General features: G+C 37.8%; 4 protein-coding genes and 1 pseudogene across 4 annotated transcripts; all 5 read left to right on the top strand.

The window, feature by feature from the left end:
- The first annotated feature begins 16,232 nt into the window (after positions 1 to 16,232).
- Positions 16,233 to 18,562, top strand: LOC141334796 (serine/threonine-protein kinase pim-3-like; annotated as a pseudogene).
- Positions 18,563 to 27,749: 9,187 nt separating this feature from the next.
- LOC141335787 (serine/threonine-protein kinase pim-3-like) lies at positions 27,750 to 28,914 on the top strand. Its single transcript, XM_073841342.1, has 4 exons — positions 27,750 to 27,770; positions 27,861 to 28,233; positions 28,395 to 28,574; positions 28,659 to 28,914. The coding sequence occupies exons 1-4, from the start codon at positions 27,750 to 27,752 to the stop codon at positions 28,748 to 28,750; spliced, it is 666 nt and encodes a 221-aa protein (XP_073697443.1). The 3' UTR covers positions 28,751 to 28,914.
- A 5,460-nt stretch (positions 28,915 to 34,374) lies between these two features.
- LOC141335783 (serine/threonine-protein kinase pim-3-like) lies at positions 34,375 to 35,812 on the top strand. Its single transcript, XM_073841339.1, has 4 exons — positions 34,375 to 34,461; positions 34,552 to 34,924; positions 35,087 to 35,266; positions 35,351 to 35,812. The coding sequence occupies exons 1-4, from the start codon at positions 34,441 to 34,443 to the stop codon at positions 35,440 to 35,442; spliced, it is 666 nt and encodes a 221-aa protein (XP_073697440.1). The 5' UTR covers positions 34,375 to 34,440; the 3' UTR covers positions 35,443 to 35,812.
- Positions 35,813 to 41,050: 5,238 nt separating this feature from the next.
- On the top strand, positions 41,051 to 42,118 carry LOC141334421 (serine/threonine-protein kinase pim-3-like). The gene is made up of 4 exons (XM_073839494.1): positions 41,051 to 41,137; positions 41,228 to 41,600; positions 41,763 to 41,942; positions 42,027 to 42,118. Exons 1-4 carry the CDS (start codon positions 41,117 to 41,119, stop codon positions 42,116 to 42,118), a joined length of 666 nt encoding a protein of 221 aa, XP_073695595.1. The 5' UTR covers positions 41,051 to 41,116.
- A 17,753-nt stretch (positions 42,119 to 59,871) lies between these two features.
- Positions 59,872 to 66,654, top strand: lhx1b (LIM homeobox 1b). Its single transcript, XM_073839493.1, has 5 exons — positions 59,872 to 60,419; positions 62,075 to 62,298; positions 62,535 to 62,809; positions 63,846 to 64,011; positions 65,731 to 66,654. The coding sequence occupies exons 1-5, from the start codon at positions 60,250 to 60,252 to the stop codon at positions 66,102 to 66,104; spliced, it is 1,209 nt and encodes a 402-aa protein (XP_073695594.1). The 5' UTR covers positions 59,872 to 60,249; the 3' UTR covers positions 66,105 to 66,654.
- Positions 66,655 to 72,089: the final 5,435 nt, after the last annotated feature.

Raw genomic sequence — 72,089 nt, 5'->3', positions numbered from 1 at the left:
AAAAAAGAATGTTGATGTGCATTTAATCAGATGTAACTGAAGTACAAGGTTATGAGATACATTATGTGAATGCTTGGCTAAACAGATGAGTCTTTAATCTAGATTTAAGCATAGAGAGTGTGTCTGAACCCCGAACGTTAGTTTGGGAGGCAAATGTGAAAAAGCTCTCCCTCCTTTAGTGGACTTTGCTATAGGTACTACCAAAAGTCCAGAGTTTTGCAACCTTAGGGAGCATGATGGATTGTAGAAGACTAGTTAGGTATGCAGGAGCTAAACCATTAAGGGCTTTATAGGTAAGAAGTAATATTTTGTAACTGATACGGAACCTAATAGGTAGCCAGTGCAGAGACTGTAAAATTGGGGTAATATGATCATATTTTCTTGACCTGGTAAGGACTCTAGCAGCTGCATTTTGGACAACCTGTAGCTTGTTTATTGAAGATGCAGGACAGCCACCTAGTAGTGCATTACAATAGTTCAGTCTAAACATCATGAATGCATGAACTAACTTTTCTGCATCAGAAACAGGTCAAATGTCCCGTAGCTTGGCAATGTTTCTAAGATTGAAGAATGCTGTTTTTGTAACGTGAGAAATATGATTTTCAAAAGACAGGTTGCTGTCTAATATAACACCCAGGTTTTTGACTGAAGAGGAAATAACAGTACATCCGTCTAGTTGTAAATTGCAATTCAAGAAATTCTGTGTACTTTTTTTTTTTTTTTTTTTTTTGGTCCAATAAGTAATATCTCAGTCTTATCTGAATTTAATAGTAGAAAATGTTTGGTCATCCAGTCTTTTACATTTTTAACACACTCTGTTAGCTTTGATAAGTTAGAAGTTTATTCTGGTCTTGTTGAAATATATAGTTGAGTATCATCAGCATAACAATGCAAACTAATCCCATATTTCCTAATAATATTACCAAGGGGTAACATGTATATTGAAAATAGCAGAGGACCAAGGACAGATCCTTGTGTCACTCCATACTCCATTACTGGTGATAATTGCGATGACTCCTCATTTAAATAAACAAAGTGGTAGCAATCGGACAGGTATGATCTGAACCATCTTAAAGCCTGCCATTGAATACCTGTATAGTTTTGTAATCGATCTATGAATGCATTTAAAAGCACACAAAAGACATTTATGCTTTTATTTGTATTCTCTTGTTAAAGGCTGAATAAATACTTCATACACTCACTCAAGTGCAAAGGCAGGAAGAGCTATTCCAAGCTGTTCCCTCTCATTTCCCCTCTGAATCTCTTACTGCTGTTCCACTGCCTTCCTCCATTTCCTCTCCTCTGAGTGTGTGCGAGAGAGAGAGATGGGAATGAGGGAGTGATGTATGGAGCAGGAGTGTGTTTACAACTTAACCGAATCACTGTTAGATGATCTCTGTTTTGACCCCTCAGTGGACATCATTTAGTCAGAGAATTACATTTGGGTCTACAATCTAAAAGTTGTGGAAACCACAAGATTTATGGAAAGAAAAAGAAAAAGACTCACATAAATGTTTCTGTAGCTTAAACAGTAAAGCATGGTGCTGGCAACTGTACGTCACTTTGGATATGAGTGTCTGCCAAATGTATGAATGTAAATGAAATGATCTCTTAACATTCAGCTCCGCCAACCCAATCGTCTTTTATTTCCTGTAACTTTTCTCTACTACAGGTTTGTAACTGCTCAGTGCCACACAGGTCTCAGGATCATTAATGGAGCTCATATCTTGCATAGATCTCAGTTTCCATCTCACAGCTCATTTTTCACCTCCCAAACGTGCTCTGATGGTCTGCAATAATTCAATTAACAAATGACCATCCATATTTGATTAAGGCTTTAATAATTGCCAGCCATGGCTAGATAACTTTTGATAACTAGTGCCCTGTAAAAGATAATTCACTCCGAGAAGTAATTATACTTTTCTATTAGAATTCCCATGATGGACTTCTACCACTCATCTGTAGGGAATTTGTAGAATATGTAATAGGAAATCACTTAAGCTTGTAAAATTAAACTGTCAGATAAGCAGAACTTTCATTTTGATATAATTAAATAAAAAGATATCAGTTTATGGCTAAATGCAAGTGAATTGTGACATTAGCTTAAATTTCTGTGGGGTTTCATTGTTTTGACTTAGTCAAGCCCAAAATTATTGATACCAAATTATGACTTAGTTACTTTTATTCAACCAGCAAGTTTTTGTCTGACCAGAAATGACACAGGCTTCTCCCAAAAGATAACAAGAGTACAAGAGACATAATTGTGGGAGAAAATATTGTGGGAGAAAATATATATTTTATTTACATTTGAACAATAAGTGGCATGTCCAAAATTATTCACACCCTTTGCAAACTGTCACAGTCTACGGGAAAATCCAAAGTTCTATACCATTCCAAATAGTCCATGCTGTTCTAAAGCATCCTAATTACCCTGATTCATTGGAAACAGCTGTTTTAATCAACTCAACAGGTGAAAAACAGAAGCTCTCTGCTGTTGGTTTGTGGACAGTCATGGCTAAGACAAAGGAGATCACTGAGGACCTGCGGCTGCGCATTGTGGCTGCTCACAAGTCAGGAAAGGGCTATAAGACCATATCTAAATGTTTTGAAGTTCCAGTGGCTACAGTGCAAAGTATTATTAAAAAATACAAGACATTCCGCACTTTGAAAAATCTCAGAGGACATAGTCGGAAGCCAAAAGTGACACCTGTGTTGGCCAGGAGGATAGTGAGAGAGGTAAAAAAAAAAAAAAAAAAGAATCCAAGGATCACCACCAAGGCCAAATTTTGTAACACTATACTTTCACTTAGTACTGTCACTTTTGAACAAATGAATGCATCCTAAATGAAAATATTAATTTCTTTAAAAAAAAAAATCTCATTGACCCCAAACTTTTGAATGGTATGGTATATATACATAATAATATTGATAATAATATTATTAATTAGGGATGGACCGAAATGAAAATTCTAGGCTGAAACCGAAAATTCAAAGTAATTTTATAAAACTTTTAAATTCAACTCAATAATTTTAATTATACTGAATTTTGAAAAAACAGAAGCCAATAAAATAAACACACTTTTACTGACAGTAACACAATAAAATTGGACAGAAAATATATTCATATTAAATATCAGTATATTATTTTTATTTAGTTCTATTGACACTGCTGGGTGGCGCGCTTGTGTCATATATATTATTGCCTCATAATTTTGACTGTTTTTCTCTTGCGGTCAAAATTTCTGTGCATCCCTATTATTAATAATCATTTTTATTATCTAAAAATATATATATTTGTGACTCGCTGTAAGATTTGACAGCTGTGTTTTGAGAAAATCATTAATACAAATGCGCTTTTGGGTAATTCATCATTCATTAGAATCTGTAAGCTTTGCTCTTGGCCCCAATGACAGGCAAGCCAAGCCCAATTCTAGATGCTGAAGTCCTGGGAATAGAATATTTATGCGCATCCCCGCAGGCCTCTCGCAGGCTGGAGGGCTGGTTTCAGTCCTCTGGATCTCTCCTGCTGCGTGATGTATTGAACAGGAGTGTTGAGCTGGACTCTGGAGGAGCCTAAGGCTGTTGTCGATTGGCACCGCCATATTTGTGATGTTTTGTCCTGAGCATTCATGTCAGTCCCAGCCTAAAGAAGTCAGAGTGTCTTAACAAAGCATTGAAGAGAGGCCTGTGTTCTGGGATCAGCTGTTCTTCACTACAGCTCCATTAGCACTAGCCCACTGTTCCTCACACCTCAGCCAGGGGTCAGCAGTCATGGCACCCACAATGCCATGCACAAAACCATACTGTCTCCTCAAATACATTCAACTAAACATAAAGACCACACTTCATTATGCTCCTTTTGTCATGAACAACCCTCACAGGATAGTAAGAGTTTTTGGTAACATTTTACAATAAGGTGTCGTTTGTTAAGATTAGTTAATGTATTAACTAACATGAACGGAAAATGAACAATACATTTATTACACTATTTATTCATCTCTGTGTAATGTTAGTTAATAAAAATACAGTTGTTCATTGTTTGTTCATGTTAGTTCACGGTGCACTAACTAATGGTAACCATTTACAAACACAACTGATTTTAATAATGCATTAGTAAATGCTCAAATTTACATTAACTACGATTAATAAATGATATAGTATTGTTCATTCTTAGTTCATGTTAATGAATGTAATTAACTAATGTTAACTAATAAAACTTATTGTAAATGTAAAGTGTTAGCGAGTTTTTAATTATTCCATTTCTTGCAGCATTTGATTGCTGGTTAATATGGACATCTAATTATTTTATTTAGTACTAAAATATATTACATTTTATTCGTTTATAAATGCAAAAATAATTTTTTTTTAAAGAAACTATTCTTCAAATGCATTCCAGGCAGCTATATTTTATTATTTGCATTATATATTTTTTTGACACCATGACAAATTAGTTGAAGATTTGACTTCATTCAGTTCACTCAGTTTTGATCTAATTCAATAGATTCAATATTCAACTGATTTAAACTGTAATTTGTATGCATAATTTCAGCTATGCATGTTTACACAAATTTAGACAATATATATATATTATTTAAAATATAAATTTTATTTTAAAAAATTATAAAAATAAATAGGTTTTTAATAGATTTATATAGTTTTTTAATCAGTATTTAGTAAATTAGCATAGTAAATTATATTTTCACTTTCTTTTTCTACTTTTTCTTCTTATTTTAGTCATTTTGTTCTTTGCTTTTGTCATTTTTTTTCTGTAAAACCTTTAATGAAAATTGCTGTAAAATAATTGTTTTTGCACTTTATTTTAATTAAGATATTTTACTGTAATTTTACAGTTTTTGTTTGGCAGCTGTTTTTTTTTTTTACAGTGTGTTCAAGGCCCAGAAAGGTAGTAAGGATATTATCCATGTGATATATCAGTGGTTCAACCAAAATGTTATGAAGCTAAATGAATACTTTTGTGCACAAAATAAACAAAAATAACAACTTACAGTTGTTGTTGTTTTTTATCTATTTATGCCAGTTTGATTTCAAATAAAGGGATAGTTCACCAAAAAATGAAAAAAAATAAAATAAAAATCTGTCATTAATTACTAACCCTCATGTCATTCCAAACCCGTAAGATATTTGTTCCACTGTAAGTTGTTATTTCTTTATTTTATTTTATTTCTTTATTTTTTTTGTGCACAAAAAGTATTCATGTAGCTTCATAACATTATGGTTGAACCGCTGATGTCACATGGATATTTTAACAATGTCCTTACTACCTTTCTGGGCCTTGAACAAAAATGTAAAATTACAGTAAAATATCTTAATTGAAATAAAGTGCAAAAACAATACAGCAATTTTCATTAAAGGTTTTACAGATTTTTTCCTTGTTTCAATTACAATATTTTACTTTAATTTTACAGTTTTACAGTCATTTGACTATCTTTTATGGGACTCTTTTTTTACAGTGTGAAACTCTTATTTTACAAACAATTTTCTAGGTTATTACAATGAAAGTACTTCATTTCTAAAGAGAAACACTATTATTTTACAAATTATTATGATCAAAAACCTTCAATAAAGTGTCAAAGCATTCTCAAGATAGTACATTACCAGTTTTATTTGGAAGACAAAATAAAAAGTCTGTACAAATGTCATATAAAGTTAACTTTTTTTTTCTTTTTCTTTTTTTAAGAAATACAGCACAATTACATTTCATATACTGTAATTTGCTGTCTATGAAGGGTGAGAAAGTTCTTGGATTTCATCAAAAATATCTTAATTTGTGCTCCGAAGATGAACGAAGGTCTTACAGGTTTGGAATGACATATGGGTGAGTAATTAATGACAGAATTTTCATTTTTGGGTGAACTATCCCTTATGCAGCTATAATGACCCTAAATCATACATGCAATAGTGATTAACAAAATCTAAATTAGGCCCAAGAAAAAAAAAATTAAAATTTCTATATAAAATCTGAACTAAACACAGTGGCTAAACCAAGCCTTTGCACCTTTTCAGTTTCTGTGTGAAAGGCTGGTGAAGGAGGTGTTTTGACAGAGATGGAGGGAGCTGTGAAAGCCCTGGAACATTTGTGTGGAAGTCTGTGGAGATTGAGAGCAGATAATAGCCTCCGTGTTGACATTCCCTCTCTAACTGTGACCAATTAATGACGGCTGGCTAAAAGAGCATTTCATTAGTTTTTGCCCTTGGCTGTTGCGCATGCCTGCAAGGGATCTGCTGAAAACAGATTAGGACATTAACTCATGAGGGGCTGAAGGACTTGTGGAGTCATGCCTTCAGGCTCTGCCAGGCTTCAAAAAGCCCAGCGCTATCGTAACGCTCGCTCCACTCTATCATCCACCGGCCTGCCAAACGCATTCATCATGAGGCTGCTTTAAAGGTCCAGACCCTCACTTTCACCTTGGCTTCCTTTTTATGCATGGAGGAGAGCTTCATATTTGGAGCGGCCAGGTGCACTGCTAAACTGTATATATACAAAAATTGCTTAATGTTTTGATTTTATTATGACATGGTGACAGGAGAATTTGTCTTGATTTGGGGGTTATTACAATCCCGTCATTCTGCAGAATTCTATTCTTTGTGTTTTAATGGAAGCAATGGGCCACTCTTACCTCAGTGAACAAATCACAATTCTGATCTCATTCAACTATTTCTCTTTGACAGCTGAGATAAAAGGGAGATAAAATATAAAAGTCTATGTCCCAGTTTTTTTTTTAATTATTATTATTATTCATTCAAGACATCACAAGTTGAGCTGTGGTCTACGCATATCATACTGTATGTCAACAGTTGTCTCTAAATCTTTTCATCTTTTCTCTAAAAGATTTTATGAGAAATATTTAAGATTTAAGATAAGTCAATGCAATTCGCAACATGTTTTACTTCCTTAATCAAACATATTTGTGAAAATAAGTGTTATTCTATGAGAAAAAGTGTTGGTCCATGTGACATCAGTGGTTCAACTTTCATTTTATGAAACTACAAGAATACTATTTGTGCTCAAAGAAAATAAAAATATTGACTGTATTCCACAATTTTGTTAAATAGCGCAAAATTTGTGTGATGCTGCTGACACTGGAGCCAGTGTTTTGACATCGTGGTTGAACCACTAATGTAACATGGACAACTTTAACTGTGCTTACTACCTTTCTGGGCCTTGAACATTTCAGTTGCGTTGCTATCAGGATGAGAAAGGTGACTAACCCTTTAACAGTAATAACTCAATACAACTGAGAAGTCTCCTGAAGTATAAAAGAAGAATATAGTTTGCATTATATGAAATCAGTGAGAAAGACAACCACTACACACACGTTTCTCAGCTCTTGGCCTTTGGTTAGGGTTTTGATCTAGTGGTTAGACCTGCCAGAGACACAAAGAGAGAAAGAAAGAGAATTACAGAAAGAGGAGGTGGAGTGCTTCATCTACTGTTTTTCACCATATCTCCCTCCAGTCTTTGAGCAGACAGGCAAAAGTGAGCTTTCAGCGGCAAACGGGGACTGAAACACTGATATGACCTGTCATGTTGACTTGAGGATGCCATAAAAACCGTGTCCAGTGTGGCAGATAAGACTTGTGATTAATGGCTAGTCAACACTAGCACACTCTGCCAAGGGATCGGGGAGCTTTATGAAAAATGAGTGAAAAAAAGAGCATTGTGTATGCATTTGTGGGTGTTAAATGTTTATTAAAGTGGTATATTGAATTAAACAGAATAAGGTGTGGCTTGGTTATTGAAAAAATACATTTTGATATAATGAGGAATATTAACATTCCTGCTGTGATATAAACAATCAAATTTCATTCAAAATACAAGTTTAAACATAAGCAGCTTGACATGTCCCACCATTTTGGTGTGTGTGAGTGTGAATGCATGTGTAAACACACTCGTGGCAGCCTGGAGTGTGTTTGTGCATGTCGTTCTGAGTTTATGCTAATGAGCCGCAGAGGGCAAAGAGGGAGGGATGAGCTCTTCTAAGTGCTTTTTGAATGAGATGAATGGGTTACAGATGGCCCACTCAATATATTAAAATGAGACATGCAAAGCAGGGGCGGGACTTCCTCAAGATGGGGGCTTTCCTGAAGCTGCTCGGCACCTGTCTATCTTTCGTCATGGATGTATGCAGACGCACATATGCATGCAGAGACGCGACTGATTCACCATAACAAATAGCCAGACTAACCAGACTAACAAAGCCGTGTAATCAACCCATTAACCCAACAAAACTGCATCTATTTATAGAACATTGCTAAAGCTATTTTAGGTCATTTTTAGTAATCTCTAACACTAATCTCTCTCTGGGTCAGTACAGATTGGAAATATTACTGTCATCATCAGCTTAGCATGCCATTGTGTTTTTCTACTAATGCACTTAAAAATGCATAATTGATATCTTGCATTTGCAGCTTTGTTTCTCATAATTATGACTTTATATCTTACAATTATGGCTTTTTTTCTTGTAATTGTGACTTTGTTTCTCATAACTGCGTCTTTATTTCTCGCAGTGTGATTTTGAATCTTACAATGTGACTTATTTCTGACAACTGTATCTTTGGTTTTTACAATTGCAACTTTATGTCTCGTAATTTGATTTTAAACCTCATAAATCAACTTTATGCCTCACAATGTTATTCTGCATCTAACAATTTGACTATATCTCAATATGACTTTTTTTATCTTGCAAAAGGACTTTACATCTAAAAATTACTAAAATTTTGTTTCTCGTAACTGTGACTTCATATCTCGAATTTCACAATTCAACTGTATATATACATATATATATATATATATATATATATATATGCATATAGTATATACAGTGTGAATATATATATATATATATATATATATATATATATATATATATATATATGTATATATACAGTTGAATTGTGAAATTCGAGATATGAAGTCACAGTTACGAGAAACAAAATTTTAGTAATGCATACAGTATATACAGTGTGTGTGTGTGTGTGTGTGTGTGTGTATATATATATATATATATATACACACATATATATATCAATTATGGTCTCAGTTCATTGTAATTGCAACTTTACATCTTGCAAGGTAATTTAAATCAGGCAATGTCATTTAAACCTCATAATATGACTTTAAATCTCGCAAATGCGACTTTGTTACTTTGTTTCTGTGATTTTACATCTCACAATGTGATGGTTTTATAGTACATTTTGTGATTTTTAACCACTTTTACTTTGTGGAAAAAAGCAGCTTGGAAATTACAAATAACTTCTTAGACACATCAAAACTATACCTTATATAATAGCAAAGGCCGGGGTCCAGATTCTACCATTTGGCTTTTCAAGACATTTCCAGAGGTCTTTCTGAGTTGAAAGGTAGAGAGAAGGTCAGACTGTGAGTGTTTGGAGTAAATGTTTCTGATTTAGGGGCAATGAAGTGGAGAAATGGATGCTGGGATTGAGAGGTTCAGCTGATTTCTCCGCCTGCATCTCTCCTTAGTGTCACTCTGACCACTGACACGTGCTGAGAGCTGCCCTTTGCCACCTCCTCTGTCACCCCCATCCCACTGTCTGGTTATCACAAATACACATTGACCAGCTCTTCTTTTGGCAAACACACTGCCTGGCCATTCAGCTGTAATTCATATGTGGGAGTACATATTTCTTTGAAAGACACCAGCACAGATGCCAGGATTTTCAGTTTTTTTTTTTTTTTTTTTTTTTTTTGCCTGTTAGATTGATCAGACTGTTATATATATATAAAAGTCAACGGGTTGAAGGTCCAAAAGTTTCAATGCAGCATCAAAGTACACGATCCTAGCCTAGAAACAGGAGTCTTATCTACCGAAACAATCAGTCATTTTCTAAAAAAAAATGCATTAGCTCTGCAATGCACATATGCGACTTCACGCATTACGTATAATAACATTGGAAAGGTCACGTGAAGTTAGTTCTTCTGTGTACTCTGGTTTAAAAAGGTAAGGTAGGGCCAAAAACTCAGACATCTCATTTTCTACACTTACTTTAAAATCGTGCAACATCGTTGTTTTACCTTTTTTTGTATAGTGCATTTGACTTTCTTTGCACGTTCGCTTTATAAACACCGGGTCAGTACTTCTGCCTTTGTCACATGTGACCTTTCCAATGTGACCATGTAATGTCAATAAATAAAGTCAAGTATAAAAATTGTATTTTTTATTTTAGAAAATGTCAGTTTATTTTGATAGATAAGACTCTTATTCCTTGGCTGGGATTGTATAGCCCTTTGAAGCTGCATTGAAACTGCAATTTGGTCCTTTAACCCACTGCCTCCCACTGAAGTCCACTTTATGGAGAAAAATCCTGGAATGTTTTCCTCAAAAAAAGTAAATGATCAGGAAATTTTCACTCTGGAAGTGAACTAATCCTTTAACTACAACTCATTAAACTGCTAATTTGCTGCTTATTAACAGTAAGGTAGTTTTTTTTAATTTAGGTATGGGGTCCGATTAAACAATAAATATGGTCATGGAGAATAAGGCATTAATAAGCTTCATTAATAAGCTAATAAACAGCCAGTATGCTAGTAATATGACAGCTAAAAAGCAACTAGTTAATAGTGAGAATTGGTCCTAAACTAAAATGTTACCGGCTCTTGTAGATTTGACACTCACATATGAAATATACAGCTGAAGAGAGACTTGCTGACAAATAATTACATTAGACATTATGCACATTTTAGTGCCTATAGCTGAATCATACCTGTGCTGATATTCAGATGACTGTAAGTGTGATATTGGATTTATACAACAGTAGCAGTCAGGTAATGTTGAGCAACTTACATTTTACACACAATATAGGCAGTTACTGTGTCTTTTATCACAAAAGTCGAAGCAGAATTATCCATTGCTTTTCTCATTGTTGTCAACGTATTGAAAATTCCTTGATATTCAGTCAGAGATTATATTTACCCATGGTTCCCATTCATCAGAGAAGAAAGCCTAAATGTGATTATGTAGACGAGGGATTAATGTGGAGATAAGCACAGGGTAATGCATGGTAATGATCTGACAGTAGTATTCCTCCTCCTTCATTTGCATATCTTAAAGTGCTGACAGGTGTGCCAGGGCACGAGGTAGAAATGAAGGCCAGCGGATGTCGATAAGACACTGTGGGGTGTTTTATACCTTTGAATGTTGCTGATAATATGGACATTGGTTCTCTCTCTCTCGCACACACACACAAGCACGAAAACACTCTGAGTATGTTTGTCACAGATAACATACTGTAGATGGCTTGCTGGACCATCTCTATGTCTAATGTAGTCTGTCTGCAGCTCTGTTGTGGGCTGTAGGCTCTTGTGAGGGCACTGATAAATCAAGGCAAATGTTATACGGAGGTATTTTTTGCATTCGCACACACATAGACACTTTGCCGTATGCCTCATGCATCATTTTATCTGAATCTGCCACATGTTGTTGATTTTTCTCTGCCGACAGCCCTGTCTCATAATATATGCTTGGCTGGTGCTTATAACAGTAGAGAATCAATCGTTATATTGGCTACACACCACACTGGAAACGCCGAAATCTACTTTGCAACAATACATGTACTGTGGCTTGCTCATAGGATAACCTATCCTTTACTGGGAGTATTCAATCCATCCATGCAATCTATATCGTACAGCTACATCATTACAAGATAATATTCCTCTATATTCTTATTGACTAGCAGTGCATGTACATATGTCAAATGTCATATTATTGGCCAGAAGTGCAAATGGTAAACAAATTTATATTCATTACTGAGAATGCTAATGTATCTTCCGCTGGGTTCTTTACTGTGTTAAATCCTCCTTTGCATGCAAGCAATATATGTCTTTGGTTCATTTTTAGGAATCTGTATTTTTAGGAACTCTGTATGGCGTGTCATGCTAAATAAATGTAAGATTCTCTAAGGTTTTTCTTGTTAATATTAGCCAGTTTTTATGTTGAAATACACAACCATTACATTTTGTTATGTTAAAAATAATTTAAAAAATATATATACATCAGAATTCAGAATTTAAAATTAAATTACAGAAATTAGTGCTTTTATTTAGCAAGGATGCTTTAAATTGATCAAAACTGATAATAAAGACATTTAAAGTTTATAAGATTTCTATTTTAGATAAATGCTGTTCTTCTGAACTGTCTATTCATCAAGAAAGCTGAACCAAAATATACTCAGCTTTTTTCAACATAATAATAAATGTTTTTTGAGCAGCAAATCAGAATATTAGAATGATTTCTGAAGCATCATGTGAGTAATGATGCTAAAAATTCAGCTTTGAAATCACAGGAATAAATTACATTTTAAAATACATTCAAATAGAAAACTGTTATTGTCACAGTTCTGTCTGTCTTGTCATTGTTTTTTTCCATTTGTCTTCCCCCTGTCATTTTGTTATCATTTGGTTTAGTCCTCATTTGTGTAATCACCGTCACCTGTGTTTGATTTATCAGTCATCTATGTCACCTGTGTCTTATGATTAGTCTATCCTTAAAAGTCTGTCTGTGAGTTCAGTTCCCTGTCGGTCCTTTTGTGTAATAGACGTGTGTATGAATGTTCCTGCCTTGTTCCTGCCTTGTTCCACTTGGAGATTTATATTAAATATATTGTATTTTGCATATATCGTCTATCGTCTCGTCTAATCCTGCACGCACCCCTGACATAAGGACCGACCTACAACAGTTTACCCGGCACCTCTCCCTGCGTTTATTTTCCTTTTTTTTTTTTTTGTATCAGTGTTTTATTTTTTTTTTCCCTTATGGATGACCCCAACGTATTCATCATCCTCCTGAAGCAGGGGAACCGCTCTCTCGAGGACCACATCAGAGACTTTGTGTTCCTCGTGCCATCAACACACTACCCGGACAGCTGCTTATGCACGTTCTTCCGCAATGGATTAAATGATAACATCAAGACGCAGCTGTCCGGGGAGGGTCCTCGAGAGAGCCTTGCCGGATTTATCGAGTGGGTGCTGGCGTCCAGTGGATCTTCCTGGACTGTCGGCGTGGTCGAGGAGGACGTCAGCCCCACTCATCATGACCCAGAGAGCAGCCTACCATCACCCCGACACGCAGAGCACGAACCCGAGCGCACCGCGGATGAGGGACTAGAGCCGCGAGCGACAGAGCCAGAGCCCTCTCCGGCTGACCAGGTGCGTGAGCCGGATTCTACATCTGCGACGGTGGATTGCGACGTGGAGCAGATGAGGGAAATGGAGAGCCCTGCCCACTGCAACTCCGCTGGGGGTGAGATAGACAACTCTGGGGACCTTATTGACTTCTTTTCCGAAGTTATGGATTATAAACCATTTGACTTAATAGACTTTTTCTCTGAGCCACTGACCTGCCTAAGCTTCCCTCCCACCCGCCCTCTTCTGTCTGAATCTGCCTGGTCCCCGCTGGTTCCGCCCAGCCGTCCTGAGTCTCCGCTGGTTCCGCCCAGCCGTCCAAAGTTTCCCAGGTCATCGGTCAGTCCCCTTGCTCACCCTCAGCCCACCATCCATGCAGTGGGCTCGCCGCAGGGATGCCAATCAACATCAGTGGCATGGCTGGAGGATCCCTCAGCTCCGCCTCCAGCCTCACAGCCCAGATCTCCACCTCGGCCCTCCGACCCTGCGGCTCCACCACGGCTCTCAACGCCCTCAGCTCCACCGTCGCCCGTCTGCCCACCAGCTCCACCGGGCTCCATCGTCCCTCCGGCTCCGCCTTGGTCAGTCGTCGACCATCCGCCGCCTCGGGACTCCACTCCTCTGGCTTCGCCTCGTCCCTCTGTCCCTCCGGCTCTGTCAGGCTCCTCCTTCCCGTCAGCGTCGCCTTCGTCCTCTGTCGCTCCGCCGCGGACCTCCGGGCCTCCGCCTCGGCCGCCAGAGCCTCCTGTTCCACCTTGGCCCTCCGGTTCCGCGGTGTCGCCCTGGTCCGTCGGCTCTCCACCTCCGCCTCGGGTTCCTCTGCCAGCTGCTCTGCCTCTGTCGGTCGGACCCCTGGAGTCGGCGGTCCTCCCTCCACCATGGCTCCTCCCTCCGTCGGCTCCTCCATGGGCTGTCATCCTGGCTGCGATCTGGGTCCTGCTCTCCTGCTTCAGGTCCCTCCTGTGTCTTCCCTGGCTCCTCCCTCCGTCGTCGCCCCCATGGACTGTCTTTTGTGTCACCTGGACTTTTGTTCTGGTCCTCCTCCGGGGGTTGCGTCCTCCGCCGGAGCCCCCTCCCTCATTGACTCTGGTTTTCCGCCCCTCGTTTTTTCGTTTTTTCCACGGCGCGAGGACGCGCCTTTCCGGAGGGGGGCGTAATGTCACAGTTCTGTCTGTCTTGTCATTGGTTTTTCCCATTTGTCTTCCCCCTGTCATTTTGTTATCATTTGGTTTAGTCCTCGTTTGTGTAATCACCGTCACCTGTGTTTGATTTATCAGTCATCTATGTCACCTGTGTCTTATGATTAGTCTATCCTTAAAAGTCTGTCTGTGAGTTCAGTTCCCTGTCGGTCCTTTTGTGTAATAGACGTGTGTGAATGTTCCTGCCTTGTTCCACTTGGAGATTTATATTAAATATATTGTATTTTGCATATATCGTCTCGTCTAATCCTGCACGCACCCCTGACAGTTATTTTAAATAGTAAATAGTTTTTGCTGTACTTTGGATCAAATAAATGCAGGCTTGGAGAGCAGAAGAGACATTTTTTTTTTTTTTAAAAAACATAAATCTTTTGACTGGTAGTGTAAGTGGAAAATTTCACAGCACACTCTTAAAAATAAAGGTGCTTTAAAAGGTTCTTCACAGCGATGCCATAGAAGAACCATTTTTGGTTCCACAAAGAACCATTCGGTCAAAGGTTCTTTGAAGAACCATCTCTTTCTAACCTTTTTATAATCTGAACTGTTGGCCTTTGGTTTGTGTTTTGTTTGGTTTGTTATTATTAAAGATATTCTTTCCCCCGCATTTGGACCCAGATCTCCTCCTTTCTCAACGTGACAAAGTACCTAATAAATGATGACTTTATATATATTAAGCGTACTGATATGTTAAACATATTGAGGGTTGCAAAAGATAATAGAAGGAACTTAGTAAATATCTTTTTTTTTTTATTATTAATTAGCAAACAGCTTAACCAATCTGCGATTTTATATGCCTATTCGGATGCAACCATGAACTAGTTGAGGTACGGAGTTACGAAAGGTCACGTGATTTGAATACGCGCACACGTAATAAATGTGTGGTAATAATGAATTAAATCAAATCAATATATTGAATTAAGGTAGGCGATACAATGGATTCTGTATGAATATTTAATCAACTGACATAAGACTTGTATGTGTGATTAATTAGCATTGTTAATTAGCATTAGATTTACGTCGGACATTGCTTGAGCCCTTTCCACAGTCGACACTTATCGATTTAATTTCAGCTTTTCGTTTGGATGGCAAACAACAGTAGGTCATTTTCCCGAGTAATTAATAAATGAGTTTGTAAATGTTAAATAAATTAAATAACAGATTCCCAGTCAAATAAATACATATAAATCACACGAATCTATTTTAATTGATTTCTATTTGTAATAAACTATGAATTTAAATTAGAAGATGATTCAGCTAACTTATTTTAAGGACTATATGATGAATCAGGGCTAGGGGAAAAAGTTTACGTGTTCAGATAAATCTCACAAATTAAAAAAAAGTCAGGATTTGCTTTTCAATTCAATACATATGATGAGATGCGACGTACTCGCACGCACGCACGCGACGTCAGGCGTGCACATGCCTGATTCAAATTTTAGTTGCTATAGCGACGTGTGTAATGATATGAATTCTGACTGAATATATAAACTTTCGAACCCATTGCTATCTGTTGGTGAGAGACAAGGCGACTACAAACACTGTTGGAGAATACTTTCTGTGCACAAATTGCGATTTTTACCGGATTTCGGAGGATTTGGGAGCAAGGAGTTCAGATTATATCTGAAAACACCTTTATTTTGTTGTACTTTTCTTAATTTGGAGGAAGTTTGGAGAGTTATTTCATATTTTTTTTTCTTCTTTGGAGGAGTATTTCTGAGGACAGTATTTCTTTCTTTCTTTCTTTCTTTCTTTCTTTCTTTCTTTCTTTCTATATTTATTTAATAATTTAATTGCTTAGTTATTTTAGTCATTTATTCTTTAATTTTTCTTTTTTTTTCATATATTGGAGTTTGCAGGAGGTTTCAGTGGCTATGAGTGAAAGACCGGGTGAGTGTTTTATATTTCATTTGTTTATTAATGGTATTATTATCGGTATGTTTCATTTGTTTATTATTAGTATATTATGTTATAGTGTGATGTTGTACATTTTAAGTTAATGCAAAGAAATGTGTGTAAATGAACTTATTTCAACCCAAATTTTCCCTAGCTAAATATATTCCTGTAAATGAGACTGAATGCCTTATCAAAACACTTAATTAAAATGAATTAGTAAAATATGTGTTTTATTCCTTGTCACAATTATAATAGTGGGAAACTATTTTATTTTACTCAAGAAACTTAAAAAATATTATGTAACACAATTTGATGTGACACTGATTAAGTATTGTGTGTATGAAATATTCCAGCCCCAGGCCGCTCCAGATGCAGGAGTGCAGCTTTCACCCAGACAGCTATTCAGGAGGTTTGGAGACGTGGCTCTGGAAACCAGGATCAGGAACCGCTGCCAAACCTAACCCAGCCACTGAGCCTACCTGGCTATATAGCACCTCTGCCTTCCGAGTTGGCCGTTTCTGTGTCCACGGATGAGCCTAACAGGAAGAGGAAGTGGCAGAGCGGCAGCCAGGGAGATGAGCGTCCATCCACCTCATGCAGAAGACCTACCAAACGCTCTTGCAGAGGTCAGAATAGGCTTATATTAAAGAGGTTATGGCTCAGTTATGAAATTATTTGTCACTGAAAAAGTTCTTTAGCTGTTTGATGTAAAAACTGTCAACGTAGTGTTCTTTTACAGTTGTAGATACTGCAACATGTTTTCTCATAAAATAATTTTTTTGTGATTTTATATGTTACAAAAGCATATGAGAAGGGCCCATTGCTGGGAAGAGGTGGCTTTGGCTCAGTTTATGCTGGGACGCGCAGATCTGATGGACTGCCAGTAAGACATTTTTTTCCTAAAATTGAATTGATATCAGTAAATGTCATATTCCACAGTTAGGCAGGTGTGATTTACTGTGCTTTATCTGTCTACAGGTCGCCATCAAGTATGTCTCTAAATGCAAGATGCACAGGAGACTGAAAGTTGTAAGTGAATCTGTTGTTGTGTTTGACATCTCATTGGTTTGCACACATCCTCATTCAGGCCTGGGTATACTTTGGCATTTGTCACTGCAGGAAGGCCATGGTCGGCTGCCGCTGGAGGTGGCGTTGATGACCCTGGTCAACTCAGCTCCTGCCTGCCCCAATGTCCTGCAGCTGGTGGAGTGGTTTGACAGTCCCGATCACTACAGCATGATCCTGGAATGCCCAGTTCCTTGCCAAGATCTCCAGAGTTTCTGTGAAGAGAACAGCGGCCTGGATGAGATCCTGGCCAAGAAAGTGCTGCTGCAGCTCATCACGGCACTGAAACACTGTGAGAGCCGCGGAGTCCTGCACCGGGACGTCAAGCCACAGAATCTGCTGATTTCCACAGACTCACATAACATCAAGCTGCTGGACTTTGGTTGTGGAGATCTACTAAAGGACTACTAAAAAGCCTACAGATCATTTGAAGGTTGGTTTCTGTTACAGCAGGAAAGATCTCACTACAACACTCTGTGGATGTATTTGTATATGGACATTTCTAAACTTTTGGTGTTCAAACTAAAAGAAACTATTCTGACTCTCTATTTGGAGCCTTTTCACTGGATTTTTTTGGTCTTGTGGGGTCTCTCAGGCACACCTCAGTACGCCCCTCCTGAGTGGTTTCGTCGGCGCCGCTATCATGCAGGACCGGCTACTGTTTGGTCAGTGGGGGTGACGCTCTACAAAATCCTGTGCGGTCGTTTGCCCTTCAGAACCGCATCGAGGGTCACCTCCAAAACCATACTGAACTTTCCTAGAGAGCTGTCTACAGGCAAGAGATAAAAATCATGTCCAGATCGAGGTGAAGTTTGCTGTTTTGTGTTGCTGAACACAAGTACTGTGTTGTGTGTAACAGAGTGCCGTCAGTTGATCAGCTGGTGTCTCAGTGTAGCGGCGGCAGATCGCCCCAGTTTAGACGACATTGAGCACCACCCCTGGTTACACTGAACAGGTGGACAATGACATTACATTCATGTGAATCACTGCAGTCATTGGTTGGATTGTATTGTTAGGATCAGTCTGGATAAATGATTTGAATTGTTTGTATAGGGTGACCAGGACTGACACAGAAACTGTAGAGAACAGCTTTGCTCTGGGTGGATGCTGGAGGAGCTGAACACACAGCACCAGTTGAAACCAAAGCTCAGATAGGACCAGCTAGTTGGGCAGAGTTTAAAGTAGTGAAATAAATGTACTGTTTGTAGTTTTTATATGCAAAGTAGCATGATGTGTAATTTAAAATTAGGACAGGGAAAGGGACCCAGAAATAAACATTTGAAGAAATAAACTTTAGAGAAATAAATCTAAGATTGTGTACTTTACAGCTTTAATGAGGGAAAAAACTACAAAACTAAAAAGCAATTAATCCCCCCGCTTATGGAACTCCCTTCCCCTTGATATTGTCATGTATCTGGTCTGTCTTCTCATCATGAACTCTTGCACACACATTCTGGACTGCAATCCTCATAAGCCACTGCACCAATCACTGCACACAGCTGCTCCTTGTTTCCCACTGAACTGATTGCTGCACACACCTGTTTCACATTTACCCACATGCATTTAAGCCACAGACACACACACTTCCTTGCGAAGTCTTATTGTTCCTATGGTCGTAATTCTAAGCGTTTATCTCTGTGTTGGATTCTCTGTGTATGACTCTGGACTGTGTACCCCGTTGACGATTCCTGCTACCTGCCATTGCGACCATTGCCTGAGTATCGAACTGTTTACTGGATTTCCTACGTTGTTCCTGTTTTCCGGTGATTACTCTTGATTGTTGACGATTCTCAATAAATGCTGCGAATGGATCCGAACGTCTCTGACCCTCCTTGTGACAGATATTCGCAAAGGTGATTGTTGACTTTTAAAAAACGTCTTAAGACATATACAGGATTTTTTATAATATGTTTACTTACTGCGCCTTGTTTTTATATACGGACTATTTACTGTGTGTTTTTGTTTTGTGTAGTGATTTGTATCTTTATTTATTTTTTATCTTTATTTGCTTGTGAGGTGACCTTGGGTGTTTTGAAAGGCGCCATCAAATAAAATGTATTATTATTATTATTATTATTAATCAATTTTACAACAACAAATAATTATAAAACAATTGATTTAAAATGTAAAAATATTTCATTTGTTTAAGAGTGTAGAGAGATTGACTGCAATTCTGTAGCAGTAGTTTGTACTAATAGTTAATGTTGCTGCAACGTTTGTATTGCTATAACAAAGATTATATTGGTCATGTTACCAAAAAACAAAAGTGTTTAAAATAGGTTTATATTTTGTATTATTACTTTAAATATACTGGTAAAGTCAAATGCTTAATGTGTAATTTATGTGTGTATTATGAGTTCATACACTGTGTTTTTAATAGTTGTTTATTATCAATATAGTATTAGTTATATTATTTTTTTGTTAAATGTAATTCAGCTAGAATGTTTATATGCTAAAAAAAAACTATTTATTATTACTATTTATTTTTTCACATTTTCTTCAGTTTAATTAAACTGTACCACAATTGTTGAACATTTTGTAACAGTTTTATTGTGTTTACTCTACTTAATACATTTAAAAATTTAAGGTTTCTTATTTCACTTGTGTTAAAACTACATGAATCATTTTTGTTGACGTAACTAACTGGACGGTGGATCAGTATTTCCCAGCATGCTTTGAAACTGACTGCTTTAGGAGAGTAAATTAAGCGATATATAACTTTTTTTTAGTAAAGAAAAGGACATATTTGTTATTAATGTTAAGTTGTGTTGTACATTTAGAGGAGTTTCTGTAATGTTTTTAAATTTTGTGGTTACCATTATGCAGAGTTTGCATTGGACTCACAGTACATTAGTAGTGATACACAGGCAGTGTTCGTGGAGGTGTGACAAACAGTTCTATTATTTCCCTTAGCACAAGCTGCGGTGTTCTTCTCACCTGAGCCCCTCTCGAACCTTGGACAGTAGCTTTGCAGCCATCTTTCTATACCCTGCCCTTGGTTTATTATTTGTTTGCAATTTGTAGCACTTATACCTGTCACGCTTTCACCTGATGTCCCATTAAAACAGTAAGGAAATATAAAACCTTCTGGTAACACCAGACTAACTTTTACATCAACAGTTTCAGTTTCATTTTTACTTGATGCACTACCTTCTTTCTTGCACGTTTCATTCATACAACAGTAATTATGGTACCGTTTAGTTTCATCAGTATAGGGTGTTGTTACCCTCTTTACACACCTAGGAGACCATAAATACATTTTCCCTGCATAATATGTACGGAACACAGTAAAATTGGGGGGTTCATAGTTATGGACAAATGGTTTCAAGGATACAGTTATTATGGTGCGGAATAATTCTTGACACACCACACATGATTCATTGGTCAGTCGACGCGCTGTCCAGTTGGCATACTGCCAGAAGAGGTTTCTTTTGGCCTCTTCCTTTGAAGCGTTGGGTACCATGAGTCCAGCTAGGACAATACACATTATTGCTCTGGAAAACAAAAACAGTTAGTACATGTAATTCATTGTTTTTCATTTCGGGGGTTTCACTCTGGTTGCATGAATCCACTGTGGAAAAGGATCAGTTAAAACAGCAGTTCTGGTCACAGCTAGTATCTCTGTAGGCCCATCATACAGAGAGTCATTGAGGCCCCCGGTTTTTAGTTTCTTTATCAATACTTGATTGCCCACTTCAAAGGGGTGTGAGTTAGCTTTAGGGATCTCAGGGTGTTTCATGTTAACCCTTTCCCAGAACTCAGTTAATTTTTCTATTAGGCCTACAGAGTACTCAGACATATGATCAGTTAACATCACACCTATCCCTACCATTCCGTGGCGCCAAGGGATGGGGAAAGGTCGGCCCATCACCACCTCATAGGGTGATAAGTTGTCTAAATTCGGCTGAGGCATCATTCTTAGGTCTGCTAAGACAATTGGAAGGACCCTTGTCCAATCGGATGTATTCATACTAATCATTGCTTTTCTTATCTTTTGTAAAGATACTTTTGATGTGAAAGGTGTGCCCTTATCGGAATCTATTGATACCGGGGTACCATATCTGGGTATGATTTCTTTGGTTAAAAACTGCACGACCATATTGGCGTTTTCTTTGGCACATGGAAAGGCCTCTACCCACTTGGAAAATTTGTCCAGAAGCACCAAGAGGTATTTAAAAGGTCCCCTCTAGGGCATGTGTGTAAAATCAACCTGCCATTCAGTAAATGGTTGGTTAGGCCTCGGCAGGTGTTGATGTTTTGCTGGAGGTTTGCTTATATTATTTTTAGCGCAAGTTAAACATCTGTCAAGAATGTCATTAACCGTTTGAGGTAATTGGTCGACGCCAAATAGACCTCGCATTGTTTCTAGTACCCCTCTTCGGCCGCGATGAGTGATACCATGAAATTCGCGGATGAGAAACGGTAAAACAGACGTAGGTAAACACAGTCGACCCTCTTTGTCACGCCAGAGGTCATCGGGTCCCTGAGATGCAGAAAAAACTGACCAGAATTGACGGTCAGATTCACTTGCTGCTTTCTGGACAGCGACAAGGTCAACATCTGGAATTAGTGATTACGTCATTTTTGAGGTTGACACTACAGCAACATTAACATGGGCTTGGAGGCCCCTCTTGAGCAGCCGTTTTTGCATTTAGGTCAGCCAATGAGTTACCCTTAGCCTCATCTGTGTATAAATTCGAGTGACCCTTTGTTTTTACTATAGCTAACGAGCAAGGTAGACAAGAGGCCTCAGTGTGTTTCAACAAGATGCTGTTGTTTACTGAAGAAAATAGTTTGCAGTGTCATCAGCAGAAGTCAGCTTCAACACTCTCGATGGAGTGCAGACAGCGACTGAGTGCAGATAGAGACTGACACACACACATGGAGGCTTTATCTATTTTCAAGGTTGTCTTAGCCGGGCAAGACTCTTTATCACTATGTTGGACACACACACTTAGGTCGATAATTTTCTGGTTTTAGGCAGGGAACGGCCTCGAGCAGACGCGTCTCATCAGACTTATTACACATTTTTGACATTATTATGAACTTATAATCTGCGCCAGTGAAATGGCTGTGCCACGACAATTTTATCAACATTTCCACGAAGTGTAATGGTTTGTCCACTTCTGGTAACATGCTCAAAATGTCTTTCAAAGTCGAGACGGACGGCGAAGTTATCTCTATGTGGCCCTGTAGTTTTGTATCCATAAATGAGCTTCATTTATTTTCTCGACGGGCGCTGCTGGGGGCGCGCGGCGAGCCACGTAAGTAAGCGCGGGCACGACAGGCGCGGGTGCAGGATAAGGCGGCGGCGCGCATGGCGAGAATGTGGAAACAGACTGGATAGAGTTTGTTTGTAAATTGAGTCGCTTTGGTCGTTTGTTTTTTTTTTTTGTTTTTTTTTTTTTGCAAATTGGACTGGGCTTCGTCTAACTATAGTTTCTCGTTCTTACCCGTCGGCTTTTTCGGTACCACATTCCTGACAGATTTTGGCAGTGAAATACCCTGTTTATCATTCCACACTGTTTGCATTTTTAACCAAACATCATACCCGTCTTTCATATATTTTTGGTCCCATTCAGGGTCACCTTCGCCTTTATAAGTCAATCGAAAAGCTTGTGCCATATGATTTGGGTCAAAAGAACCCATTCGGGGATATGTAGGATACACACCATTGGCTTCGGTCCAACCCGAAAAATTATTCACCCATGAATGTAAAAACCCCAACTACATCTATTCATCCAATCATTTGGTGTTTCGCCAGGATTTGGTTTAGGATAGGTGGCTCCCATGACAGATATTACAGATAATAGATATTCACCTCACCACGGGACAGACCGAGACTCACACTTTTGCTTTTAATTTCGTTTTCAATTTTGATTTCTATAGCACTCTTCCCAGCCTCGCTGAGGGTATACCTTACGTCAGTACAGATAGTCAGACTATACTCTGTCTTACCTTACTACGCAGTTAAACAATTGGTAATCAGACAGTCAGACTATACTCTGTCTTGCCCGAGTTACGCAATTTAATCAGCAATTACTAATTAGACAGTCAGACTATACTCTGTCTTGCCCAAGTCACGTAATTACAGACACACAGTAATAGTAATGTCACTAATCAGGTAGTCAAACTTTGTCTTACCTGATCAGAGACATCACGAAGGGGTCACCAAATTACGCAATGGCAAAACATGAAGTTGAACATGCTAGAATAAATTAATTGGACCTAAACCAACTAAACTGTCTTGATCAAACTAAACAGATTTATTTTGTGTTAATTAAATTAAATTGTGTGCAAAATGTTTTTCAATTAAATCAAGTAGTGTAATGAATTCATTTTGTGAGTATATGATGTTGTCCCTCTCTTTGCATGTGATTGTTGTGTCCAGCTTATTTTTTTTTTTTTTTGTTGTTGTTGTTGTAATTAACTTGTTTTTTTAAAATGAAGAATATTGATGTTGAATGAGTAACAACAAAACTTAAGTATATCTTAAAAATATAATTTGTTAGTTTACAAATGATCTATTTTAGTTACAAATTAGAATTACCAATTATTCTAACTTTGTTTATGTAAGTCTTTCCCATGAAATTCCACTCTAAAAACTGCAGTATTACGTGATTTAATGGTTTTATATTCTTTTTAATGTAAAATGCTTAAGGGGAGACATTGCAGGCAAAAACACTGTTTTTTCATGCACCTATTAAGTTTAAGATTTTAGGCTTTTTGGTGTTTCATAAAGTTTTTTTCAGACTGGTGGAAAGAAAACACCCAAAAGACACTGTTAAGTGTTTCTTTTATAGCACGTTATCTATTTGTGTCAATAGAATTTAATTACAATACATATTTTTAAAGGCCGTTTTCTCTAAATTAGTTTTCTGTCCTAATTTTTTTTAATTATGGAGTGACAATATGAGATACCCAAAATTCCCTCTGTAAAAACATTTGACTGTAATATGTCAACAAGAATGTTGAAACTGACTTCATACAGTGTTTAGATTTTTGTACTAGAAATGTATGCAAATTAGCACATATTTCATTAAATTGTATCACTTCAAAAATACTTTAAATATAGTGATATAAACACGATTTGTTTAATTCTTACTAAATTCATGATTTTGCCATATTGAAGCAAATAAAAAGTTGATGGATTAAATAATCTATATTTATTTACCTTGATGGTTTTATGGTTTGGATTGATTGTTTCTTTATAGTCACTGATTGTTAGCACCAGTATTTACTGTAGCAGTAGTTAGTACTAATAATTAATGATGCTGGAATATTGTTATAAAAAGATTATATTAGTCATGTTAAAAGTGTTTTAAATAGGTTTATATTTTAAATGATTACTTTGAATATGCTGGTAAATTGAAATGCATTTTTTATGTGTTTTTATGAGTTCATACACTGTGTTTTAAATGGTTGCTTATTATCAATAAATATTTGTATTGTCTATTGTCAGTTTTATTTTTTATTATTTTAGTTAACATTTGTAATGGTTGAATGTTTATACACTCAAAAACGATTTTCTTCCCACATTTTGTTCAGATAAGCGATGACATGTTTCAGTTGTGACTGTTTCGGTACTGACAATTTTACCTAAGTTTTAGCTCAAAGATGCCAATTAGCACATGGTTAGCTAACACAGTTCTGGACAGTTGTACACACATAAAAACTAAATGTTATGGAGTAACACCTTGATTGGTTAATAGCAGAAAAATTGTAGATTTTCAGACTTTAGAACTAATTTATGTTCATTTATTAAAATAATGGGGCCATCACCATGTAGCAATGAGAGAGACACACACACACACACACACACACACACACACACACACACACACACACACACACACAGGAATATTTCCTGATTATAAATGTAGGGGTGCAGTTAAAATCAGTCTCAGCTAGTGGACTAAAACATACACTGACTGGGTAGTGACATGAAAATGCAGGACACATTTCTTTTACATAAAGTTTCAAAATTTACAAAGATTATTTTAAATAAATATAGATTTTTTAACTTCACTTTTTTTAAAAATGAAAAAGATATTTTTAAAAACAGCAATGGAATAAAATGCAAAAATTATTTCAATATCATTTTCAGAAGTTGAAATTTAGGGGTTAGGGTTAAGGACAGCCACCTCTTAACTGAAAGTACCTAATAAATGATGACTTTATATATATTAAGCGTACTGATATGTTAAACATATTGAGGGTTGCAAAAGATAATAGAAGGAACTTAGTAAACATCTTTTTTTATTATTATTAATTATTATTAATTATTAAACAGCTATATGTATATATATGCCTATTCGGATGCAACCATGAACTAGTTGAGGTACGGAGTTAGGAAAGGTCACGTGATTTGAATACGCGCATACGTAATAAATGTGTGGTAATAATGAATTAAATCAAATCAATATATTGAATTAAGGTAGGCGATACAATGGATTCTGTATGAATATTTAATCAACTGACATAAGACTTGTATGTGTGATTAATTAGCATTGTTAATTAGCATTAGATTTACGTCGGACATAGCTTGAGCCGTTTCCACAGTCGACACTTATCGATTTAATTTCAGCTTTTCGTTTGGATGGCAAACAACAGTAGGTCATTTAACCGAGTAATTAATAAATGAGTTTGTAAATGTTAAATAAAATAAATAACAGATTCCCAGTCAAATAAATACATATAAATTACACGAATCTATTTTAATTGATTTCTATTTGTAATAAACTATGAATTTAAATTAGAAGATGATTCAGCTAACTTATTTTAAGGACTATATGATGAATCAGGGCTAGGGGAAAAAGTTTACGTGTTCAGATAAATCTCACAAATTAAAAAAAAGTCAGGATTTGCTTTTCAATTCAATACATATGATGAGATGCGACGTACGCGCACGCACGCACGCGACGTCAGGCGTGCACATGCCTGATTCAAATTTTAGTTGCTATAGCGACGTGTGTAATGATATGAATTCTGACTGAATATATAAACTTTCGAACCCATTGCTATCTGTTGGTGAGAGACAAGGCGACTACAAACACTGTTGGAGAATACTTTCTGTGCACAAATTGCGATTTTTACCGGATTTCGGAGGATTTGGGAGCAAGGAGTTCAGATTGTATCTGAAAACACCTTTATTTTGTTGTACTTTTCTTAATTTGGAGGAATTTTGGAGAGTTATTTCATTTTTTTTCTTCTTTGGAGGAGTATTTCTGAGGACAGTATTTCTTTCTTTCTTTCTTTCTTTCTTTCTTTCTTTCTTTCTTTCTTTCTTTCTTTCTTTCTTTCTTTCTATATTTATTTAATAATTTAATTGCTTAGTTATTTTAGTCATTTATTCTTTATTTTTTCTTTTTTTCATATATTGGAGTTTGCAGGAGGTTTCAGTGGCTATGAGTGAAAGACCAGGTGAGTGTTTTATATTTCATTTGTTTATTAATGGTATTATTATTGGTATGTTTCATTTGTTTATTATTAGTATATTATGTTATAGTGCGATGTTGTACATTTTAAGTTAATGCAAAGAAATGTGTGTAAATGAACTTATTTCAACCCAAATTTTCCCTAGCTAAATATATTCCTGTAAATGAGACTGAATTCCTTATCAAAACACTTAATTAAAATGAATTAGTAAAATATGTGTTTTATTCCTTGTCATAATTATAATAGTGGGAAACTATTTTATTTTACTCAAGAAACTTAAAAAATATGACGTAACACAATTTGATGTGACACTGATTAAGTATTGTGTGTATGAAATATTCCAGCCCCAGGCCGCTCCAGATGCAGGAGTGCAGCTTTCACCCAGACAGCTATTCAGGAGGTTTGGAGACGTGGCTCTGGAAACCAGGATCAGGAACCGCTGCCAAACCTAACCCAGCCACTGAGCCTACCTGGCTATATAGCACCTCTGCCTTCTGAGTTGGCCGTTTCTGTGTCCACGGATGAGCCTAACAGGAAGAGGAAGTGGCAGAGCGGCAGCCAGGGAGATGAGCGTCCATCCACCTCATGCAGAAGACCTACCAAACGCTCTTGCAGAGGTCAGAATAGGCTTATATTAAAGAGGTTATGGCTCAGTTATGAAATTATTTGTCACTGAAAAAGTTCTTTAGCTGTTTGAACTGTCAACGTAGTGTTATTTTACAGTTGTAGATACTGCAGCATGTTTTCTCATAAAATAATTTTTTTGTGATTTTATATGTTACAAAAGCATATGAGAAGGGCCCATTGCTGGGAAGAGGTGGCTTTGGCTCAGTTTATGCTGGGACGCGCAGATCTGATGGACTGCCAGTAAGAAATTTTTTTCCTAAAATTGAATTGATTTCAGTAAATGTCATATTCCACAGTTAGGCAGGTGTGATTTACTGTGCTTTATCTGTCTACAGGTCGCCATCAAGTATGTCTCTAAATGCAAGATGCACAGGAGACTGAAAGTTGTAAGTGAATCTGTTGTTGTGTTTGACATCTCATTGGTTTGCACACATCCTCATTCAGGCCTGGGTATACTTTGGCATTTGTCACTGCAGGAAGGCCATGGTCGGCTGCCGCTGGAGGTGGCGTTGATGACCCTGGTCAACTCAGCTCCTGCCTGCCCCAATGTCCTGCAGCTGGTGGAGTGGTTTGACAGTCCCGATCACTACAGCATGATCCTGGAACGCCCAGTTCCTTGCCAAGATCTCCAGAGTTTCTGTGAAGAGAACAGCGGCCTGGATGAGATCCTGGCCAAGAAAGTGCTGCTGCAGCTCATCACGGCACTGAAACACTGTGAGAGCCGCGGAGTCCTGCACCGGGACGTCAAGCCACAGAATCTGCTGATTTCCACAGACTCACATAACATCAAGCTGCTGGACTTTGGTTGTGGAGATCTACTAAAGGACTCAGCCTACAGATCATTTGAAGGTTGGTTTCTGTTACAGCAGGAAAGATCTCACTACAACACTCTGTGGATGTATTTGTATATGGACATTTCTAAACTTTTGGTGTTCAAACTAAAAGAAATATTCTGACTCTCTATTTGGAGCCTTTTCACTGGATTTTTTTGGTCTTGTGGGGTCTCTCAGGCACACCTCAGTACGCCCCTCCTGAGTGGTTTCGTCGGCGCCGCTATCATGCAGGACCGGCTACTGTTTGGTCAGTGGGGGTGACGCTCTACAAAATCCTGTGCGGTCGTTTGCCCTTCAGAACCGCATCGAGGGTCACCTCCAAAACCATACTGAACTTTCCTAGAGAGCTGTCTACAGGCAAGAGATAAAAATCATGTCCAGATCGAGGTGAAGTTTGCTGTTTTGTGTTGCTGAACACAAGTACTGTGTTGTGTGTAACAGAGTGCCGTCAGTTGATCAGCTGGTGTCTCAGTGTAGCGGCGGCAGATCGCCCCAGTTTAGACGACATTGAGCACCACCCCTGGTTACACTGAACAGGTGGACAATGACATTACATTCATGTGAATCACTGCAGTCATTGGTTGGATTGTATTGTTAGGATCAGTCTGGATAAATGATTTGAATTGTTTGTATAGGGTGACCAGGACTGACACAGAAACTGTAGAGAACAGCTTTGCTCTGGGTGGATGCTGGAGGAGCTGAACACACAGCACCAGTTGAAACCAAAGCTCAGATAGGACCAGCTAGTTGGGCAGAGTTTAAAGTAGTGAAATAAATGTACTGTTTGTAGTTTTTGTATGCAAAGTAGCATGATGTGTAATTTAAAATTAGGACAGGGAAAGGGACCCAGAAATAAACATTTGAAGAAATAAACTTTAGAGAAATAAATCTAAGATTGTGTACTTTACAGCTTTAATGAGGGAAAAAACTACAAAACTATAAAGCAATTAATCCCCCCGCTTATGGAACTCCCTTCCCCTTGATATTCGCAAAGGTGATTGTCTGTTGACTTTTAAAAAACGTCTTAAGACATATACAGGATTTTTTATAATATGTTTACTTACTGCGCCTTGTTTTTATATACGGACTATTTACTGTGTGTTTTTGTTTTGTGTAGTGATTTGTATCTTTATTTATTTTTTATCTTTATTTGCTTGTGAGGTGACCTTGGGTGTTTTGAAAGGCGCCATCAAATAAAATGTATTATTATTATTAATCAATTTTACAACAACAGATAATTATAAAACAATTGATTTAAAATGTAAAAATATTTCATTTGTTTAAGAGTGTAGAGAGATTGACTGCAATTCTGTAGCAGTAGTTTGTACTAATAGTTAATGTTGCTGCAACGTTACGTTTGTATTGCTATAACAAAGATTATATTGGTCATGTTACCAAAAAACAAAAGTGTTTAAAATAGGTTTATATTTTGTATTATTACTTTAAATATACTGGTAAAGTCAAATGCTTAATGTGTAATTTATGTGTGTATTATGAGTTCATACACTGTGTTTTTAATAGTTGTTTATTATCAATATAGTATTTGTTATATTATTTTTTGTTAAAAAATGTAATTCAGCTAGAATGTTTATATGCTAAAAAACCTATTTATTATTACTATTTATTTTTTCACATTTTCTTCAGTTTAATTAAACTGTACCACAATTGTTGAACATTTTGTAACAGTTTTATTGTGTTTACTCTACTTAATACATTAAAAAATTTAAGGTTTCTTATTTCACTTGTGTTAAAACTACATGAATCATTTTTGTTGACGTAACTAACTGGACGGTGGATCAGTATTTCCCAGCATGCTTTGAAACTGACTGCTTTAGGAGAGTAAATTTAGGGATTAAGCGATATATTACTTTTTTTTGTAAAGAAAAGGACATATTTGTTATTAATGTTAAGTTGTGTTGTACATTTAGAGGAGTTTCTGTAATGTTTTTAAATTTTGTGGTTACCATTATGCAGAAGAGTGTCACCTGTGCTTAGGCTGTGGCAAAACATGAAGTTGAACATGCTAGAATAAATTAATTGGACCTAAACCAACTAAGCTGTCTTGATCAAACTAAACAGATTTATTTTGTGTTAATTAAATTAAATTGTGTGCAAAATGTTTTTTCAATTAAATCAAGTAGTGTAACGAATTCATTTTGTGAGTATATGATGTTGTCCCTCTCTTTGCATGTGATTGTTGTGTCCAGCTTATTTTTATTTATTTTTTGTTGTTGTTGTAATTAACTTGTTTTTTAAAATGATGAATATTGATGTTGAATGAGTAACAACAAAACTTAAGTATATCTTAAAAATATAATTTGTTAGTTTACAAATGTTATATTTTAGTTATAAATTAGAGTTACCAATTATTGTAACTTTGTTTATGTAAGTCTTTCCCATGAAATTCCACTCTAAAAACTGCAGTATTACGTGATTTAATGGTTTTATATTCTTTTTAATGTAAAATGCTTAAGGGGAGACATTGCAGGCAAAAACACTGTTTTTTCATGCACCTATTAAGTTTAAGATTTTGGGCTTTTTGGTGTTTCATAAAGTTTTTTTCAGACTGGTGGAAAGAAAACACCCAAAAGACACTGTTAAGTGTTTCTTTTATAGCACGTTATCTATTTGTGTCAATAGAATTTAATTACAATACATATTTTTAAAGGCCGTTTTCTCTAAATTAGTTTTCTGTCCTAATTTTTTTTAATTATGGAGTGACAATATGAGATACCCAAAATTCCCTCTGTAAAAACATTTGACTGTAATATGTCAACAAGAATGTTGAAACTGACTTCATCCAGTGTTTAGATTTTTGTACTAGAAATGTATGCAAATTAGCACATATTTCATTAAATTGTATCACTTCAAAAATACTTTAAATATAGTGATATAAACACGATTTGTTTAATTCTTACTAAATTCATGATTTTGCCATATTGAAGCAAATAAAAAGTTGATGGATTAAATAATCTATATTTATTTACCTTGATGGTTTTATGGTTTGGATTGATTGTTTCTTTATAGTCATTGTTTGTTAGCACCAGTATTTACTGTAGCAGTAGTTAGTACTAATAATTAATAATGCTGGAATATTGTTATAAAAAAGATTATATTAGTCATGTTAAAAGTGTTTTAAATAGGTTTATATTTTAAATGATTACTTTGAATATGCTGGTAAATTGAAATGCATTTTTAATGTGTTTTATGAGTTCATACACTGTGTTTTAAATGGTTGCTTATTATCAATAAATATTTTTATTGTCTATTGTCAGTTTTATCTTTTATTATTTTAGTTAACATTTGTAATGGTTGAATGTTTATACACTCAAAAACGATTTTCTTCCCACATTTTGTTCAGATAAGCGATGACATGTTTCAGTTGTGACTGTTTCGGTACTGACAATTTTACCTAAGTTTTAGCTCAAAGATGCCAATCAGCACATGGTTAGCTAACACAGTTCTGGACAGTTGTACACACATAAAAACTAAATGTTATGGAGTAACACCTTGATTGGTTAATAGCAGAAAAAATGTAGATTTTCAGACTTTAGAACTAATTTATGTTCATTTATTAAAATAATGGGGCCATCACCATGTAGCAATGAGAGAGAGACACACACACACACACACACACACACACACACACACACACACACACACACACACAGGAATATTTCCTGATTATAAATGTAGGGGTGCAGTTAAAATCAGTCTCAGCTAGTGGACTAAAACATACACTGACTGGGTAGTGACATGAAAATGCAGGACCCATTTCTTTTACATAAAGTTTCAAAATTTACAAAGATTATTTTAAATAAATATAGATTTTTTAACTTCACTTTTTTTAAAAATGAAAAAGATATTTTTAAAAACAGCAATGGAATAAAATGCAAAAATTATTTCAATATCATTTTCAGAAGTTGAAATTTAGGGGTTAGGGTTAAGGACAGCCACCTCTTAATTGAAAGTACCTAATAAATGATGACTTTATATATATTAAGCGTACTGATATGTTAAACATATTGAGGGTTGCAAAAGATAATAGAAGGAACTTAGTAAACATCTTTTTTTTTTTTTTAATTAATTATTAAACAGCTTAACCAATCTGCGATTTTATATGCCTATTCGCATGCAACCATGAACTAGTTGAGGTACGGAGTTACGAAAGGTCACGTGATTTGAATACGCGCACACGTAATAAATGTGTGGTAATAATGAATTAAATCAAATCAATATATTGAATTAAGGTAGGCGATACAATGGATTCTGTATGAATATTTAATCAACTGACATAAGACTTGTATGTGTGATTAATTAGCATTGTTAATTAGCATTAGATTTACGTCGGACATTGCTTGAGCCGTTTCCACAGTCGACACTTATCGATTTAATTTCAGCTTTTCGTTTGGATGGCAAACAACAGTAGGTCATTTTCCCGAGTAATTAATAAATGAGTTTGTAAATGTTAAATAAATTAAATAACAGATTCCCAGTCAAATAAATACATATAAATTACACGAATCTATTTTAATTGATTTCTATTTGTAATAAACTATGAATTTAAATTAGAAGATGATTCAGCTAACTTATTTTAAGGACTATATGATGAATCAGGGCTAGGGGAAAAAGTTTACGTGTTCAGATAAATCTCACAAATTAAAAAAAAGTCAGGATTTGCTTTTCAATTCAATACATATGATGAGATGCGACGTACGCGCACGCACGCACGCGACGTCAGGCGTGCACATGCCTGATTCAAATTTTAGTTGCTATAGCGACGTGTGTAATGATATGAATTCTGACTGAATATATAAACTTTCGAACCCATTGCTATCTGTTGGTGAGAGACAAGGCGACTACAAACACTGTTGGAGAATACTTTCTGTGCACAAATTGCGATTTTTACCGGATTTCGGAGGATTTGGGAGCAAGGAGTTCAGATTATATCTGAAAACACCTTTATTTTGTTGTACTTTTCTTAATTTGGAGGAAGTTTGGAGAGTTATTTCATTTTTTTTCTTCTTTGGAGGAGTATTTCTGAGGACAGTATTTCTTTCTTTCTTTCTTTCTTTCTTTCTTTCTTTCTTTCTTTCTTTCTATATTTATTTAATAATTTAATTGCTTAGTTATTTTAGTCATTTATTCTTTAATTTTTCTTTTTTTCATATATTGGAGTTTGCAGGAGGTTTCAGTGGCTATGAGTGAAAGACCAGGTGAGTGTTTTATATTTCATTTGTTTATTAATGGTATTATTATCGGTATGTTTCATTTGTTTATTATTAGTATATTATGTTATAGTGTGATGTTGTACATTTTAAGTTAATGCAAAGAAATGTGTGTAAATGAACTTATTTCAACCCAAATTTTCCCTAGCTAAATATATTCCTGTAAATGAGACTGAATGCCTTATCAAAACACTTAATTAAAATGAATTAGTAAAATATGTGTTTTATTCCTTGTCACAATTATAATAGTGGGAAACTATTTTATTTTACTCAAGAAACTTAAAAAATATGACGTAACACAATTTGATGTGACACTGATTAAGTATTGTGTGTATGAAATATTCCAGCCCCAGGCCGCTCCAGATGCAGGAGTGCAGCTTTCACCCAGACAGCTATTCAGGAGGTTTGGAGACGTGGCTCTGGAAACCAGGATCAGGAACCGCTGCCAAACCTAACCCAGCCACTGAGCCTACCTGGCTATATAGCACCTCTGCCTTCTGAGTTGGCCGTTTCTGTGTCCACGGATGAGCCTAACAGGAAGAGGAAGTGGCAGAGCGGCAGCCAGGGAGATGAGCGTCCATCCACCTCATGCAGAAGACCTACCAAACGCTCTTGCAGAGGTCAGAATAGGCTTATATTAAAGAGGTTATGGCTCAGTTATGAAATTATTTGTCACTGAAAAAGTTCTTTAGCTGTTTGAACTGTCAACGTAGTGTTATTTTACAGTTGTAGATACTGCAACATGTTTTCTCATAAAATAATTTTTTTGGGATTTTATATGTTACAAAAGCATATGAGAAGGGCCCATTGCTGGGAAGAGGTGGCTTTGGCTCAGTTTATGCTGGGACGCGCAGATCTGATGGACTGCCAGTAAGACATTTTTTTCCTAAAATTGAATTGATTTCAGTAAATGTCATATTCCACAGTTAGGCAGGTGTGATTTACTGTGCTTTATCTGTCTACAGGTCGCCATCAAGTATGTCTCTAAACGCAAGATGCACAGGAGACTGAAAGTTGTAAGTGAATCTGTTGTTGTGTTTGACATCTCATTGGTTTGCACACATCCTCATTCAGGCCTGGGTATACTTTGGCATTTGTCACTGCAGGAAGGCCATGGTCGGCTGCCGCTGGAGGTGGCGTTGATGACCCTGGTCAACTCAGCTCCTGCCTGCCCCAATGTCCTGCAGCTGGTGGAGTGGTTTGACAGTCCCGATCACTACAGCATGATCCTGGAACGCCCAGTTCCTTGCCAAGATCTCCAGAGTTTCTGTGAAGAGAACAGCGGCCTGGATGAGATCCTGGCCAAGAAAGTGCTGCTGCAGCTCATCACGGCACTGAAACACTGTGAGAGCCGCGGAGTCCTGCACCGGGACGTCAAGCCACAGAATCTGCTGATTTCCACAGACTCACATAACATCAAGCTGCTGGACTTTGGTTGTGGAGATCTACTAAAGGACTCAGCCTACAGATCATTTGAAGGTTGGTTTCTGTTACAGCAGGAAAGATCTCACTACAACACTCTGTGGATGTATTTGTATATGAACATTTCTAAACTTTTGGTGTTCAAACTAAAAGAAACTATTCTGACTCTCTATTTGGAGCCTTTTCACTGGATTTTTTTGGTCTTGTGGGGTCTCTCAGGCACACCTCAGTACGCCCCTCCTGAGTGGTTTCGTCGGCGCCGCTATCATGCAGGACCGGCTACTGTTTGGTCAGTGGGGGTGACGCTCTACAAAATCCTGTGCGGTCGTTTGCCCTTCAGAATCGCATCGAGGGTCACCTCCAAAACCATACTGAACTTTCCTAGAGAGCTGTCTACAGGCAAGAGATAAAAATCATGTCCAGATCGAGGTGAAGTTTGCTGTTTTGTGTTGCTGAACACAAGTACTGTGTTGTGTGTAACAGAGTGCCGTCAGTTGATCAGCTGGTGTCTCAGTGTAGCGGCGGCAGATCGCCCCAGTTTAGACGACATTGAGCACCACCCCTGGTTACACTGAACAGGTGGACAATGACATTACATTCATGTGAATCACTGCAGTCATTGGTTGGATTGTATTGTTAGGATCAGTCTGGATAAATGATTTGAATTGTTTGTATAGGGTGACCAGGACTGACACAGAAACTGTAGAGAACAGCTTTGCTCTGGGTGGATGCTGGAGGAGCTGAACACACAGCACCAGTTGAAACCAAAGCTCAGATAGGACCAGCTAGTTGGGCAGAGTTTAAAGTAGTGAAATAAATGTACTGTTTGTAGTTTTTATATGCAAAGTAGCATGATGTGTAATTTAAAATTAGGACAGGGAAAGGGACCCAGAAATAAACATTTGAAGAAATAAACTTTAGAGAAATAAATCTAAGATTGTGTACTTTACAGCTTTAATGAGGGAAAAAACTACAAAACTATAAAGCAATTAATCCCCCCGCTTATGGAACTCCCTTCCCCTTGATATTCGCAAAGGTGATTGTCTGTTGACTTTTAAAAAACGTCTTAAGACATATACAGGATTTTTTATAATATGTTTACTTACTGCGCCTTGTTTTTATATACGGACTATTTACTGTGTGTTTTTGTTTTGTGTAGTGATTTGTATCTTTATTTATTTTTTATCTTTATTTGCTTGTGAGGTGACCTTGGGTGTTTTGAAAGGCGCCATCAAATAAAATGTATTATTGTTATTAATCAATTTTACAACAACAGATAATTATAAAACAATTGATTTAAAATGTAAAAATATTTCATTTGTTTAAGAGTGTAGAGAGATTGACTGCAATTCTGTAGCAGTAGTTTGTACTAATAGTTAATGTTGCTGCAACGTTACGTTTGTATTGCTATAACAAAGATTATATTGGTCATGTTACCAAAAAACAAAAGTGTTTAAAATAGGTTTATATTTTGTATTATTACTTTAAATATACTGGTAAAGTCAAATGCTTAATGTGTAATTTATGTGTGTATTATGAGTTCATACACTGTGTTTTTAATAGTTGTTTATTATCAATATAGTATTTGTTATATTATTTTTTGTTAAAAAATGTAATTCAGCTAGAATGTTTATATGCTAAAAAACCTATTTATTATTACTATTTATTTTTTCACATTTTCTTCAGTTTAATTAAACTGTACCACAATTGTTGAACATTTTGTAACAGTTTTATTGTGTTTACTCTACTTAATACATTAAAAAATTTAAGGTTTCTTATTTCACTTGTGTTAAAACTACATGAATCATTTTTGTTGACGTAACTAACTGGACGGTGGATCAGTATTTCCCAGCATGCTTTGAAACTGACTGCTTTAGGAGAGTAAATTTAGGGATTAAGCGATATATTACTTTTTTTTGTAAAGAAAAGGACATATTTGTTATTAATGTTAAGTTGTGTTGTACATTTAGAGGAGTTTCTGTAATGTTTTTAAATTTTGTGGTTACCATTATGCAGAAGAGTGTCACCTGTGCTTAGGCTGTGGCAAAACATGAAGTTGAACATGCTAGAATAAATTAATTGGACCTAAACCAACTAAGCTGTCTTGATCAAACTAAACAGATTTATTTTGTGTTAATTAAATTAAATTGTGTGCAAAATGTTTTTTCAATTAAATCAAGTAGTGTAACGAATTCATTTTGTGAGTATATGATGTTGTCCCTCTCTTTGCATGTGATTGTTGTGTCCAGCTTATTTTTATTTATTTTTTGTTGTTGTTGTAATTAACTTGTTTTTTAAAATGATGAATATTGATGTTGAATGAGTAACAACAAAACTTAAGTATATCTTAAAAATATAATTTGTTAGTTTACAAATGTTATATTTTAGTTATAAATTAGAGTTACCAATTATTGTAACTTTGTTTATGTAAGTCTTTCCCATGAAATTCCACTCTAAAAACTGCAGTATTACGTGATTTAATGGTTTTATATTCTTTTTAATGTAAAATGCTTAAGGGGAGACATTGCAGGCAAAAACACTGTTTTTTCATGCACCTATTAAGTTTAAGATTTTGGGCTTTTTGGTGTTTCATAAAGTTTTTTTCAGACTGGTGGAAAGAAAACACCCAAAAGACACTGTTAAGTGTTTCTTTTATAGCACGTTATCTATTTGTGTCAATAGAATTTAATTACAATACATATTTTTAAAGGCCGTTTTCTCTAAATTAGTTTTCTGTCCTAATTTTTTTTAATTATGGAGTGACAATATGAGATACCCAAAATTCCCTCTGTAAAAACATTTGACTGTAATATGTCAACAAGAATGTTGAAACTGACTTCATCCAGTGTTTAGATTTTTGTACTAGAAATGTATGCAAATTAGCACATATTTCATTAAATTGTATCACTTCAAAAATACTTTAAATATAGTGATATAAACACGATTTGTTTAATTCTTACTAAATTCATGATTTTGCCATATTGAAGCAAATAAAAAGTTGATGGATTAAATAATCTATATTTATTTACCTTGATGGTTTTATGGTTTGGATTGATTGTTTCTTTATAGTCATTGTTTGTTAGCACCAGTATTTACTGTAGCAGTAGTTAGTACTAATAATTAATAATGCTGGAATATTGTTATAAAAAAGATTATATTAGTCATGTTAAAAGTGTTTTAAATAGGTTTATATTTTAAATGATTACTTTGAATATGCTGGTAAATTGAAATGCATTTTTAATGTGTTTTATGAGTTCATACACTGTGTTTTAAATGGTTGCTTATTATCAATAAATATTTTTATTGTCTATTGTCAGTTTTATCTTTTATTATTTTAGTTAACATTTGTAATGGTTGAATGTTTATACACTCAAAAACGATTTTCTTCCCACATTTTGTTCAGATAAGCGATGACATGTTTCAGTTGTGACTGTTTCGGTACTGACAATTTTACCTAAGTTTTAGCTCAAAGATGCCAATCAGCACATGGTTAGCTAACACAGTTCTGGACAGTTGTACACACATAAAAACTAAATGTTATGGAGTAACACCTTGATTGGTTAATAGCAGAAAAAATGTAGATTTTCAGACTTTAGAACTAATTTATGTTCATTTATTAAAATAATGGGGCCATCACCATGTAGCAATGAGAGAGAGACACACACACACACACACACACACACACACACACACACACACACACACACACACAGGAATATTTCCTGATTATAAATGTAGGGGTGCAGTTAAAATCAGTCTCAGCTAGTGGACTAAAACATACACTGACTGGGTAGTGACATGAAAATGCAGGACCCATTTCTTTTACATAAAGTTTCAAAATTTACAAAGATTATTTTAAATAAATATAGATTTTTTAACTTCACTTTTTTTAAAAATGAAAAAGATATTTTTAAAAACAGCAATGGAATAAAATGCAAAAATTATTTCAATATCATTTTCAGAAGTTGAAATTTAGGGGTTAGGGTTAAGGACAGCCACCTCTTAATTGAAAGTACCTAATAAATGATGACTTTATATATATTAAGCGTACTGATATGTTAAACATATTGAGGGTTGCAAAAGATAATAGAAGGAACTTAGTAAACATCTTTTTTTTTTTTTTAATTAATTATTAAACAGCTTAACCAATCTGCGATTTTATATGCCTATTCGCATGCAACCATGAACTAGTTGAGGTACGGAGTTACGAAAGGTCACGTGATTTGAATACGCGCACACGTAATAAATGTGTGGTAATAATGAATTAAATCAAATCAATATATTGAATTAAGGTAGGCGATACAATGGATTCTGTATGAATATTTAATCAACTGACATAAGACTTGTATGTGTGATTAATTAGCATTGTTAATTAGCATTAGATTTACGTCGGACATTGCTTGAGCCGTTTCCACAGTCGACACTTATCGATTTAATTTCAGCTTTTCGTTTGGATGGCAAACAACAGTAGGTCATTTTCCCGAGTAATTAATAAATGAGTTTGTAAATGTTAAATAAATTAAATAACAGATTCCCAGTCAAATAAATACATATAAATTACACGAATCTATTTTAATTGATTTCTATTTGTAATAAACTATGAATTTAAATTAGAAGATGATTCAGCTAACTTATTTTAAGGACTATATGATGAATCAGGGCTAGGGGGAAAAGTTTACGTGTTCAGATAAATCTCACAAATTAAAAAAAAGTCAGGATTTGCTTTTCAATTCAATACATATGATGAGATGCGACGTACGCGCACGCACGCACGCGACGTCAGGCGTGCACATGCCTGATTCAAATTTTAGTTGCTATAGCGACGTGTGTAATGATATGAATTCTGACTGAATATATAAACTTTCGAACCCATTGCTATCTGTTGGTGAGAGACAAGGCGACTACAAACACTGTTGGAGAATACTTTCTGTGCACAAATTGCGATTTTTACCGGATTTCGGAGGATTTGGGAGCAAGGAGTTCAGATTATATCTGAAAACACCTTTATTTTGTTGTACTTTTCTTAATTTGGAGGAAGTTTGGAGAGTTATTTCATTTTTTTTCTTCTTTGGAGGAGTATTTCTGAGGACAGTATTTCTTTCTTTCTTTCTTTCTTTCTTTCTTTCTATATTTATTTAATAATTTAATTGCTTAGTTATTTTAGTCATTTATTCTTTAATTTTTCTTTTTTTCATATATTGGAGTTTGCAGGAGGTTTCAGTGGCTATGAGTGAAAGACCAGGTGAGTGTTTTATATTTCATTTGTTTATTAATGGTATTATTATCGGTATGTTTCATTTGTTTATTATTAGTATATTATGTTATAGTGTGATGTTGTACATTTTAAGTTAATGCAAAGAAATGTGTGTAAATGAACTTATTTCAACCCAAATTTTCCCTAGCTAAATATATTCCTGTAAATGAGACTGAATGCCTTATCAAAACACTTAATTAAAATGAATTAGTAAAATATGTGTTTTATTCCTTGTCACAATTATAATAGTGGGAAACTATTTTATTTTACTCAAGAAACTTAAAAAATATGACGTAACACAATTTGATGTGACACTGATTAAGTATTGTGTGTATGAAATATTCCAGCCCCAGGCCGCTCCAGATGCAGGAGTGCAGCTTTCACCCAGACAGCTATTCAGGAGGTTTGGAGACGTGGCTCTGGAAACCAGGATCAGGAACCGCTGCCAAACCTAACCCAGCCACTGAGCCTACCTGGCTATATAGCACCTCTGCCTTCTGAGTTGGCCGTTTCTGTGTCCACGGATGAGCCTAACAGGAAGAGGAAGTGGCAGAGCGGCAGCCAGGGAGATGAGCGTCCATCCACCTCATGCAGAAGACCTACCAAACGCTCTTGCAGAGGTCAGAATAGGCTTATATTAAAGAGGTTATGGCTCAGTTATGAAATTATTTGTCACTGAAAAAGTTCTTTAGCTGTTTGAACTGTCAACGTAGTGTTATTTTACAGTTGTAGATACTGCAACATGTTTTCTCATAAAATAATTTTTTTGGGATTTTATATGTTACAAAAGCATATGAGAAGGGCCCATTGCTGGGAAGAGGTGGCTTTGGCTCAGTTTATGCTGGGACGCGCAGATCTGATGGACTGCCAGTAAGACATTTTTTTCCTAAAATTGAATTGATTTCAGTAAATGTCATATTCCACAGTTAGGCAGGTGTGATTTACTGTGCTTTATCTGTCTACAGGTCGCCATCAAGTATGTCTCTAAACGCAAGATGCACAGGAGACTGAAAGTTGTAAGTGAATCTGTTGTTGTGTTTGACATCTCATTGGTTTGCACACATCCTCATTCAGGCCTGGGTATACTTTGGCATTTGTCACTGCAGGAAGGCCATGGTCGGCTGCCGCTGGAGGTGGCGTTGATGACCCTGGTCAACTCAGCTCCTGCCTGCCCCAATGTCCTGCAGCTGGTGGAGTGGTTTGACAGTCCCGATCACTACAGCATGATCCTGGAACGCCCAGTTCCTTGCCAAGATCTCCAGAGTTTCTGTGAAGAGAACAGCGGCCTGGATGAGATCCTGGCCAAGAAAGTGCTGCTGCAGCTCATCACGGCACTGAAACACTGTGAGAGCCGCGGAGTCCTGCACCGGGACGTCAAGCCACAGAATCTGCTGATTTCCACAGACTCACATAACATCAAGCTGCTGGACTTTGGTTGTGGAGATCTACTAAAGGACTCAGCCTACAGATCATTTGAAGGTTGGTTTCTGTTACAGCAGGAAAGATCTCACTACAACACTCTGTGGATGTATTTGTATATGGACATTTCTAAACTTTTGGTGTTCAAACTAAAAGAAACTATTCTGACTCTCTATTTGGAGCCTTTTCACTGGATTTTTTTGGTCTTGTGGGGTCTCTCAGGCACACCTCAGTACGCCCCTCCTGAGTGGTTTCGTCGGCGCCGCTATCATGCAGGACCGGCTACTGTTTGGTCAGTGGGGGTGACGCTCTACAAAATCCTGTGCGGTCGTTTGCCCTTCAGAATCGCATCGAGGGTCACCTCCAAAACCATACTGAACTTTCCTAGAGAGCTGTCTACAGGCAAGAGATAAAAATCATGTCCAGATCGAGGTGAAGTTTGCTGTTTTGTGTTGCTGAACACAAGTACTGTGTTGTGTGTAACAGAGTGCCGTCAGTTGATCAGCTGGTGTCTCAGTGTAGCGGCGGCAGATCGCCCCAGTTTAGACGACATTGAGCACCACCCCTGGTTACACTGAACAGGTGGACAATGACATTACATTCATGTGAATCACTGCAGTCATTGGTTGGATTGTATTGTTAGGATCAGTCAAGATAAATGATTTGAATTGTTTGTATAGGGTGACCAGGACTGACACAGAAACTGTAGAGAACAGCTTTGCTCTGGGTGGATGCTGGAGGAGCTGAACACACAGCACCAGTTGAAACCAAAGCTCAGATAGGACCAGCTAGTTGGGCAGAGTTTAAAGTAGTGAAATAAATGTACTGTTTGTAGTTTTTATATGCAAAGTAGCATGATGTGTAATTTAAAATTAGGACAGGGAAAGGGACCCAGAAATAAACATTTGAAGAAATAAACTTTAGAGAAATAAATCTAAGATTGTGTACTTTACAGCTTTAATGAGGGAAAAAACTACAAAACTATAAAGCAATTAATCCCCCCGCTTATGGAACTCCCTTCCCCTTGATATTCGCAAAGGTGATTGTCTGTTGACTTTTAAAAAACGTCTTAAGACATATACAGGATTTTTTATAATATGTTTACTTACTGCGCCTTGTTTTTATATACGGACTATTTACTGTGTGTTTTTGTTTTGTGTAGTGATTTGTATCTTTATTTATTTTTTATCTTTATTTGCTTGTGAGGTGACCTTGGGTGTTTTGAAAGGCGCCATCAAATAAAATGTATTATTGTTATTAATCAATTTTACAACAACAGATAATTATAAAACAATTGATTTAAAATGTAAAAATATTTCATTTGTTTAAGAGTGTAGAGAGATTGACTGCAATTCTGTAGCAGTAGTTTGTACTAATAGTTAATGTTGCTGCAACGTTTGTATTGCTATAACAAAGATTATATTGGTCATGTTACCAAAAAACAAAAGTGTTTAAAATAGGTTTATATTTTGTATTATTACTTTAAATATACTGGTAAAGTCAAATGCTTAATGTGTAATTTATGTGTGTATTATGAGTTCATACACTGTGTTTTTAATAGTTGTTTATTATCAATATAGTATTAGTTATATTATTTTTTGTTAAAAAATGTAATTCAGCTAGAATGTTTATATGCTAAAAAAACCTATTTATTATTACTATTTATTTTTTCACATTTTCTTCAGTTTAATTAAACTGTACCACAATTGTTGAACATTTTGTAACAGTTTTATTGTGTTTACTCTACTTAATACATTTAAAAATTTAAGGTTTCTTATTTCACTTGTGTTAAAACTACATGAATCATTTTTGTTGACGTAACTAACTGGACGGTGGATCAGTATTTCCCAGCATGCTTTGAAACTGACTGCTTTAGGAGAGTAAATTAAGCGATATATAACTTTTTTTTAGTAAAGAAAAGGACATATTTGTTATTAATGTTAAGTTGTGTTGTACATTTAGAGGAGTTTCTGTAATGTTTTTAAATTTTGTGGTTACCATTATGCAGAAGAGTGTCACCTGTGCTTAGGCTGTGGCAAAACATGAAGTTGAACATGCTAGAATAAATTAATTGGACCTAAACCAACTAAACTGTCTTGATCAAACTAAACAGATTTATTTTGTGTTAATTAAATTAAATTGTGTGCAAAATGTTTTTCAATTAAATCAAGTAGTGTAATGAATTCATTTTGTGAGTATATGATGTTGTCCCTCTCTTTGCATGTGATTGTTGTGTCCAGCTTATTTTTTGTTGTTGTTGTTGTTGTTGTTGTAATTAACTTGTTTTTTAAAATGATGAATATTGATGTTGAATGCGTAACAACAAAACAAATGACAAATGATCTATTTTAGTTACAAATTAGAATTACCAATTATTGTAACTTTGTTTATGTAAGTCTTTCCCATGAAATTCCACTCTAAAAACTGCAGTATTACGTGATTTAATGGTTTTATATTCTTTTTAATGTAAAATGCTTAAGGGGAGACATTGCAGGCAAAAACACTGTTTTTTCATGCACCTATTAAGTTTAAGATTTTGGGCTTTTTGGTGTTTCATAAAGTTTTTTTCAGACTGGTGGAAAGAAAACACCCAAAAGACACTGTTAAGTGTTTCTTTTATAGCACGTTATCTATTTGTGTCAATAGAATTTAATTACAATACATATTTTTAAAGGCCGTTTTCTCTAAATTAGTTTTCTGTCTGTTCTAATTTTTTTTTAAATTATGGAGTGACAATATGAGATACCCAAAATTCCCTCTGTAAAAACATTTGACTGTAATATGTCAACAAGAATGTTGAAACTGACTTCATACAGTGTTTAGATTTTTGTACTAGAAATGTATGCAAATTAGCACATATTTCATTAAATAGTATCACTTCAAAAATACTTTAAATATAGTGATATAAACACGATTTGTTTAATTCTTACTAAATTCATGATTTTGCCATATTGAAGCAAATAAAAAGTTGATGGATTAAATAATCTATATTTATTTACCTTGATGGTTTTATGGTTTGGATTGATTGTTTCTTTATAGTCATTGTTTGTTAGCACCAGTATTTACTGTAGCAGTAGTTAGTACTAATAATTAATGATGCTGGAATATTGTTATAAAAAGATTATATTAGTCATGTTAAAAGTGCTTTAAATAGGTTTATATTTTAAATGATTACTTTGAATATGCTGGTAAATTGAAATGCATTTTTTATGTGTTTTTATGAGTTCATTCATACCATGTGTTTTAAATGGTTGCTTATTATCAATAAATATTTGTATTGTCTATTGTCAGTTTTATCTTTTATTATTTTAGTTAACATTTGTAATGGTTGAATGTTTATACACTCAAAAACGATTTTCTTCCCACATTTTGTTCAGATAAGCGATGACATGTTTCAGTTGTGACTGTTTCGGTACTGACAATTTTACCTAAGTTTTAGCTCAAAGATGCCAATCAGCACATGGTTAGCTAACACAGTTCTGGACAGTTGTACACACATAAAAACTAAATGTTATGGAGTAACACCCTGATTGGTTAATAGCAGAAAATTTGTAGATTTTCAGACTTTAGAACTAATTTATGTCCATTTATTAAAATAATGGGGCCATCACCATGTAGCAATGAGAGAGACACACACACACACACACACACACACACACACACACACACACACACACAGGAATATTTCCTGATTATAAATGTAGGGGTGCAGTTAAAATCAGTCTCAGCTAGTGGACTAAAACATACACTGACTGGGTAGTGACATGAAAATGCAGGACCCATTTCTTTTACATAAAGTTTCAAAATTTACAAAGAATATATTAAATAAATATAGATTTTTTTAACTTTTTTTAAAAATGAAAAAGATATTTTTTAAAACAGCAATGGAATGAAATGCAAAAATTATTTCAATATCATTTTCAGAAGTTGAAATTTATGGGTTAGGGTTAAGGACAGCCACCTCTTAATTGAAAGTGTCATGATCTGGGCTGGGGGGTTTTCCCTCAGCCACCTGAGGTCTCTGTTTCCCCTTCCCTTGCACTGCACTTCCCTGATTGTATCACCTATCTTGTCATTAGCACTCATCATACGGACACCTGTTCACCATTAGACTTCTATAAGAACTCCCATTCCCCACTAATCATCCTGGCTGCATTGTCTTCCATGTCTGTCTCTGTGTTCCCCAGATCAAGTCGTGTTGTGCCGTGTTGGCCTTTGGTTTGTGTTTTGTTTGGTTTGTATGTGTTTATTTGTTATTATTAAAGATATTCTTTCCCCCGCATTTGGACCCAGATCTCCTCCTTTCTCAACGTGACAGAATGCAGCCAGCTACTATGGGTCCAGCGGGGAGTTTTTTTTCGTTGAGGCGGTAGCTGTGCCCGAGTGGGTGGCGGCCATTTGCGCTCGTTGGGCGGCGGAGGCGGCAGCGTCCGCTATCTCGGTTCCTGACGCGGCGGTGACCACGCTCTCTGTTCCGGACACGGCGGTGACCGCTCTCTCTGTTCCTGACGCGGCGGTGACCGCTGTCTCTGTTCCGGACGCGGCGGTGACCGCTCTCTCTGTTCCTGATGCGGCGGTGACCGCTGTCTCTGTTCCTGACGCGGCGGTGACCGCTCTCTCTGTTCCTGACGCGGCGGTGACCGTTCTCTCTGTTCCGGACGCGGCGGTGACCGCTGTCTCTGTTCCTGACGCGGCGGTGACCGCTCTCTCTGTTCCTGACGCGGCGGTGACCTCTGTCTCTGTTCCTGACGCGGTGGTGACCGCTCTCTCTGTTCCTGACGCTGCGGTGACCGCTCTCTCTGTTCCTGACGCGGCGGTGACCGCTCTCTCTGTTCCTGACGCGGCGGTGACCGCTGTCTCTGTTTCTGAAGCGGCGGTGACCGCGCTCTCTGTTCCGGACGCGGCGGTGACCGCTGTCTCTGTTCCTGACGCGGCGGTGACCGCGCTCTCTGTTCCGGACGCGACGGTGACCGCTCTCTCTGTTCCGGACGCGGCCGAGACCGCTATCTCTGTTCCGGGCGCGGCGGTGACTGCGTTCTCTGTTCCGGACGCGGCGGTGACCGCTCTCTCTGTTCCGGAAGCGACGGTGACCGCTCTCTCTGTTCCGGACGCGGCCGAGACCGCTATCTCTGTTCCGGGCGCGGCGGTGACTGCGTTCTCTGTTCCTGACGCGGCGGTGACCGCGCTCTCTGTTCCGGACGCGGCCGTGACCGCTCTCTCTGTTCCGGACGCGGCCGAGACCGCTATCTCTGTTCCGGGCGCGGCGGTGACTGCGTTCTCTGTTCCGGACGCGGCGGTGACCGCTCTCTCTGTTCCGGACGCGACGGTGACCGCTCTCTCTGTTCCGGACGCGGCCGAGACCGCTATCTCTGTTCCGGGCGCGGCGGTGACTGCGTTCTCTGTTCCTGACGCGGCGGTGACCGCGCTCTCTGTTCCGGACGCGGCCGTGACCGCTCTCTCTGTTCCGGACGCGGCCGAGACCGCTATCTCTGTTCCGGGCGCGGCGGTGACTGCGTTCTCTGTTCCGGACGCGGCGGTGACCGCTCTCTCTGTTCCGGACGCGGCCGAGACCGCTATCTCTGTTCCTGGCGCGGCCGTGATCGCGCTCTCTGTTCCGGACGCGGCGGTGACCGCTGTCTCTGTTCCTGACGCGGCGATGACCTCTGTCTCTGTTCCGGACGCGGCGGTGATCGCTCTCTCTGTTCCTGACGCGGCGATGACCTCTGTCTCTGTTCCGGACGCGACGGTGACCGCTCTCTCTGTTCCGGACGCGGCCAAGACCGCTATCTCTGTTCCGGGCGCGGCGGTGACTGCGTTCTCTGTTCCGGACGCGGCGGTGACCGCTCTCTCTGTTCCGGACGCGACGGTGACCGCTCTCTCTGTTCCGGATGCGGCCAAGACCGCTATCTCTGTTCCGGGCGCGGCGGTGACTGCGTTCTCTGTTCCTGACGCGGCGGTGACCGCGCTCTCTGTTCCGGATGCGGCCGTGACCGCTCTCTCTGTTCCGGACGTGGCCGAGACCGCTATCTCTGTTCCGGGCGCGGCGGTGACTGCGTTCTCTGTTCCGGACGCGGCGGTGACTGCGTTCTCTGTTCCTGACGCGGCGGTGACCGCGCTCTCTGTTCCGGACGCGGCCGTGACCGCTCTCTCTGTTCCGGACGCGGCCGAGACCGCTATCTCTGTTCCGGGCGCGGCGGTGACTGCGTTCTCTGTTCCGGACGCGGCGGTGACCGCTCTCTCTGTTCCGGACGCGGCCGAGACCGCTATCTCTGTTCCTGGCGCGGCCGTGATCGCGCTCTCTGTTCCGGACGCGGCGGTGACCGCTGTCTCTGTTCCTGACGCGGCGATGACCTCTGTCTCTGTTCCGGACGCGGCGGTGACCGCTCTCTCTGTTCCGGACGCGGCCGAGACCGCTATCTCTGTTCCGGACGCGGCGGTGACCGCGTTCTCTGTTCCGGACGCGGCGGTGACCGCTCTCTCTGTTCCGGACGCGGCCGAGACCGCTATCTCTGTTCCTGACGCGGCGATGACCTCTGTGGCCGAGACCGCTATCTCTGTTCCGGACGCGGCGGTGACCGTGCTCTCTCTTCCTGACGCGGCCGTGACCGCTCTCTCTGTTCCGGACGCGGCGGCGACCGCTATCTCCGTTCCTGACGTGGCAGTGACCGCCCACTCTGTGCCCGAGGCGGCGGCGACCGCTATCTCTGTTCCTGACGCGGCCGTGACCGCTCTCTCTGTTCCGGACGCGGCGGCGCTGCACGGGCCTGGCCCACCATCCCTCCCCCTGATGCACCTTCCACCATTCCTCCTCCCTCCAGATTTTTTGTTTTGGGAACGTCTGGAAGCCATTCCCTAGAGAGGGGGTACTGTCATGATCTGGGCTGGGGGGTTTTCCCTCAGCCACCTGAGGTCGCTGTTTCCCCTTCCCTTGCACTGCACTTCCCTGATTGTATCACCTGTCTTGTCATTAGCACTCATCATACGGACACCTGTTCACCATTAGACTTCTATAAGAACTCCCATTCCCCACTAATCATCCTGGCTGCATTGTCTTCCATGTCTGTCTCTGTGTTCCCCAGATCAAGTCGTGTTGTGCCGTGTTGGCCAGGGTTCGAATTACAAAGTGGCTTTCGGGGGAGCCCTATTTTCCGATCCTCCCTGACTGACTTTAATGCTTTTGGTGCATGTTCGGGCATTTAAAACAATAGGTCTACAGTAAACCTATTGTTTACTTACTGTAGTAAACCGTTTACTTCAAAACGCAAGCACCTTGTTTGACAGATGCGGCGGCGGCGGTAACACCGGCAAGCTAGTTGTTGTAGCTGGTGCGCTGTCATCAATCCTCTTCGTTTGTTTTGTAAATCCAAATTGACTGAGGTTTGGCTGCTTTCTTTTTTTGACATTCTTATTAGTATCCACAGAGTGTTCCAAGTGTTGAAGTTAAGCTAACATTCAAATACCAACTCTGTGAGAAATTCAAGTGGTGACGTAAACGTAGTAATTTCAGTGCAGCGCCGCCACGCATGGATGGTCACAGCAGGAGACAGCGGAAAATAGTGTTCAGAAATAGTGATGTAATGAGCGAATAAACACACAACATTGACACATTTTTAATATCATCATTTATTTCAGGAACCTTAATGTACAGAAAATCAAAATCTATATGCGACACAAAAAATGGAAAGTGTTTTAGAGCTCCCCCTAAATGTCTCAAAGTAGGCTCTCAGGGGAGCCCAGGTCCTTTTCAGGGGAGCCGAGCTCCCCTTAGCTCCCCCGTAATTCGAACCCTGCTGAAGAACCTTCTTTCACCACAAAGAACCTTTTAAGAAATAGAAGGTTCTTCGGATGTTAATGGTTCTTTACGGAACCATTTATACAAAAAAGGTTTTTTTTATGGCATTGTGAAGCACCTTTATTTTTAAGAGTGCAGCCTTAAGTAAATATTAGTCAATTATAGTAACTTAATATTTCAACACTGTCACAGCGATATTTGTTTATTTATGTAGTCCTCTTGGCACAAAGAACAAAAATATTAAATGCAAATACTGCGGTGTGGTGCTTGTTGAAGTTGATTGTCTGCGTCTCTGTGTACTGGAAGCTAATAACACTGAAACAAATTCCTTGTATGCGCAAGCATACTTGGCAATAAAGCTCTTGCTGATTCTTATTCTGATTCTGATTTATATTTTGACCTTCAAACTTTCAATTTTAAACTAAAACTAAAGCTCTAATCTTCAAACTAATATTTTGAATGTTAAACGGTTAAATTATTGTTGCACAAAATATGTTTTGAAAGAGAAATTTTGTAATATAGTCCTATATAACAGAATCATTATCAAAATTTGTCCATTTTATCAGAATTAACTGTTATTTGTATCAATAATTTACCTTTTAGTACAAGGCTGTAAATACATGCAGGTCTAGTTCAGACTGCCAATATAAAGTCTGTATTTGTTGATGTTTTATTGGAATATTATAACATTCCCTATGTCTATAGGTCCCCCAGTATTTATGGCAGTTATAGACATACTGCTTTTGGTGGGAAAATATGATTTTACTGCATTAAAATGTAACTGTAGCCCTTTTAAATAATATAATTATTAAAAAGCTATTTAAAAATATGTCTGGTTTTTAAATTAATGCTTTTTATATACTGGTTTATTCACTGGTTTGTTAGTTGACACAAATGCCACTGTTCACTGAAAACCAGACCTCTTCAGAAAGCTTATGTAAGTTATTTGGCGCTTAATCATGTGATCTCAAATACACAGATTGTAGACACCACAGACAATCAAAGCAGAATAAGGTCTTCTAACTGTCTTCTGACACTGCTCATGCAGGTCCCCAGGAGTCATTGTATCAATTGTGGTGCTGTTATTGGGGTGTAATCGGGCATGAGAAAGGCCAGCTTGCTGAGGGTTGGGGGCTATTGTGAGGGTCCCATCTGTGACTGCTGTGTGGTAAGGGGGGTACTGGCCTGGAGGTCTCTGGCACATGTCTGTGAATGGTGGGTGTGAGAAGGGGCAACGGAGAAGCAGCTGATATCTCCGGATGTGTGGGTGTATTGAACAACCTGTCTTAAATTTTGCAATAAATATTTTGCACTTACCCTCCCTAGATTTCTCTAGGCCAATGTTTATTATTGTAAACTTAGAAGAAGCTTAAAATACACATTGATCTGTTCACAGATGCGCATTCGTTTTTTCCTGTTCTAGCATAAAACTTCATATTGTCATATTGACTAACTTGTGTTTGAGTGCACATCCACACTGAGACCCATTTGAGAGTGAGAGTGATGGTTGATTGATCCCATGGCTTCCTCTGCCGGGATCAGTGGGGTCAGGCTGCAAGAGATGATAAGCTGAGATGGAACAGGGCTATCACTGCTCTAGGGTCAGGACCCCTCAGTAAATTGAGCTGATTACTGCCACTGCTGGTCAGGTTCGCAGGGAAGACCAGTAATCAACAGCCAGGCCAGAGTACAGCAGAAGACTGCTATCACAGACATTGCTATAGTACATAATTTTACATGGCTGAATGTAAAAGTATTAAATATAGTACAGCCTAAAGTAGCTTATTACTTTTATAAAATTATAATATGTGACCCTTAAGTAGCACGGGTATATTTGTAGCAATAGCCAAAAATACATTGTATGGGTCAAAATTATAATTGTTTCTTTTATGCCAAAAATCATTAGAATATTAAGAGAAGATCATGTTCCATGAAGATATTTTGTAAATTTCCTACCGTAAATATATTAAAACTTAATTTTTGATTAGTAAAATGCATTGCTAAAAACTTCATTTGGACAAATTTAATGGTGATTTTCTCAATATTTAGAATTTTTTCATCAGATTCCAGATTTTCAAATAGTTGTATCTCAGCCAAATATTGTCCTCTCAATAATAAAAAAATACCCTTATGACTGTTTTTGTGTTTGCTTGTTTTGTTTTTCTTGTTCTGGTCCAGGGTCACATATAATAAACACAGAGAAATGTTATTTAATGTTATAATGTTTTATAAAATATAAGTTATAATTATATAGAAGTTATAATTAAAAAAAAATCAAAAAATTTTTTTGGTCCAGGGTCACATATAATAAAGACAGAGAATTTTTATTTTATGTTATAATTGTGAATTCAAGAAGTTAATATGATGTGAATGCATTAATATAATATATAAAATAAATAAAAAATAACTGCAAAAAAATGTTTAGAATTTACACAAAACACTGGAGTACATCCTACAAGAAAATTACTATTACTTTTTAGTCTTTTTACTTTGAAATGTCATGTTTACTTAAATATGTTACTTTTTAATTAACTGTGATATGTAGCATTTTCAAAGTAAAAATTATTTCTACACAATTTTTGGGTAACATTTTACAATAAGGTTCATTCATTAACTACATTAGTTAACATGAACTAAGAATGAACAACACTTCTACAGCATTTATTAATCTTAGTTAATGCTAATTTCAACATTCGCTCATGCATTATTAAAATCATGAACAAACAACAAATTACTGTATTTTTATGAACTGACATTAACAAAGATTAATAAACAGTGTAATAAAGGTATTGTTTATTGTTCGTTCATATTAGTTAATAAATTAAGTAATGTTAACAAATGTCTATTTATTGTAAAGTGTTACCCTTTTTTGTAAGTAATTACAAAGAAACAGCAAGCAACACATTGAATTTTGAAGTAGAGAAACGGAAATATTTGACAGTGTATTTGGACACTTAAGAAAAAAATAAAAATGTGTATATGTATTTGTATTATAAAATAAAGTATTAAAACAACTAACATTTATTAAGTGATTTTATAACAGTGATTGACCCTTGATTTGAGTGATGGTTCTCAAGTCAGTCTGATTGAGAAATTGATTGACAAATACTGAACAAACTGCAACATCTCTGGGAAAATTGTGACCAGCAATGTTTGAATGTTTAGATGATACTTGCACATCTCAGTCTTCTGGGACATCTCTCAACATCCCATCAACGCATTCACACACAAAACATAACAACTGGCTGGATTCGCACAAAGCATGAGGGTGAACAACTCAGATGGTCTCCACTCCCTATACTTGACACAAGAATGACCTATGTGTTTTTGTGTGTGTGTGTGTGTGTGTGTGTGTGTGTGTGTGTGTGTGTGTGTGTGTGTGTGTGTGTGTGTGTGTGTGTGTGTAACCCCTCCTCATTGCAGTCTGTCTCTCTGTTCCTTTTCTGTGCCAACTGCTCGTAGTCAGGGCTGTCCTCCAGGGCCAGGGTGCATCCTCAGGTCACCTGGTCAATTAAATTCAAATTGAGGATAAATGATCTGCAAATTATTTCCAAATAAGTAAGTAAAAGAAATTGACTTTGAAACGGCTGGGGCTAGAGAATGCAAAGCATCACTATCAAACCTTTACATGGGAACAAGGCACCAAATTTTTTAATATTGTACAGTCAGAATGCTATATTTTGATTTTTTTCACCATGGGCATCAGTTTTAATATTACTCAAACTTATATGTTTTACATTTGCTCAAATCACTAAATCACTAACCCTAAGTCTATAATTTAAGTAAAGGACATGAATGATACCTGAACGAAATCAGGTGTGTGCCAAGTACTCCCTTTCTAAAATATTGAGTATTTTCATGTTAAAAAAATATAGATTTTTTTTCCTTCACAAAATGTATATATTATACTTTCACAAAATGTAATACCTGTTCATTTTTTTGTGTCTTAAATTGTGGTTTGTTTATATGCGTTTACAAAAATAGAAGAGATAGAAAGAGAAAGAGAGAGAGATGTAGAGTAAAAGGCATGTAACGGTTCTTGTCCCTGAGGGCTTGATGACACTAAAGAGACACAGAGAAGAAAGGAGGAGGGGAAGCCCATCACCCTCTGCTCCATTCTGTTCTTTTACAACTTGACAAAATAGCCTTTTAATTTTGCTGAACGTCTGGGGCGTCTGCGGCTCTGCCTGCATCAATCTCCATCATCAGCAGGCTCCAGGCACTGAGTCCCCAGGGTCCTCTCACTGCCAGAAGACCACTGTCTCACCCCCTCTGGTTACACGGCAAAAGAGATCTGCAAATACGTCTCTCTTCCTCTGTACAGCCAGGAATAGAGTTCACCATCTTTCTATGCTCAAATTCTCCCTCTTTTTCTAATCGTTTGAGACTATAAATTCAGAATTTGCAAACAAGTTCATGCCTTTCAAATTAAGTCAGCATCATGTTCGTCATCATAGAGTGTAATATCCATGCAATATCCATATCCACTTTTAATTTTACTTTCAAATGTATATATTTGATTCATTGCCTTTGGGTTTGACTTCTTCCATCTGGCATGATTGAACATCGTTTGACTCACCAATGTGGCCCGGCCTGATGTCGGACATCACTGAGTGAGACAAATCCATGATATCAATTGGCAGGCTGAATGGAGGACAGTCAATAGGGATTAGAGTGAAGTCTTTCCCTATTGTTTACATTCATACCTTTGCGTCTAGCATGCCAACCAAGGTAAGCAAAGCAGAGCAGGTGTGAAGGGTGTGATGACAGAACACAGCATATCAGCCTCATTCACACAGAAAAGGAGGCTTGACAAACTCTTCAACCAGCCATCTGTCAGGAATGACTGCGTAGTTTCATCATGCATTTGAAATATGCATATGCTTAGAGAACTCTTGTAGAATTAAGGTTTAGGTTGAGTGGTCTTCATTTGGTTTTGCAGCTGTATAATTTCATTGTTTAAAACAGGCTTATTATCTATCTATCTATCTATCTATCTATCTATCTATCTATCTATCTATCTATCTATCTATCTATCTATCTATCTATCTATCTATCTATCTATCTATCTATAGTGCGGTGCAAAAGTACACTGTAAAATCGAATTAGTTGGGCTTACTTAAAAAAAGCATGCAAACTGATTGCCTTAAAAAAACTAAGTAAAGTGAAATAGGAACAGTATGTTGCATGGACAAATGCTTATTTAGTATAGTTTACTTACACAAGAGTTCTAGTAACTAAAAAAGGACTGTAAGGGGTACTTGATTCTTTACTTTAGATTTACTCTTGACTTAGTATTTCTACTCACTGACTCTCTGAGTGCATTGTGGCATGAATAAATTATGCAGTTGTTTTCACTGTTGTTGTTCTTATTTGCCAATTTAATTTGCTATATTGTGTCAGTAGCACAACAAAAAGAACAAATAAAATGGTTATTGTAACAATTATTAAAAATAAATAAAATTGAATTGTTACCATTGTTGTGATTCGCATGCTGAATGTTAAAGTCATGTGTGTGACTCCAGCATATTAAGGTAAATATTAAAGGACTGTATCAACCCAATAAAAAGCTTCTCAAGGTGTTTATAAAGAACAATAAAACAGTGAAGGATCACTAGGAAGCTTGTAAAATACAGCTAATGATATATGTGTCTGTATATATGTAATGACTTAATTAGAAGACCACTCATTTCCTAAGACCAACTTAGTTATTACTTTTCTTTCCTTGAAATCAAGTAGCTGTGATTTCATGATGTATTACTGCATTAACAGGAAGAGAGTTATATCAAAAAATATAGTTTAAAAGTGCCTAACCAAAGGGAACACTAATCACTACAATGGTAAGTTTAATTTATATTTGTATTTTTTTTAAATCAACATCAATTTATGAAATATTTATGAATATTTTCAGTTGTATTGAAAGTTCAACATTCAAGATGACTTTGGGAAACTAGTGAAAGAAAGATAACTGCAGACATGGAGAAAATGAGTCTATTAAGAATTGCCCTTTAAAAAAAGGTTTCTTTTCTTCTTCTTCTTCTGTTGTTAATTTAGGCATTACCAACATATTAGTGCACTGCTGCCTCTCACTGGTTTATTAATGTTAATGGTTCCTTTGTGGCTACTTGAATATTTTAAGTAAGCATTACTCGAAGTAGTAAGTAAATTGTTTTACTTGCCTTGAAAGTAGCTGTAACTTAATAAAACCTAGTAAATATAGCAACTAAGTAAAGATAACTAACTATATTCAAGTGAGGTAAACTATCGGATTTTACAGTGTATTCATACCCCTTCTTTTTTCCACGTTTTGTTATGTTGCAACTTGCAGCCTCATGTTAAAATGCTTTAAATAAAAACATTTCCCACATTAATCTACACTATGACAAATCAAAAAACAGGTTTGTATTAAATTTGTTTGTTAGATCAGGGGGTTCTCAACTCTGGCCCAAGGTATCCATTTTCCTGCAGAGTTTAGCTCCAACCTTGATCAAACTCACCTGTACCTTTCTACACTGCAAAAAAAATGCTCTTCTTACTCAGATTTTTTGTCTTGTTTCCAGCCAAAATATCTAAAATTTCTTAAATCAAGAAGGATTTTCTAGATGAGTAAAAATTGTCTTGTTTTCAGAAAAAAACAAGTCAAAATTAGTGTTTTTGCTTGAAACAAGCAAAATAATCTGCCAAATCTTTCCGTTTGAAATAAGATTTTTCAAGCAAAAAATCACTTAATTTAGGCTTGTTTTTTTCTGAAAACAAGAAAATATTTTCTACTTGTCTAGAAAATCCATCTTGATTTAAGAATTTTCAGATATTTTGGCTGGAAACAAGACAAAAAATCTAGTAAGAAAGTAAAAAAAAAGCATTTTTTGCAGTGTAGTGATCCTACAGACCTTGATGAACTTGTTCAGCTGTATTTGATTATGGTTGGAGCTGAACTCTGCAGGAAAATGGATGTTGAGATCCCCTGGTTTGGAAGATGCTTGAATGATACTTGCACATCTCAGCCTTCTGGAACATCTCTCAACATACCATCAACACATGCTCCATACCAAAGATCCCATAACTTTCATCATTCATAATGTTTATTGCTGTCAAATGAGCAATGGACTGAAGGTTTCATGTTTTTAAAAGGCAAACATATTTAACCCTCCACATAAAGAGTAAAAATGTGCATAGTTAGAAAACACGTTCACTCACAACCACTTGTATGTGGTTAAAACTGTGCTAAGTGGTTTCATTTGGCAAATCATAATCAATTATGTTTTCAGCAAATTATGTGAATGAGTGGTCCCTCTGGGTTGCCATCTCATCTTGTTGAACTCAATTAGCAGTAATTAACACATGCTAATGAGATGAAGTGGAATCCAAAACAAACAGTGGGAGCTCAGCCTCATATCTAACAGCAACAGAGGCTGAATACAGCAGTTCAGGTTGACCACGACCACTTCTGCAGACTAGTCTAAAAGACTCAGACTATAATTTATGCAGGATTGTAAATAAATTCAAACCAAGCTGAAGCAATGGCAAATAAACAAGATGTGTAAGCACTCCTGGTTTTTGATTTATTTGGTTGTTTTGAGGGTGGCTCTGTAACTCACCAAGTCTTTACACCCATTCAAGCACAAAAGACATTAAGTTTTACTATCAGTTGTATTCTTTCAAGCTGACTGCACAGGCTGACCACAATTCTTGTGTATTGACTATATTTTTCACCTGTTTGACATCCATTCCAGGCATAAAAGTGCAGGTTGGACACTGGTGAGAGATCACTTTCCCGGTGAGAATAAAGTCACGTCCTCTTTCACATTTATAGGCTATAAAATAAATTCTGTACTTCAGTGGCTTTGTGTCTACAGTGCATCTTTGTCTTGGCTTGCACAACAAAAAGTGAAACTGTCCTGTAACAGGACATTGATCTCCTGCGGTACTCACAAAATATTTTATTGAATAATAATAAAGATTTGTAATGGTTGTGTGCTAGTCCTGTAGTTCAGCAAAGAATACATTTATTATCTCCATTTTTTAGCATCTCCTTTTTTATTGGCATTTATGGTTCCATTTAGAAACTGTAACATCCATGGAACCTTTACACTGCACAAACATTTCTTTACAGTGGAAAAAGGTTCTTTAAATTATTAAAATGAATTATTTTAAGAAATGCTTCTTTCATGGCATTGCTGCAAATAAAATCTTTTTTTGGAATCTTTACTTTTAAGATGTCAAGTTCTTATCTTCAGTGTTGGGAAAAGTTACTTTTAAAAGTAATGCATTGCAATATTGCATTACTGCCTAAAAAAGTAACTAATTACATTATGTAGTTACTTTTTCTGGAAAGTAATGTGTTATGTTACTTTTGTGTTACTTTTTGAATCTGGGCAGGGCTTGTTTGTTTGTTTTTATTATAAAAAGTTATATTATTGACAAAGGTAAAATCCTTTTCACACCAAAAGTCTCAGGCTGAAGGAAAAGTAAATTAATGTCTGTACAGTAGAATGCAGAAAAAGAAGGTTCAACACTCAACATTCAAAAAAAGGAACAACAAATGTTATTTTATCTTGGATAATGTTTGCTTGTTAGTTTGGTTGAATTGGGTCAGCAGCAAAAACACTGGTTAATAAAAAGGGGATTAAATACATAAAGGATATTTGTATTATTTAGCATATTTAATTATTGCAGGTTTACATAATATTCTGAGTTGAATTTCACTGTTTTTTATTTATTTTAAGGAATACTGAATAAAATAATGCATTACTTTACTAGTTACTTTAAAAAAGTAATCTGATTAGTAACTCGCGTTACTTGTAATGCGTTACCCAAAACACTGCTTATGTTGACTTTATGGTTCTTTATGTTAGTACAATAAATGACCAATGATATTAATTGTTGAAGATTAACCATGTCAACAATATTTACCTAGTGCTTTAATGCTGAAGTAAATATTTTTTGTGTTTTGTTAATTTATGTCGCTCTATAAGCGATGGTCTTCATGAATTTTTAAATGCCTTTCAGCACCAACAGTTTACAATGTTAAAACTCAAAGAAACCCTAAATTGATGCTATTTTTCTAAATAGCATATCATCCATTAACAGGAAAAATGAAGCTCCCCTGTGTTCTTTACAGGACCGAGACATTGCTGATTTTCTAAGAACAATGGAAACGCGCAAACTCTATCTGGATCCTTTATTTTTATGGATGGTGGTGTTTTGACAGATTTAGAGGTTGACCCTATCTGTCACGTTTTGAATGATTATATTTTTAAACTTTTTCTGTAAGATTAGCTATCGCATAAACCACGCACATATGATTTAATTAAACAGTAAAGTCGTAAGAACACATTCTCTCATTGCATTGTCCAGGATCAAATCCCACGGCTAATGATATCTATAGCATACAGGCATGAGGCTTGTTAGCTGTCTGTTGTATCTCTCTCTGCAGCTCCTCTGATGGCTCCCCGTGCGCTGATAATATCTCCCAGCAGCCGGAGACTTTATATTATAATCATTAGTGATCCTTGCCCTCTCACCCGTACTGAAGAACAATCGCAGATGAACATTAATCTGAGCTGGAAACTGCCGTGGCCCTCTTTTCCCACATGATTGTCCAGGTCGTGTTTTTTTCAAATTGTGCATAATTTCTGGATCACTGTGGCTGAATTCACACACCCGTTTAAATAAAATATTTCAAACAGCCTCGGTTTCATTAATTACCCTGTGTTAGCTAGGTTTCACTGGATGCAGCCGACAAAACGAAATTACAGTGCTCCATATATAAAATCTTTACTATATCGCCTGTGATAGCCTATATTAACCTATATTGATGTGATTAACAATATAACATCAATAAGTGAAACTAAAAAATGTAAAACCATGTTTTCTATTTCTTATTTTATTTTGCAATAAATATTAGGCTATAGCCTAAACATCTAACAAAAAAGGCGAATCTTTACAATGCTTCCAATGGCCTTATAGGTAGCTTTGCTTAAATTAATAAAAAGCTTCAATAATCAATAGAGCCTTCTATACCGAGATTTACAAGATCATTGAAAAAAAGTGTAATCTGTCGCCAAGAAAAAGTCAGTAGCCTATTGTTCAGAATGTGCATTACTCAACGTCTTGCATTACATGAACTAATTATGAATTATCAAGCTTATTTCTAGAAACAATGAATGCATTTATCAATAAAGCAAAAAACATTCTGCATTAAAAATAGGCTAGTTTTATATACATTTTCCACTCCATTTCGGAATGTAATTAGTCAACATTCAAGTTTGTTTTGATAATACTCTATAACGTGTTGTTTCCAAATGGACTGTAGACAGCAGAAATTGCAGGGGAGAGTGCTTTCACCTAAATTGCTGTAATCTGATTGGTTCTGTTCCAACATGACGTCACATCGCAGGGAATAAGGTCTCTCGGCAGCATCCAAACGCATGCCAGCAGCTGAAGCAGAGCAAGATGCAACTGGAAATTACACACAAATAACCAGGGATATATGTGATGTGCTTTGAAATCGTTGATTTGAACTTTTTGTAAATCGAATTAAACACATTAATTGTTCTTGTTCAAGCGATGGGAGCATTGGAGATTCCGCGCGGTGTGTCGATTTAAATATAGGCACAATAAGTACCAATTCCATGAGATTGAACTAACACTTCAGCTAAAGTTTGTTTTTATTTATCTTAATGATAAAGCATCAGCGTATGCTTAATCGTCTAAAGAGGAGCTGACACCTGTCCGTTTCTGTGCTGCATCTATAGGCAAAATTTGGGATGCTGTATTATATCCACTGCCTGGCTTTTTGATGACTTTGATTTACTTGGACCAAGGACCACGAAGTGTTCTCTAACTTTTGGCAGAAGTCAAGCAGATTTTTGCCTTTAACCAAGGACAGCTACGTAGTGACTGGAGTCACAAAATATGGTCCACTGTGCGGGATGCGAGAGGCCTATTCTGGACCGATTTCTGCTCAGCGTCTTGGATAGAGCCTGGCATGCCAAATGTGTGCAATGTTGTGACTGTAAATGCAATTTAACTGATAGATGCTTTTCAAGAGAAGGACGACTCTACTGCAAAAACGACTTTTTCAGGTGAGCATTTGAATCGAAGAAAGCATCAAAGGACATTTAAGCTCTTGCAGTGCGGTTCCTGACCGTTCTGTATTAAAAACAGTCTTGAACTAGATTTTTTCCTCATTAAAAATCCATGTATGCAAACGCTATATAAAATACAGCCCAGCTATAATAATAAATGCACAATAAAATAAAAATCGACACAAGCGGTGCGAATTACATTCACAACCCCCGAATTCTAGACAACTTGTTACGTGACAGACTAAAACAGTTCTCTTTGTTTACAAGGTATGAATGTCAGGCAGGCAGGGGATGAGGTTTGCACCAGCACCTGACGAATGTGTGCCCTGCCTCGCTTCAATCTTTCGTAGCACACGCGTTTGTTTGCAAAAGCTCGAGCAAAGATGCGATAAGTGGATTTGAATAATGAATAAGCTCGAGAGGAAAGCCACAGACATCCAGTCAACACGGATTTGATAACCATTTCAGTGAACTGCATTTACATGGACGCGCAGGGACAAAAGAACGTATATTGTCGCTTGCGAAGTTTGGAAGAGGATATTCTGTTAATACATTCTGTCAAAGCAATAGCAGAACATATCAGCAACGCTATGCTGAAAGAAATGTATGTAGAAAATAATTCTGTAGACTACAGTAGTCCACGTATCTCTGTGGGTGGAAAAAGCATGTTTATAAAATGTTAGCAATTTTAATATAAAAAGTAAAATAAAAAGTAGGCCTAGCCTACATGTTTTTACCATATAGGGTAAATTATTATATTATAAAGAGCACGATGTAGGCTATTTTGTCTGTTAAATATAGTAAACTGTTTTTAGATGTAAAATTTTTAACCATTTAAAAAATTACAACGATAATTGTATATAGTTAACGTAACAATACAGCAAAATATTGTTAACATAATTATGGTTAAAAGGTCGTTCCCGGAATTGCCTGAACGAACTATCACATTTGTTTGGATTTAATTCCTAGAATTCCCTGCACGAACTATCGCATTTGTTTGGATTTTATTTTAAACAGTAGGCCTATCTTCTTATTTTTGTTATCAACATACTGCATTGGAATGTTTCACATTGCCTGTTGTTTAGTTAATGTTTATTGCAATATGTAAGTACTGTGCTCTTTATTATTTACCAGATGTTCGAGAGGCCAATTTTGATAAGCCATAATAAGGTTTTTCAGTTGCACCCGTGTTATTATCAGTAAATTTAACAGTATATGCAGCATAAAGATTTTAAGAGCTCAAATATGTTGATATATTTAATGGCATACAGTATAATCAGACAGTGTCTGTAATGCTTTTAAAACCGCCACAGTATTTTAATGCCAAGGTTGTGGCAACCACAACTGCCAGTTTTTTTAACTGTAAATTAAAGTAGAACTGTAGCTATGCATATAATATACTTATGTTTAATTATGAAACACACACACACACACACACACACACACACACACACACACACACACACACACACACACACACACACACACACAATTGGTAGAACCTACTTTTCGTGAAAATACAAACGAAAACAGCTCCGGTGACAGCAGAAACAGCTGTAACACTATTATATTTGCGTGTCCGTTTGCATGTGATTTTTGACTACATGTTTTAATTCGCTTATTTGACTTAATGTCTCTGTTGTTCTCGACAGACGGTATGGCACTAAATGTGGAGGCTGCGCGCAGGGAATCTCGCCCAGTGATCTAGTCCGGAAAGCGCGAAGCAAAGTCTTTCACCTGAACTGTTTCACCTGCATCATGTGCAATAAACAGCTTTCCACTGGCGAAGAACTGTACATTCTAGATGAATATAAATTTGTCTGCAAGGAGGATTACATGAATAACAGCACCGGAAAAGACACAAATCTTTTGTCAAGTGAGTAATTTGGGGATTGAAGGCCTTTTTCCTCACGGTCTGTTGATTCTGTAGGCTATGTAATTGTAATAAATCCTAGACCATATTGTTATTGTAATATCTGACAACGTGATGTCTTCGAATGTGTTGAACATAGCATTTTCAAAGAAAAAAAAGGCGCATTAGTTTGATGATATAGGCTAGCCTATTTCACAGTGACCTGACTACTAAACGTTTTACGTCCGTGCTTTTTACAGTTACTACGTGCAGTGACCCCAGCTTATCTCCAGAATCTCAAGACCCACAGGACGACTATAAAGACTCTGAGACTGGACACTTGTCGGACAAGGAGGTCTGCAACAATGAAAACGACGAGCAGAATCTGGGTGGCAAACGTCGCGGGCCGAGAACTACTATCAAAGCCAAGCAGCTGGAGACTCTCAAAGCTGCTTTCGCCGCCACCCCCAAACCGACCAGACACATACGAGAGCAGCTGGCGCAGGAGACAGGCCTTAATATGAGAGTAATTCAGGCAAGTACAAAAAAGAAAATAGGCTATGAAAGTTGTAAGTCTAGGCGCTTCGCATTGTGCGTAAAAACAGAACACTCCCGTTGTAAAATAATTGCGGATGCAGACGTTTTACTTGACATAGGCCTAGCCCATAACATTATTTTCATTTGTGTAACCGATGTAGGCCTATTTTTAATCGAAATAAACCAGTTAATTTAGTTAGCACATGATTTACCTAACCTGACAAAACATTTGACGTGCGGCGTTGAGTTGCTAATTGTTATTGCGGCCACAACAATATTATAAAACACCCATTTCAATAAACAGATGCCTACATGCAAGTAATAAGTAGAATAAACAGTTGTCTCTTCAAGTAATTTACCCTCAACTGTACGCCTTTTACGTTTCCAAGCACAGAATCCATCTTATGTGTGGTCACAAGTGCGCGTTGGCTATTTTACGCCTTCGTCCGCGGCTCATCCAATCAGGTTTTTAAAGTCAGAATTATTCGTTTAATATGCCAGTATTTACTAATGACGTAAGCTATGGACTACTTTAAACAAGTAGCCTAAATCAATTGCCTAGTTTACAGGGACTGCAATGATAATACATTTTAAAATTGTGTATAATTAGGCCTATAGTCCATTAAATGGGATAACAGGCTTGATGCAAACTGTCTGACACCTTACAAAGACACAGGGACTTAATAATAGCCTACTGCTGGTTTGTCTTTTGGCAGTAACCCGTGGCCATAACGAATGAGGTTTTAAGTACATGGAGAGAATTATGTGGCACAGTGGCAAGAATAATGACAAGTGATTTGGGCATGAACGTCAAATATGCTATTCTTCTTCTTATTATTTTTTTCTCGCCTTTTTTATCTAGGCTACGTGTATACTGTATCTAAATACCCTCCATAATACTGGAGTTAAATGTGTATTTTTTATAATAGTTGCTTAGCTCTTTGGTTTCCCACGTACTGTCAAACGATTTACTAACCTGCTTATTAACCTGTATATTAATGTCCTATTTATTTTGTGTATTTTCTGTCGTGCAGGTGTGGTTTCAGAATCGACGCTCTAAGGAGAGGCGCATGAAGCAGCTGAGCGCGCTGGGCGCCAGAAGACACATGTTCTTCCGCAGTCCGAGGAGAATGAGAGCGTTGGGCGATCGAATGGAACCTGGAGAGCTCATGGCCAACGGGCATTTCTCTTTTTATGGCGGTCAGTTCATATTCATGAATATTTATCGGAAACAAATGCATGACTGAATGGTATACTAAAAATGCTCGCCGCATCCAACTACAGTATATAAAGTATGTATATAATTGTTTTATACATTTTAACGTATGTATTATATGTTTTTTGCAACACATAAAAATAAGTAGCTTGTATGCAAGTATGTATATAAATGCGTACATGTGTTGCACAAAATAGGCCTTCATAAACAATTAAAAAATGTTAAGATTTAAGATTTATGTTAATATGTAAGCATGCATATATGATTTAAATCAATATATGTGACCCCGGACCACAAAACCAGTCATAAGTAGCATGGGTATATTTGTAGCAATAGCCAACACTGTATGGGTCTAAACGATCAAATTTTCTTTTATGCCAAAAATCATTAGGATATTAAGTAAAGATCATGTTCCATGAAGATATTTAGTACATTTCCACCATAAATATATTAAAACTTAATTTTTTATTGTAATATGCATTGCTAAGAACTTCATTTGGACAACTTTAAAAGCGAATTTCTCAATATTTTTTACACCCTCAGATTCCAGATTTTTAAATAGTTGTATCTCGGCCAAATATTGTCCTAAAGCTTATTTATTCAGACAGGAATCTTAATTTAAAATAATAATAATAATAATAATAATAATAATAATAATAATAATAATAATAAAATTACCCCTATGACTGGTTTTGTGGTCCAGGGTCACATATTACACAATTAATGTTTTCATGTTTACAAAAGACAAACATATAAATAAATAAGCAAGCTTGCATGTTGCACAAATATGACAAATGAGACACTGCAGGTGAATAGGATAAAACAAAAAAATTAACCAATAGTTATCACCTTACTTACCCAGTTGATTGATTACACTGATAATTGCAAACATTTCTGTATTACAAGTTTTCTAAAATGTTATGTTTAAATATGCAAATGAGGCATTATTTAATGAAAGATGCAGTAATTTGCATACATTTCTAGTACAAAAATCTAAACACTGGATCAAGTCATTTTCAAAATTCTTGTTTAATTTTTTTTTTGACATGAAAAAGTCAAATGTTTTTACAAAGGGGATTTTGTCTCATTTTGTCACTCCATAATTTAGAAAAAAACTGAACAGACAAAAAAAAACATGTAATTTTTTACCATTTTTGGGGGAATAAAATGTTGTATAAAATCAAGCTAATTATATATGAACAAACCCCCCTCTAAAAACCTTTAGGATATAGACAGGGGAAAATGTAAAGTTTGGTGTGTGCAAGTGCTGAAGTGGAGATTCATGGCTCAGTGTTTTGAGAAAACGGCCTTTAAAAATATATATTGTAATTGAAATCTATTGACACAAATAGATAAAGTGCTATAAAAGAAACACTTAACAGTGTATTTTGGGTGTTTTCTGTTCACTAGTCTGAAAGAAAAAAACACTTCATGAAAAACCAAAAATCTCAAACTTGACAGGTGCGTAAAAACAGCATTTTGCCTGCAGTGTCTCCCCTTAAGATTTAATGTTCTATTAATAGAAATATAAAAATACACACAAATATTGAGCAGTCCTATAATTTATTAATGTTGAGTGTTTAGTTGTCACCTGTACAGCCCTGAAAACTGCATTTTGCCTGTATATGTGTGGAAGTCTAATAAGAAGTCTTTAATGATCACATTTAATGACCATTTCATGACCATTTTTTTTTTTTTTACAGACTATCAAGGTGAATACTATGGCCCGGGGTCAAACTATGACTACTTCCCTCAAGGTCCGCCATCCTCCCAAGCCCAGACTCCAGGTGATCTAGGATTCATGCCCTCCTCCGGCCCAGCTGGAACCCCTCTAGGGAGCATGGACCACCATCATGGAGCACACCACCCCTCCACTGAGACACAATGCTTCAGTGAGATGATATCGCATCACCCAGGGGACTCCCCAAGCCCAGAGCCCAGCGCACCCGCCTCCATTCACAGTATCTCCACTGACATGTGTGACTCTACTCCACCCTTCACATCCCTGAACTCTCTCAGTGGCAACGGATACAGCAACCAACTGTCCTCAGAGATGAACGAGGGGACCGTTTGGTAGCAAACAACAGACTAATTCAGGATAAAAAGATGTGGACATGTACTGTTCATATGTGATTTTATAGAAACAATATTTCTATTTAGTTAATTTATTGACATAATTGTCTATTTATTTGTTCATTTGTTTACCTATTTATTTAATGTATTTATCTATTTAAGCAGCATTTGTGTATTTTGAAAGTGGAATGTCAAATATGGGTCTGCAGACCTTATAGCTGTGCTATAGACAAGGACAGTATAAGAAAAGCTGAAACAGAATGTTTATATTTACAACACCTGGCGTGTCTGTTCACATGTGTATCATAATCTGACGACCTCTTTGCCTTTCAAGGCTTTGCCATAATGACACTTGAAATCATCTCACACCAAAATCTTTCTCTGCTCTCCATGCGGTGGAGTTACGTTTCTATTATGATTTCCACCAAATCTCAGAGCGTTTGCCTTTAAAAGGGAAACTTAAAATTGTCGGGACAAACCCTTTATTTGAAAAGAAACATGACTTGAATTATAAGACAAAGTCTACCTTCTACAAATGATTTCATATGGTCAGTGGACAGAGAGCAGTCAATTGTTTACGTATATTTTCTTCAGGAGTTTAAATATCAACGATGACTTAAAAAAAAAACCTCTTGATACTGACATAAACTTTTTTTTCCAAGCAAGAAACCAAACTTTTGTATTAATTCAATTTATATTTGAGTTGTGATTCACTGTACTAGTTTGTATAATATTGTGTTTCCACAAAGAATACACTAAACAAAACCATAAACACATGTTGACAAAAGAAGCACAAATCTATAAATTGCATTTGTTTTTTAAACAACTCTATACTGAAATTGACTCAGTATGTATTAGTCTCTGAATTAGGGTTATCTGATAATCCTACAATGTGGAATTTTATAATCTGTAATAAAGCTGAAAAAAAAAGTTTGGAGAACAAACAGGGAGGACAAAATTGTATACTCTAAAAAATGCTGGGTTAAAAACAACCCAGCGTTGGGTGAAATACGGACAAACACAGCAGTTGGGCAGTTTTATTTAATTTAACTATTGCTAATAAATTACTATATTTCTTGCTTAAAATTAACCCAAAATAGGTTGGAAATTGCCATTTATTAATATGTTTAATAAATGGACATGTATTAATAAGTTGGACAAATAATAATTAAATATAAAAACGATTTAAAATGCTTATTAATAAATGTTCACCCTTAATGTAATGGTTGCTGATGCCTCTAGTAATTATGTGTCTGGTTTTTAATTTACAACATCTTTTGGGTTAATTTTAAGCCACCCTTATAGTAATTTAAAGTTAAATAAAACTATCCGGAAAGTCGGCTTAAACATTTAACCCAACCGCTGGGTCAAAACTACCCAATTGCTGTCACAGTCAGGCGGGTTGAGGAGTGGAGATGGAGGAGAAGAACTGGAGTAACTGAATAAATAAAGTTTATTAAACAAAACACTGCAAATGATAACAAATAAACAAAACCGGGAGCAAGAAATGAGCATAAGACAAAACAAACGGAAGTAACATATACATTGACCGACAAACCAGGAGTGCAAACACAGACTCTTAAATATAGAAACATGGGCGTGGTCACAAACAAGATAAGAGATGACAAGGGGGAAATACAAATATGGGCAAGACTAAACCAAAAGGACTAAACCAAAAGGGGGGAGAACAAGGACTAAACCAAATGAACTAGAAACATGGGGGGGAAAACACTTGGAAAACATGACAGAACAGGACAAAACACAGACATGATCCTGACATTACCCCCCCCCCCCCTCCCCCGAAGGCGCGTCTCGCGCCTAATAGCATCCAAAGGGGAGGGAGGGTGGGTGCCCTGGAGACCGCTAGGTAGGGACACAGGGGACACAGGATACAGAGGTGGTCTCCAGGGCGGATCAGGGAGCTCAGGTGGCCATGGCGGGTCAGGAAGCTCAGGGGGCCATGGCCGGATAAACAGTCCAGGAGGCCATGGTGGATCTGGGAGCTCAGGGGGCCATGGCGGGTCAGGGAGCTCAGGGGGCCATGGCCGGGTAACCAGTCCAGGAGGCCATGGCGGGTCAGGAAGCTCAGGGGGCCATGGCCGGATAAACAGTCCAGGAGGCCATGGTGGATCTGGGAGCTCAGGGGGCCATGGTGGGTCAGGAAGCTCAGGGGGCCAAGGCCGGATAAACAGTCCAGGAGGCCATGGTGGATCTGGGAGCTCAGGGGGCCATGGCCGGGTAACCAGTCCAGGAGGCCATGGCGGGTCAGGAAGCTCAGGGGGCCATGGCCGGATAAACAGTCCAGGAGGCCATGGTGGATCTGGGAGCTCAGGGGGCCATGGTGGGTCAGGAAGCTCAGGGGGCCATGGCCGGATAAACAGTCCAGGAGGCCATGGTGGATCTGGGAGCTCAGGGGGCCATGGCCGGGTAACCAGTCCAGGAGGCCATGGTGGGTCTGGGAGCTCAGGGGGCCATGGACAGGTGAACAGTCCAGGTGGCCATGGCGGATCTGGGGGCTCAGGAAGCCATGGCCGAGTAAACAGTCCAGGTGGCCATGGCGGATCTGGGGGCTCAGGAAGCCATGGCCGAGTAAACAGTCCAGGTGGCCATGCCGGATCTGGGGGCTCAGGAAGCCATGGCCGAGTAAACAGTCCAGGTGGCCATGGCTGATCAGGGGAGTAGCCCCCCCCCCCAAAATTTTCTTGGGAGAACCTAGAGTATAGTCCACCCAGGATAGCACGGAAGGGCACGCAGGAGAGAGCTCCGGCTCTGGAAGGCGCGCAGGAGAGAGCTCCGGCTCTGGAGGGCGCGCTGGCTCTCGAATGCTCACCTTGTTGGAGGTTCCACAGTTTGTCCTCAGCCCAGTTCATTTTCTTGTTGGGTCGGTCAATCTGTCACAGTCAGGCGGGTTGAGGAGTGGAGATGGAGGAGGAGAAGAACCGGAGTAACTCAATAAATAAAGTTTATTAAATAAAACACTGCAAATGATAACAAATAAAACCGGGAGCAAGAAATGAGCATAAGACAAAATAAACGGAAGTAACATATACATTGACCGACAAACGGGAAGTGCAAACACAGACTCTTAAATATAGAAACATGGGCGTGGTCACAAACAAGATAAGAGATGACAAGGGGGAAATACAAATATGGGCAAGACTAAACCAAAAGGACTAAACCAAAAGGGGGGAGAACAAGGACTAAACCAAATGAACTAGAAACATGGGGGGAAAAACACTTGGAAAACATGACAGAACAGGACAAAACACAGACATGATCCTGACAATTGCTGGCTATTTAAGTATTTGTGTAAAAGGATGTTTTTTATTGATATTGATTTTATTTTAGGACTTGGTAATAATAATGTTGCAAAAAAAAAAAAGACAAAAAGGTTCATAAAAACTACATTTTCAAGCTACATTTTGGACGTGTCAGAAGCCTTTATAAATTGCCCTATTTGGTAAGAGACATATATAGGCTGCATTATGTCTTTGGAGCATAAATTTTACATAATTTATCTAGTAATGTTATAAACATGTCAATGTGGCAGTAGAATATATAGTATATTTCAAGTTAAACCAACAACTTTGCAAAGTACAAACACAACATAAAAACTGAATCCTTGCCATTTTATTTTTCATTTATATTTTATATACTTCTATATTATACATGTTATATTTAATAACATGCAGCTATTGATTGAATATTATGTCAGGTGCTCAGTATTTGTTGCAAATCAAGACATGCATAATTTTGGTTGCCTTCACTTTTTTGTGAAAATGAAATAAATAAATGAAAAACATAGTAGTAACGAAAGCAGACCTTGTCGAAAAAAGTGCAGGTAGAATATATTATAGCCATTGTCACGATGCAGGCAGGAACACACGAACAACGACGTAAATAAAAGACGTATATTTAATAAATCCAACGGAATACAGGCAGACACAGGAACACCAGGGGAAAACATCCATATAACATTAAAGACCGACAAGAGTACTGGGAAAACACACACCTTAAATAGACAGACTAATACAAACACAGATGCAGACAATAAGGGAGAAACCAAAAACACTCAGAACTGCGGGAGAAAATGGGAAAAACCAACAAGAAAGTCTGGGGGTGTGACATTACCTCCCCCTCCCGGAAGGCACGTCCTCGTGCCGACAAACAGACAAAAGGAAACAGTACAAAGTCTTAGGAGGGGGCTTAGGTGGAGGACGGACTCCCGGGAGGAGGACACAAGATGGAGTCCAGGGTGGTGACTGAGGGAGGAGCCAAGGAGGTGACAGGAAGGGGCTGGAGCAGGAGGAGCCAGGTGGGACCCAGAACTCAGCCATGATGGAGTTCCAAGGTGGAGCCGATGGAGGGAGGAGCCATGGTGGAGGAGAGGCTGATGACTCCATGGGGCCGACCGACGGAGGCGGAGCAGGTGGTGGGAGAGCCCGATGCGGAGACGGAAAGCCGAAGATCTTGGGTGACACCACGGATACGGAGGGCCAAGGCGGAACCCAAGGCTCTGGTGACCAAGGCGGAGATGGAGATCCGGAGGTCCGCGGCAGAGCCGGAGTGACAGAGGGCCGAGGCTGTGCCCGCGGGAGGGAGGAGGTCCAACGAGCTGGTGGGACGGAGCGACGAGGCACAGCCGGAGGAGTATAGTCCAGAGGCGAAGGTGGGGTGACGACTGACCAGGGCGGAGCCGGAGGGACGATGGAGCCCGGTGGAGCTGGTGGACCGACGGGCGACAGCGGAGACGAGGGAGCAGAGAGCCGGGGTGGAGCCGCAGGGTCGGAGGGCCGAGGCGGAGTCCAGGACTCTGAGGCTGGAGACGATGGTGAGGGATCCTCCAGCCATGACACCGATGGAGATTGGCAGACCCGCGGCGAACCCACCGCACAGATGGTGGGCTGAGGGAGAGCAAGGGGACAGACAGCAGACAACGGGGATTCATGAAGGCTGGGCGGAACCAGCGGTGACTCTGGATGGCTGGGCGGAACCAGCGGAGATTCAGGCTTAGGCAGAAGAGGGAGGGTGGGAGGGAAATCCAAGCAGAAGGGTATTTCCGTGAAACAGTCAATTAAGTCCCCAGAGTGCTCTTGCTCACCCCCAGTGGTGGTGCAGTGGACGGGGCTCTCTACAGCCCTCTCTTGCTCCACGAAGCACTCCACCGTCGCGGATGTAATGGCCGGCTCACGCACCTGATCAGCAGTTTTGACCCCGTCGGCACTCCATACTGCTGTCGCTCCGGGCTCGGGCTTTCCGTCTGTGAAGGGCTCATAATCCGCGGGTCGGGGTGGCTGGCTGGGCTCTGGGTCCGGAGTGGCACTGGCGAGATGCTCCTTGGAACAGGCGGGGAACGCGGGTCTGTTTCTCGCCAGTGTCCACTCCACAAATGCGGCGAAATCCGCTCGAGGGCCATCCTCGGACGACGGCGCTCTGCACGACGCGTTGAGGCTAGCGTCATAGAACGTACAGAGCGCGTCGTCCGGGTAGCTGGTGGTGTTTGCTACAAGCTGGAACATGAATGTGTAACCCTCGAGCGGTAAATCCCCCTGCTTCAGCCGGAGAAGGATGAATTCAGGACGGAGGAGGGAATCCATGGGGGAAAACACTACGGAAACAAAAAGACTGAAAAACTGAATGATAAACAAAACGGGGTGGAATACGCAAAAAAAAAAAACTGTTTCGGTCGGTCTTTCTGTCACGATGCAGGCAGGAACACACGAACAACGACGTAAATAAAAGACGTATATTTAATAAATCCAACGGAATACAGGCAGACACAGGAACACCAGGGGAAAACATCCATATAACATTAAAGACCGACAAGAGTACTGGGAAAACACACACCTTAAATAGACAGACTAATACAAACACAGGTGCAGACAATAAGGGAGAAACCAAAAACACTCAGAACTGCGGGGGAAAATGGGAAAAACCAACAAGAAAGTCCGGGGGTGTGACAGCCATCCTAAACAATTTAAATAAATGT

This window comes from Garra rufa, chromosome 5 (genome assembly GCF_049309525.1).
Source record: "Garra rufa chromosome 5, GarRuf1.0, whole genome shotgun sequence".
NCBI lineage: Eukaryota > Metazoa > Chordata > Actinopteri > Cypriniformes > Cyprinidae > Garra > Garra rufa.
This window is presented reverse-complemented; position numbering and strand designations above follow the sequence as displayed.

Bases quoted from the DNA above. Each gene is read 5' to 3' on its own strand.
- LOC141335783 (XM_073841339.1), top strand. From the start codon at position 34,441: ATGCACAGGAGACTGAAAGTT. The intron at 34,925-35,086 runs GTTGGTTTCTGT...GGGGTCTCTCAG, and splicing joins AGCCTACAGATCATTTGAAG to GCACACCTCAGTACGCCCCT. The intron at 35,267-35,350 runs GCAAGAGATAAA...TGTGTGTAACAG, and splicing joins TCCTAGAGAGCTGTCTACAG to AGTGCCGTCAGTTGATCAGC.
- LOC141335787 (XM_073841342.1), top strand. From the start codon at position 27,750: ATGCACAGGAGACTGAAAGTT. The intron at 28,234-28,394 runs GTTGGTTTCTGT...GGGGTCTCTCAG, and splicing joins AGCCTACAGATCATTTGAAG to GCACACCTCAGTACGCCCCT. The intron at 28,575-28,658 runs GCAAGAGATAAA...TGTGTGTAACAG, and splicing joins TCCTAGAGAGCTGTCTACAG to AGTGCCGTCAGTTGATCAGC.
- lhx1b (XM_073839493.1), top strand. From the start codon at position 60,250: ATGGTCCACTGTGCGGGATGCGAGAGGCCTATTCTGGACCGATTTCTG. The intron at 60,420-62,074 runs GTGAGCATTTGA...TGTTCTCGACAG, and splicing joins TGCAAAAACGACTTTTTCAG to ACGGTATGGCACTAAATGTG. The intron at 62,299-62,534 runs GTGAGTAATTTG...TGCTTTTTACAG, and splicing joins AGACACAAATCTTTTGTCAA to TTACTACGTGCAGTGACCCC.
- LOC141334421 (XM_073839494.1), top strand. From the start codon at position 41,117: ATGCACAGGAGACTGAAAGTT. The intron at 41,138-41,227 runs GTAAGTGAATCT...TTGTCACTGCAG, and splicing joins TGCACAGGAGACTGAAAGTT to GAAGGCCATGGTCGGCTGCC. The intron at 41,601-41,762 runs GTTGGTTTCTGT...GGGGTCTCTCAG, and splicing joins AGCCTACAGATCATTTGAAG to GCACACCTCAGTACGCCCCT.